Here is a 59,444-nt window from a genome sequence, read left to right as displayed (position 1 = left end):
CGCGACGTTCATGGCTCTGATAATGGCCACGACGTATCTATTCAGAGGAAACCGCAGCTCATACTCCAGATGCCTGATGTACACGCCGATGTGACCCGGTGGAGGGCAACAGACCGCCTGACCCTCATTAGGAATAACGATCTTATACCCCTCACCGAATGAGAAATGGCCTCCGAAAAGTGTCCCGCCGGAACAACTGCCGAACTTATGGAACCAACCACGTTCAAGACCAGTCGTACAGGGCTCGCCATGATCGGGATGACGACCTCCCACCATCGGAGGGGGTCCCCTCATCCTCATCAGCACCCCCACCCTCATCCTCCCGTCCCTCCAGAATTGGTGGATCGACTGCGGGAGAAGGAGACCTAGGGCCCCCAAACCTTATCGGAATGGCGTCTAGTATCTCCTCCCCATCAAGACGCAACGGGGAATCCTCCGGCGCAGAAGTACTAGTCCCGGCGCCAGTAGCAGACATAATATCAACAATTATTTAACAAAATAAAAAGAAGAAGTTTGTTTGTTTACCTTGAAGAAAAAACACTCGCCGGAATAACAACTCTGAATGTTAGAAGACAGAAGCCCTTGCAAGTTTAGAGAAGAAAAATTTTGGAGAATGAAATTGGTGACCAATTTCACGGAGCAACTGCCCTATTTATAGGGAAAAGCCCATGAAGCGGGACCAATCGAGAGAATGACCCCATGAAGCGTCAACCAATCAAAGATGCGGACACGTGTCGGACATGCAACCACGGAATGTCAATCGTTGCAACAGTTGTGTCAATCAATGCAACAGTGACCAAACGTCTTCAACACGCCTATTCAAATCTCTCCGCCTATTCAACTTCCTCAAACAAATTCCCATGCACCTATTCTCCGCCGGCCACATGATCAACCAAGCTAGACACCGCCGGCCGGGGCAACCAAAAATAACCTAGCAGTCTCAACCGGTCTCGGCCGGCGCCCTTTCTTTCTTTTCCACATCGGATGCCCAATACACATCCATGTGGAGGGGGATATGGTACGGCCTAAGAAAGACTAGGCAGAAAGCGAAGAAGCCGCCGCATGAAGAAGCCGATGCAGGAAAATTTTCTACAAACTACTTGCGCAGAATATACGCTCGGACGTACATCGAAGCCCATACCACGGCATAGACTACGCTGGGGGCAAATTGATGGGGCATATTCGCACCACCGACCAAGTCAAACATACCGAGCAAGGTCAAAGATGTCCACAAAGAAGTCAACGACTTAGACAACCTAGCCGATGCCGCCCATCGGCTGTCAACTCGGGTCCGCGTGACAACCCGCGGGACACATATCCGCGTACTCATATCCAAGACCCCTCGGCGGTGAGTCAACAGGGCCGCCGGCCTGCCATAGGTCCCTCGGCCGAGGGGTAGATCGATCTTTCCACCGCTAGCCACTTGGCCACTTGGCCACTACGTGACAAAAGGTGAAGTCTATAAATACTCCTCAACCTTCATTGAGGAAGGGATCCAATCCAGAAACGCACAACTTGACCTAAATACACTATTCATCTGGTATAATCTTCCTTATCTCTCTACAATATATTCCTAGCCAATTAGCATACAACTTATACATCTAAGTTTACTGACTTGGGCGTCGGAGTGGGTACGCTTGGCACAAAGCCAAGCCCTCAGTTCGTTCATTGTTGCAGGAGAGGCCGAGAGGAACGATTAAGACCAAGGGAGAATCCAACTCAAGACATCATTCAACAAGCCACGGGTGGTAACTATACTTGCTCTGGAATTACACCCGGAACACACACAAATGTGCAAAAGAAACTCGGTAACAATAATAATTACAGTCGTCCATAATTTTTTTTTTTTAGAGGGATACAGTCGTCCATACAGTCAAAGCACAACTGCCAAAACAAAGATAAGGCCTAATGTGCATATGCTTGTCCATATGGTGGACAACTATTTATCATTCGATAGTAGTCCCAAGGCACTTCCCTTAGAGATTCCACATACTCATGATCTGCATCAAATCGTCAGGAAAACATGAAAACGTGAGCCCCTAAAGTATATACAGGGACTAAAATAAAGTTTCAGCAAAGAGCGAGTATTGATGAAACCTGCCAGCTTCTTAGCTTCATCCTGGGTCAGGGGTGCAAAGAAGACCGATTTCTGAATTGAACGAATCCTGCTTCCGCTTTCAGAACTACAAATCCAATTCAACCACATCATATCAAAACCAAACAAATTGACAAAAAATAACGAGATAACAAGAGACAAAATCAAAATCCACGCCAAACATAGCAGACATCAGTATATGTATATGTATATGTATATGTATATGTATATGTATATGTATATGTATATGTAATGTACCTGCCAACATCTTTCACCAATTTGCTGTACAGTCCCTCTATAGCTTTCATAGGTGAGCTATATTGTTTGGTAAGCTCTCTTTTCACAAGAACTTGACACATAATTTTATTTTTCTTCAAAAAAAAAAGAGCCATGTGAGCTATAAGTTGTAACGTCGACAGCCTTAAAGAAACAAAACACAAGTGGGTACGAAGTTGGAAGGAATACCTCATCCGGACCTCCCAAGTTTTCCTTGTTTTCTACACAAAGACCGGAAAACATGTTAGCCTAATAACGCAAGGATGGCAAGATACACATGTTTCTAAAATGACATGGACCAAGTTACATTCAAAAAAAAAATTGACATGGACCAAGAATTACCACCTGAAACTTCCAGACCAATAGTCTTGCCCGGTGTTTTCGGAGTGGAGATGAGATGATTCCAGAAAATTTCCCAAGCATCGTTGTTATCCAATGAACTCTTGAAGTACGTGACGGGTAAGCGGTAGCGCTGTCACAGAGAAAAGAAACCTAAATGTCATGGCAAAACATATATACACAAGTTAAAGGCAGAGGACAAGGTAATAGGGAGTGTGGAGGAACCTTTTCCAGGAATGGGAACACTTTGAAAATCAACTCAGGCCTATTTCTTTTGCGATTCATGGGAGTATAGCCTTCTGGATATGTCCTGAAAGCTTGAACACGCGCTTTGAGAATGTCAATGGTGGTGCCCCCGTCAATAACAAGAGCAAAAGACGGATCCTTCAACTTTTGGATGTGCACTTGTGTGGAGAGGTCGGTCTTAGTGGGGTAGCCGCCAATAGTACTAGTACGATACCAGCCAACCACATCTTCCAACCCTCCTGTCTGTACAAGAAAAAAGGACTCATATTTGTTTAGGAAGAGACCTAATTAATGAATTCATCTACTGTAGGGATCACAAAGATGGACACGCTAATTAATGAAGTATACCATAGAAAAGCCACAGTTGCAGTTTTCCATCATGTTATTAAACACGGGCCATTAAGCCTCGTATCAGCTGTTCACCTTGGTATGTAATTTGTAAATTCAGTAATAATAAGAAGGATGAAATATAAGACAAACCTGAAGCCGAGTCTCGAAGTAATCCAGCAAATTAGAGTGAAAATCAAGATTGTCATCAAGAGGCAAAACAAATGCATCCATGACAAGTATAGCATCCCCACAAACCTTCCCTTTGAACAACCCCCCCAATTCTTTACGACCCTTTTGCACCTCCTCAAATAACACCTCCATTGGTTTGCAGTTATTTGAGCTCGTATGCTTCACCATTTTTAACAGAGCCACATCTGACATTACCACGCGCTGAAGGTAAAGGGGGTCATCTTGTTGCGAAACTTGACTCGAACCGTTATCCAGGGAATTGAAGTCAAGGGTGGTTGTGATGTTGTTCAGGTGTTGGAATTTTTTCTTTGCTGTGGCCGAATCCATTGTCGTTCTAATTACAAGGGAAAGGGATTCAGATTGTCAAATCTATGACTCTAAAGTACAAACATGCAACTCACAATTCAGAGAAACATCAAAATTTATATGCAAATCAGAAAATTAAACCTAATTTCATCCTTAAATCAGCGAAATTCAATCAATTAATCAGCAGGTAAATCAAAACTCCTACCCTATATTAACGGCAAACAAATTGTTTTGCTTACATCTAGCTAATAAATTAAGATAAAGCCGATAACTTTTTAAAACTAAAACCAGTAATATCATAGAACATGAACAACAATGACCAAAAATCATAAGAGATCATTAGTATCGAGAAATTTGAAAAATACGAAGCAGTATAAATCCATGGATGCCCTTATTAAAAATAAAAATTCAAATAAAGGCCAAGAATTACCTTGCTTTTGTTGATTGTTGAACTAACTATATTTTTTTTTTTAAAATAATTATCACTCCGTGGGATGAAGGGATTGCAAGCAGATACACAAAGGTTTCAGCGGTTTTGAATGTACCGCTTTTTATATGCAAATAAAAGATTTCGCATGAAAAAGCCGATAGGATTCCGCTGTTATTTTTTGCTTTTTAGAGAACTTCTATTCACTTTTTAGTTTTTTCTTGCATCACTTTTTTCAAAAAAATTCTTCAATCTAGGTTCTTGATTTTACCCCGATTAAGATTCGATTTTATTTGCTCTTTATTTTAATTCAGAAGAGCTATATTTAGTCATTTATCTTAAAATATAAATCAAGAAGTCATAAAGTTTTCTAAAACATTTTTTGAGTTTTAGTTTCATGTTTTGATTATTTTAACCCAAAGTCATTAACGGGAAGTGATGCTTCAAAAAGGCTTGAAATCTTGAATCAGTTAGTCTTGCTGAAAACGGGTCGGAGCAAGTGACGGATAATGTAACTCACAAAACGAATAGGGGGGATAAGGTAGGGGCACCCCCATGTGCTTCCCTCTCTCCTCTATTTGGGTCATTTGTGAGAGGAAACGGTATCCGTCACTCCAAAGTGACGGATACGTGCCGTCTTCAATGAGATTTTGTGATCTTGAATAGCCTAAGGCCCTGTTCTTTTGGACTGAAATTGTCTGAACTGAACTGAACTGAACTGAACTTAATGGAGCTGAACTGAACGGAACTGAACTTAATGGAGCTGAACTGAATTGAACTGAACTGAACTGATCTGAACTGAACTGAACTGAACTGAAATAATAATAAAAAGATTATATTATTATTATTATTAATATTAATAATAATAAATATTATAATATTATTCATTAATAATAATAATAATAATCTAATAAGATATATAAAAAATAAAATATTAATATAATAATAAATAAAGTAATAATAATAATATATTAGTAATATAAATGATAACATTATTAAAAATAATATAATATATTAATAATAATAACTAAAAAATAAATATAATAATAATAGGTCTAATATAATAACTTATTAACATAATAATATTAAATATAATAATAATATTAATAATAATAATAATAATAAATATGTGATTAATAATATTAATAATGATTATATTAATAAAATAATAAATATTAAATAATAACTTATTAATATAATAATATTAAATACAATAATAATAATAATAAATATGTTATGAATAATATTATTAATAATAAATATATTAATAAAATAATAAATATAATAATAATAATAATAATAATAATAAATGTATTAAATATAAATATAATAATATAAACATTACGAATTAATTATTAATAAATATAATAGTAATATAATAAATATAAAAATAATAATAATAATAATATAATAATAATAATAACAATAGTAAATACATTAATATAAAAATAATACTAAGAATATCAATAAGAATAATAATAATAGTAATGTTGAAATAAACTGAACTGAACTGAACTGAACTGAATTGAGCTGAACTGAACTGAACTGGACTGAAAGGAGCTGAACTGAGCTGAACTGAACTGAACTGATTAGAACTGAAATTAAGTCTAAAAGAACAGGGCCTAAGTCATTAACCATCAGTGTACAGTTAGTTTTGCTGAAGACGGGTCGGAACAAGTGACGGGTAATGTCATTCACAAAACGGATAGAGGGGACAAGGTGGGGGCACTCTCATGTGCTTCTCTCTCTCCTCTATTTAGGTCATTTATGAGAGAAAGTGACGGATACGTGCCGTCTTCAATGAGATTTTGGGATCAGTGTGACCTGAAAGCAATCTATATGCTTTGCTGAACTGCTGGTACTTCATCCTTTAGCTTTCTCATTCTTTTGAGTATTTTATAAGTATTCCGCTCTTATTTTTGGGTTTGTTTGGTTCTAGATCTATTTTTTCTCTTACGTTTCCGGATTAATTCTTGTTTTTCTTCTTTTATTGGGGTTTTAAAGTTTCCAACTTTCGTTTGAGAGTCTTATTTTTACCCTTATTATCTTGGTTCTACTATGTTAATTTGAAAGTCTTTGTCTTTCTTTTACCGTTCTCATCCACAAGGATGGCATAAGTTGATTTCGATTAACATACTTTCTTTACCATATAAAAAAAGTGAGATGGGATTGAGAAATTTCTCTCAAAAGTAAAAAAAATTCAGAAATAAGGAAGGATGGTGAATTACTAAAGCCGTCTTCCCCGTCTTTCTTTATCTTTTTTATTAAAAACTTCTTCTGTCATTGTTCTAGAGTTCAAGATTCGACTTTAACTGTCTCCATTTTAGTCTAGAATAGCTTTTTTTTCAGTCATCTATCTTAAGAATGGAGATTTAATTCAAAAACTAAAATAGAAAGTTTTCAAAGTCTTATTATCATACCCTAAAACCCTAAACCCTAAAAAATACTAAGTCTATTGGGCCAGCCAACGTGTCAGGCACGATTAGCCCATGGACCAGGCACTGCCTGAGAACGAAACTGAGCGTGCCAGGAGTGAGCCGTGGCAGGGTTTGAGTGAGTGGGCTAGTTACGGCATGACACGGCCAGCCAAATATCCGTGCCTGGGCCGGGCCATTTTTAGCGTGCGGACCCAATGCTAACTCTATTTGATATAACTCAACCCAGTGGGATGGGATTTTGATGTTGGACTAGTGGACGCGATTGTTGAAGGCATGGGCCTAAATTCATGATATGGCCCAAACTGCCAAAACATTGAACCATGGAATGTATAGCATATATGGAAGAGAGGGAGAGATAGCAGGAGAAGAAGATAAGGTAATCTTGATATGACCAAAGTTTAGACACAATTTATTTAGAGTATGATGATGATGATGAACTCTAGTCTCATTAAAACCCAACCTTCATACCATATTTCCGCCATACAAACCAACCTTCATAAATCACCCTTGTTCATTCCTTACCGTCCTAGAAACTTAAACCCGACGACATTCGCAAAACTTGAATACCATGAGCATGCCGATGCCGGGGTTAAGTCACAATCATCATCAACTCAACTAGTGGTGAAAAATGACAAGGGTATGGGTATGGGTAGAAGGTTGTTGGTGACAGGAGGTGCTTCAATCGGGTTTGTGGCCATACTGATGGGGCTGGGCCATGACAAAGCATGGGCTTTGGGTCCGGAAGGCCCACTGATGGAAGAATTCTGGGAGAATGTAAGAAGATATGGTCTGTATGCACTGACAGTCAGCACTGGTGTACTGTATTCAGTGTTTCAGCCAATTTATGAGTTGCTTAAGAACCCCATTTCTGCAATTCTGGTATTGGTCATCATAGGAGGCACCTTCTATATCGGCTCCCAAGTGCTTTCCGCCATGGTTGGCCTCTCCGATTTTGACTATCAGTATGCTTATTAAATTATCTAATGCTGTAAGCTATGGTTTTATGGATTTTGTATTATTTAACAATATTTTGTAAGCCAGTTAGATTGGTATGACTTATGAGCATTTCACATGTTATAATGTAATCTTTAATGTATGCAATATATACAATCAAATCCAGATATAATGCTAAATTAATTACATAGGAAAATCAGATAGTTGACTACAGCAACACTAACAGTAATGTATGTTAAACTAGTAACAACAGGAAGAGAATACCTGTTGAAGATTGGTCAATGCCCAACACAAGGAAACTCAAGATTGAATACGAGCTAAGCTTACAAATATCTTGAAATGATCCATCTCATCCGAAAGTCGGGATATGTATTATGTAGTACTCCGTAAGATATCTACAAATATTTAGTTACATGTCTCTCTCTAATTAGCAATACTGTCGCGCTCATGAAGGTGGTTCAATTTCTTTCAGCTCAGATTTAAAAAATGATTGCAGCCATGTTTGTTTCCTGAACCACTTCCTATCATAGCCTGACCACACATCAAATATCAAATGGCATTGCAGGCCTTGACTGTTGCTGAACCTGTTTCTGAAGTATAGAATCAGGAGCTGCTGCTTCTGTAAGATGAAATTGTTTTAGCATCAGAATATGAGGCAGATAGTTGTGAGGAAGAAGAAGATCAAACTTGATATTGAAGATGATGAATATGGGTTAACAGTAGGTGGAAGATATGAATGAATAACAGGATTGAGAGAAGTTGATAAGGAAGATGAAACAAGATGTTGGACTTGAAGCTCAACACCGAAAATCAATATTCCTGTTTACTTCAAACATAGCATTTAGATTCCAAAAATCAATAGCAGCAGCAGCAGCAGCAGCAGCATGTTTGGATATAAAATGAGAGTTGCAGACATATAAACATACATACATACATACATACATACATACATACATACATACATACATACCGGATGAACTAGGAAGGTAAGCAAGCTCTCTGCTTCTTTTCTTGACCAAATATCCTAAATTCAATATTTCTTATTCTTTTCATTCCAATTATTATATTGAATAATTATTTCAAATCGAATCAAAATTATAAAACCAGAGAAAAGTAAAAGGATATTCAAATGGAATTAAGTTGAAACCCAAACAATAATAATTTCATACCTGGAAATCAGAGTTGATATATAGTATTTATCTGTTTTTGGAATATACTAAAACAAGGCAATTAAATAGCGATCCTTAAGTAGTTCTTAAATGAGTTGAGTAAAATGAGGACAATTTAATTAATTAATTAAATAGCGATCCTTAAGTAGTTGTCGTTATTGTGAGTCAATTGCTAAATCTAAGGCACATTTCATGTTTCTTAGGTTTTTAATTTTAATTCATTCTAATCATATTGTTGATTGCAGACTCTTTTCATTATCCAAATTCCCAATTAGTGTGATTCATTCATTGCAAAGTCTATGGTACATTTCGTGTCTAACTTTGTTTTCATTTTAATCATATTGTTAATTGTGTAATAATATTTTGATGATCCACATACATTATAATTATATGATGATGATGATGATGGAATTGAGATATGCCGCATGATATTGATGGCCAATTAAATTAGGTGCATGATATTGATGGCCAATTATGATGAAGCCCAAAAACCACTCCTTATTAGAGGTTCTAATAAGGAAGATAGTATCAAATCTAATGAAGAAAACAAGTCCCTAAGCAGGATACGATTCCGGCGTGTCAAAACTACACCCTCCACACACTCTAATCCTCTTCATTTTACTCCTCCTCATGATCTGTCATCATATAATAATAAACCTGCCTTTCTACATGTTTTCCTGGTTTTGTCCTTGTATCTTGGTGTCGGCACCATTTGCTTTGTTCTCGTCAGAGCTCAGCTCGACGGAAAGAAAACCACTGATGTTGTTGACGCCCTTTATTTCTGTATTGTCACCATGACCACTGTTGGCTACGGAGATCTCGTTCCTGCTACCACTTTGGCCAAGTTGCTATCTTGCTTCTTTGTCTTTACTGGCATGGCCATTGTGGGTATGATCCTTAGTCAGGCTGCTGACTACTTTGTTGAAAAGCATGAAGCCCTTATGGCTAAGGCTTTACTTCTACGCCACAAAGCTACCCCTGCCCAGATACTCAAGGAAGTGGAAACCAATAAGACCAAGTACAAGCTGTTGATGGCCTTACTTTTTCTCATACTGCTCATCACTTTCGGAACATTCTTCTTAACCTTGCACGAACATATGAGGCTCATAGACGCTTTCTACTGTGTTTGCGCTACAATCACCACACTAGGCTATGGGGATGCCAGCTTTGTGACTAGAGGAGGACGGATATTTGCAGTGTTTTGGATATTGAGCAGCACACTATGTTTAGCTCAGTTCTTTTTCTATCTCACTGAATTTTACACAGAGAGTAGAAGAAGGTCTATCCTGAAACGGGTGCTCAGCCGAAAACTTACCTTGGCTGACATCGAAGCAGCTGATCTTGATAATGATCACGTAGTCAGGTAACTCAATTCGTCATCATTAACTTTGTTTCATTCGCTGGTCGCCTTGGATTTAACATGTTGGAACCCCATAATGTGTTAATTGTGTAGTGTTGCAGAGTTCATTCTACACAAGCTAAAAGAGATGGAGAAGATAAATGTTGAGGATGTTAATCTTGTAATGGAGTGTTTCAGAAATTTAGATGTTGATGAATCAGGAACCTTGACGGCAGCTGATGTCCTAGAATCAACGGAAATTTAGCTCTTTATAATCGATGAAATTATGTACAACTAACTGTACGAGTAGTAGCAACTGTACGGCAGCTCATGTCTTTTTCTATGATGATAACTTGATAAGTAGGGGATATATGGTCTGAACTCTGAATTAATTCTTACTACCATGTTTGTAGTTCGGGTTTAGATCAATTTCATATTTATCATATGAATTTCAGTTTTAAACACATAATTTTATTGCATATGAGCAATTAGTGGTTGAACAATATAATAATAATAATAATAATGTTTGTAAATTGTTAAAGAAAATACGTACACCAACTTTCCTGAAATGGATATGCCCAAGAATAGTAAGGGTATTTGTGATATGTTAGTATGAAAAGTAAGAGGGAGCAGTGCAGGAGTAGTGGCGGATTAGATGGCTTAAGATGTTGAAGAATGAATTAAAATTAAAGCAGGTTCCTCTCTTTGCGCTTCATTCCTTTTAAGCATTGTTTTATGTTACTTCTAATCCTCTTTCCTCTTCTTAACTACTACGGAGTACACTATATAATCCATGTATGTCTTCCTTATTATTCCATCTTTTAACTATATATAATGCTAGGCATGCAAGACTTAAATGAGGAACTCTCTTCTGTCTCTCCCCTTCAACCACACCCTCTCGTCTTCGACCTCACTCGTTTGCAAAATTGTGTTCAAGGTTTGTTTCTGATCCTTGTCTTTCAATTTGTTTGGCCTGTAAACATAACTAACTGTTGCATTGTTAAGAGAAGCTACCTACCAACCTTATTTGATGTCAGAAAGAGAGAATGAATTAGCTGCTGCACAAAGTGAGATCAAGGCTTTACGAGTAACTGAAACGCTCAAGGAGAAAGCGCTACAACAGGTACTTCCCTCCAACAAAAATATTATGCATTCAATAACAACAATGCATGTCATATATATCATCAAATAAAGCTGCACAACCCTCTACTTTGACAGCTCAAATCCCAACATGACAAATTGGATGAAAAACTCGAAATTTCAGAGCGTCTTCTCCACCACAAGGTATATACAGTAGTCCTACTTACTAAATGCATTATTTTTTTAGGCTTGATAATGTAGTGATTGTGTGTGTGCGATTGGAATGCAGAATTGGGAGATGAAGAAACTAACGGATGAGAAAAAAGATGCATTGGCGGCCCAGTTTGCTGCTGAAGCAGCCCTTACAAGGCTACATACCACCCTCAAGGATGACGATCCTCCACCTATTGAAGCCATTGTCGCTCCTCTTGAAGCTCACATCAAAATGTACCAAACCCAGGTAACCTTTTGGATTTCAAAACACTTGAAAAGATCCATTTACAGCTTGCAAATTGCTTGAAACTGAGAAAATTGTAAATTGTAAATTCACTTCCATCCCTTCTGCAGATTGCATCTTTGATAGAGGACAACAAAACTTTAGATCGTCTTACCAAGTCCAAAGAAGCTGCATTGCTTGAAACTGAGAAAATCTTGAGGAGTGCCCTTGAAAGAGCTTTAGCTGTTGAGGATGTACAGAACCACAACTTTGATTTGAGAAGACAGCTTCAAATCTGTGTCGAGGAGAATAGATTACTTGAAAAGACCAACCGTCAAAAGGTTGTACAAGTTGAAAAACTAGGCCTAACTATCCAGCAGCTTGAGGAAGCTCTTCTTTCTGGTGCTGCTTCTGCTAATACTGTCCGTGACTACAAGCGTCAAATCTCTGAGCTTAATGTATCATCTTAACTCTTCACATTTACAACACCCTATATATGTCTATTCTCTGATTAATATGAAATTTAATTGTGCTTGTTTTAAGGACGAGAAGAGGGTTCTGGAGAGGGAGCTCGCAAGGGCGAAAGTGTCAGCAAATAGAGTGGCAGCTGTTGTGGCTAATGAGTGGAAAGATGAAAACAAGGTCATGCCAGTGAGGCAATGGCTGGAAGAGCGAAAAGTGTTACAGGTATGCTGCTTCACTGCCATTTTTGCATCTTCAGAATACAAAATCAAGTACCATTTGCATCAGAAATGATATTTCAAGTCTTAGGCGGAGATGCAGCGTTTCAAAGACAAGCTATCTGTCACTGAAAGAACAGCTAAGGCAGAAGCACAGCTTAAGGTTTCTGTCTCATTGTCCTTGCATTTTACAAACAACCTTTCCTTGTTCCCCTTTTTTTTTTAATTCTAATGCCAGAATAGCCAAGGTTTTCTGACTCAACTTTAACCTCAGGATAAATTCAAACTGAGGCTTAAAATTTTAGAGGATGGCTTAAAGCATGATAATTTGCACCATTTGGGCACCACAACATCCCCTAAACCCTATCAGAATCTAGGATTTCTATCAAAGCATACAGGTCCGAGAAAAAGATCTTCATCACAACCAAGAGGATCATCAATCAGCAACAGATCCTCCCCCCTTCACCATACTTTGGTGGGTAATTGTGTTTACGGAGAGAGTAAAACAAAAACAAGCTTATGGCCGTCCAAAAAGGGCAGAGCAGATCACTGTGGGGAAGAAAACTCAGAGTTGACGGCAAGTACGGACAAGAATGCTGAAATGTCAAACGACACTAATACTGCAGGTTTTGAGAGTTCAGAAACCAAAGAATACAGTGATGATATGGTTTCAGGGTTTCTGTATGACAGGCTTCAGAAGGAATTCATAAGTTTAAGGAAGATTTGTCAGGCAAAGGATGATGAATTAAGTCTCAAAGATGATGAAATAACGGTACATTTTTTTTTTTTCAGAATGGTTGTGGCCGTTATGTTTCCCTTGCTTTGTGAAGTAAAACTGACATCTGAAACTACTTGCCCAGATCCTCCAGAGGAAGGTTGACGCACTCTCCAAATCCATACAAGTGGAAGCAAGAAAGGGGAAGAAAGAAACTTCAGTTGGGCACAGGGTGACAGTATCACCTGAACAAGAGGACACCCAAAAAATTTGGAGGAAAGGTTTCCTCAGGAGGTATTCTAGATTCACCATTTTCTCAATACTCTACGACACCGTTCTCCCTAACATTATGACCATAGTAAAAATTACTCCGCATATCGTAATTACAAACTAATGTCATTACTTAAAGGGATATCTTTCGATTATTTTTCTCTTCTTTTTTTTTTTTTGCAGGGTTACAAAATCCTCTTAAAGGTGTTGGGAAAATTTTCTGATCTCATCAGCTCAATGACACTGATACTGGATATTTATATGAATTATCAGTCTTTACATGTAACTGAGGTGGTTTCTGGATTACGGTACTGTGTATATTACAATATTTTTAGGTTACAACATGGAGGTTATCATCGGACATTCAAGTCATGATTTTATACGCTGCTACACAGTTTTTTCTCATTCCATTTTTCTTGAAAATAATCATACAAGTATTTCATTTATGGACTACTAGACGGGCATGTTTTCCATAAAAAAAAGAACACCTCTCATTTTCTGAACAACCTTTACATGAATTAGTTTGTAAAATACTAAAATGCACAAGGGTTGGACGAAAATTGGGTAGCATCTGATTCATCTAATGCAGTACTCAAAAAAGGTCACAAAAGCAACCCCTAAGTAGGCCTAATGAATGAATATTATAGTATATACAAGAAAGAAGTCTATTCAGAAATGGTATCTAGAGATGGGCGCCACCTGCAGCGAGGGCTAGGATTTTGGTCCCAGAAAGTGTCAGCAAAACGCACACAAGTTCCTGTAGCTTCCAGCTCCTTGACATTCTTTAGCAATACCTTTAACTGTTTTTTTGTGACAACAATCTTTACAGTTGTTGGTTTGGAAACGGTATCATTGGTGGTCATAGTCGGAGGGGGGAGTGGAGGGGTAAGCAGGTTGGCGTCTTTGGACAATGCAGGATCATGATCTGGATGTACCTTTGCGTTGCAGGACCTCATGTCTCCGAATTCCTGCTTGCGGCGAGAGTTATTTGGTGATTTGGTGGGAAATACATGAGATATGCAGTTTCCCATGCTGACTTTTGTGGTTGAAATGTATGTATAATTGAATCAGGAACAGCTACCCACAACACTTAATATATACTCGTCGGTATTTTCTAGTTGAAGGCGGCATTACGTGCATACCACTATCTATCTATATTAATCTTAGTTAGTTTAACATTTTACTTAGCTGAAAAGCCAATTCAGTCGTGTGCGGGCTTGCACGTTTACAGTTGATTATATGTTCAACAAGTCAGAAACACGGCCAGTTGATGTTGATTGTTGAACCTTTCTAGCTTTGATTAACTCCTGCACTTCTCCCCCCACAGGCCGTTGACATTGTGCAGCTTCTTCTATATTAATTTATTTCATATGTCAACTTGAGCGAGCTGCTATTAAGAAAAAATATTTTGAAAACGAGAAATGAAAATGTAGATAACGATAAATAAAATGTGACAATACTTTAAAATATTGAAGGAAGTTGTTCATGAGTAGGTGATATCTGAAGTAGGAGGCGAATGCCATAAGTTTGGATGTGGAGTTGCTGCATCAATATTCAATACAGTAGGCTTGCAGTCGTTGGTTAAACTGCTATAGTAGTACGTGTAGTCGTATATATACTAACAAATGAAGTGGTTATTCAGGATGGTAAAATGAGAAAAGATTGTCGTCTTGTTTAGGCGTTGAAGATGAGCATTGATTAAGTTGTGTGTTTGTTTTGGGAATTATAGAAAAATTGATACAGTGAGAATGAAAAATGGTTAGTTAGTTTAGATGTAAAAGTAGCGTATCCTGAAGAGGTCAAATCCAGCACCAACCAACCTTGGTTGCAATAAAAGATGGATTGAAGACGTAAAAGGCAATGTGTGTTAGTTGGTTAAGACTTAAGTGTGATGAATGATAAATGATACATACTTACACCAAATCCCCGTGGGATTCATTTCCAAAACGATACTTCCAGAAGTTGCTTATTTGGTGTGTTGCACAATTTGCAATTTGCTACCTAATATATTTCCTATTACCACCTTGGACGAAAATGACTTGCAATTATTAATGCTGCCCGCTTTTCTCATCTCTACTTTTATGGCTTTATCTATAAAGTGGTAGATATGATTATGATATGCTGCCTGTACGTTTAGCCTCGCCGCCCTTCCTCTTTCGCTTGTTTTCTAAAACCACTCATTTTTGTGAATTGTGATAATAGGTCTATTGGCCGTTTTCTAAAACCAGTCTGATCTTGTCAATTTTGACGCCTAACCACTGTTTATTGTCTACGTACAAAAACATCAAGACGCATTCACACATTTGCCATTTCAGGAGTGCTACAAAATGACGGCAAGGCGCATGACAGAGTGTCAACTGAAACAAAAGCACAACACTAGATGATATTTCAGGTTGTTGGTTAACATGAATATTAAATTTATTGCGCACTAATTAATTAATTACTGCATTTATATATACTGTATGTATACACAGTATTCTCTATAACATACGTATGGTATAATAACCAAAATAACAATGGAAATTGTACTGCTATTATTTATTTTTTGAAAAAAGTTAAAATAAGGAAATAATAAAGGATTTAATAATGAAGAAACAGAAAGAGGAAGAAGCGCATGATGATGGGGGTAAGTTGTCTCATTGTCACATGATGGAACATGCAGAAGGATTCTCCTCACTGAAGTAATCACAGCGATTGCCGTAATAACCGGGCGGGCATGGGGGACGCCCGTATGAATGGTAGTAACCAGGCCCACCTGGGTATCCACCATCACAGTATACTGATACAGGGTACACCTGTGGGGGTGGCCCAGGCGGGTAACCAGGTACCCATTGGACCATTGGCTCTGTTAATTGTGCCGGCTCAATTGGCTTAGGAGCCGGAGCTGGAGCTGGAGCTGGAGCCGGAGCTGGTGCTGGGGCAGCTGGTTTGGGTGCTTCATTAGCTGATGGCTTAGGAGCAGGAGCAGGAGCAGGAGCTTGTTCGGATTTGGATCCGTTTTTAGAGCCGTTTTTGGAACCATTCTTCTTCATTGCTGGTTTGTCGTCAGGAGCAGGAGCAGGGGGCTTAGGATCAGCAGCAGGAGGTTTAGCTTCAGGGGCAGGAGTAGGTTTGGGCTTGGGTTTCTCAGGCTCAGGAGCAGGAGCAGGAGCGGGAGCGGGAGCAGCAGGTTGTTTGGGCTTGGGCTGATCAGAGGGAGGCTTGGAAGGAGGGGGCTTGACGATGTGAATGGATTTGATGGATTTGCCAGCTTTGGAGCAGAGCTTGTCCATGATCCTCTCAGGGCTGCAGCACACCACAGTTATGGTCACTGTGTTCTGCTTCTCATCGTACACTTGATTGCGGATTTCTGTTGGGTTTGATTAAAATGAATATAATGAATAGTTAATAATAAAAAATAGATAGATAGATAGATAGAGAGACTGACGTGGGAAACGGCAAAGGGATCTCTTGACCTTCTTGTAGCATTGACAGCACTGAAGATCAACCTTGAGTATGATAGTAGTCACCTGTAAATGCACAAATGATGATGATGATATATATATACAAAATGGGAAGCTGTGAATCATATATAGATGATACATACATACCTTAGTCTCCCCAGAGCAAGTCATGGTTCATTCAAGTGTGAAATGTCTTCCAATTTAAAGCTTATAAGCTGCTGATGCACACATACAGGAGATAAGAGATGGAGAAAGAAAGAGATATCAGAAAGTAAAAAAGAAAGAGAGAAAGAAAGAAAGAAAGAGAGAGAGAGAGAGAGAGAGATGTGTGTGTGAAATGCGGAGTGGATACACTACACCTGCTGGAGGGTGTAGTAGTAGTAGTATACTTTCAATTCAATTTTGTTACTGCCCTCTCTATATCTCTCCACTCCTCTCTTTTTTAAAATATTAATTAATCCGTACCAGTACAGTATTGTTAAGCTCACTCTCAATGACTAAATTGAAACAAGCACCAAATAGTACTAAGTGGGGTTAGCTGATTACTTAAATTACTGCATTAACAGCCAACAAGATATGGACACTTGTACTAGTAGACGTTGACATTATTATTACTAGACTTGCCAACCTTTGTCTTTCTTGCTAAATCATTGCCCCCGCCAACCCATCTCTATTCCTTGTGCCATCTTATACTCTCTCTTACTCACACGTCAAATTTTTTAATAATTTACACCTAAATTATTTGCTCAGGTTATATTTTACACCCAATATTATTTTCAAGTCATATTTTTGTCAAAATTCAATTTTTTTTCAGTAAAACAATAATTTTATGACAATTTTACTCTCACTTTTGATTTCCAAACCCAACCCCCTCCCTCATCCTGAACACGTCCCAACCCCCACCAGTCATACCACGCTCGACTTGGCCCACCACCAACATTGGTGGTCGTCGGCAAACTGCCCATCCGTCGCATGTTTTCCCTTCCTTCAACCATCCACCACCAAATCTACATCTCCACCGCTCGGAATTACTCCTCCAGCCACCACCAGATCCACGCACAAGGCACCCAAAAAAACGAGGGAGAGTGAGTGAGTGACCAAGGCGTACGATTTTGTCCAATAGTGGGTTGATGGTGATGATGGTCAACCGTGAGTCTGTGGTGGTGATGTGGGTGATGTACTATGGTAGGGCTTGGAGGGTCTAGGAGGTGGTGGTGGTGAGCGTCGTGGTTTAATTGGGGAGTTCATGTATGACTAGAAATAGAGATGATAGACGTGGGGGTCAAAATCGTCACTTCATTATTTTTTTCGCCTGAAAATGGTATTGGGTGCAAAATATAACCCGAGTAAATAATTTGGGTATAAATTATTAAAAAAATTGACGGGGAGTAAATGTAAAAAAGTCGATTAAACGTGAGTGTAATTGATAATTTACTGTAATCATAATCCCATGTTATATTATTTAACTAATTAATAATAGCTTAAAACTCTTCTAATCACCCGCCTCATTTTTCATTACCATTTCAATATTTCAATCACACTCGTTGTTTTTACTTTAGATTTCTAACTTTATAAACTGTATAGTTAGGTCTATAATCATCTTACCGACCGGTAGATGGTGGAGGGTCTACTTTAAGTTATTTGCTACTCCTTATGCCATAAATAGGGAGCACTTGAGAATTGAGATGGGAGGTGCAATATTGAAGCACAAAGGGAAGAGATAACACAGATCCCTAGGGAGCTCAACACAATTACTCGTAAAATTGAAACTAACTAAGGTACATTGGAAATAAATGTGTGGCCTACGCCTAGGAAATAGATACAAAAGTCACATGGGGGAATCAGCAAAATCAAGCATAGGTAAATGGTAAAATAATAATAATAATAATAATAATAATAATAATAATAATAGTAGTCCAAATGAGGAAGAATGATAGATACAGTAGATACTAGATAGGCAGGAAGGTTCAGAGGGGTAAGGTGGGTCCACATGGGGTGGCTAGTAGCATGCATGATTTATTTGATTTATGATTAACCAAGGCAAGGAAGGCAATGTTAGTTACGAGTAGTTATTAGTGGCGTCGGTGGGTTGGAGTGGGCTAATCCAACCAACCTAAGTCTAAGAATATTCGATACAGCTCATTGTTTGGCCTTCATCTACCAACCATGCATGCATGTCCATTTCCCTTATTAGCCTCCAAATTTGACCACACTATACATACACCTTATGGTCTATTCTATGCATGTGTTATGTCATCACTCATCACTACTTTTCGGCTTCTTTCCAATCATTATTATTCATTTATCAATATACCACAACCAGACAAACTGCCTCTACTTACAGAGTTACAGATGATATGCGACATCTCTTCTTCTTTTCGGCCTTTTCAAACTTGGGCTTCCTTTCATCCCAACTACCTCGCCTCAGCCCATACCATATATTCACCACTCGCCCCATGCGCTCTTTTCCTTTGCTCTTTTTTTTTTTTGCTTCTCTCCTCTCTTCTTATCCTCCTTTCATTACTAAAACTAATCAAACTTGGGCCTGCCAAGTTTAGGTCTCGACTTAATTCGTTTAGGTTCGGTCCAAACTTAATGAACCGAGATCTATAGTTTTTATGAATCATCTTGGAAACTTCGTAAAAGATTACTATAATATTTCACTTCTTAAAATATTATAAACTCAATAATAGCAATTTATTAAGTTAAACTCGGTTTCAAATAACTCGTTTATTTGATTTAATGAATTTAAATTTAAAAGCAAATTTTAGTTTCGGTAAATCCGGTCTAATACTGGATCGCACCAAAAATTTCGAGTTTCTTCTGCTCCAAGACCGAATGTTTTAGCTCCGGTTTTCAGTCCACATAATTTATTTTTTCCGTGTTCAATCCGGTGCGGTCTTCAACCTATACTCACCCCTAAATGAAACAACTTTATTACATAAGCCTGGTTTGGGAGAGTACAAATTCTCATTTAAGACGGACATATTCGTCTTAATTTCTTAAGCTTAAAACGGGTCAATTGAATCACAACTTTCCGCCAAATCAAACCCCAAAATTAACTTAAGCTTAAAACGGGTCAATTGTTTCATCCACCTACCATTGACCTCACACAATATATTCTAAATTAATCGATTATAAAAGGGTAAAGAGAGAAAGTGAGAGAAAGTTGGAAGGAGAAGGTACGTAGCAACCCTTGTATAGCGACTATATGGGTAATTGAGGGCACATTGTGCAATAAGGGCATCAACAATAGAGGTTTGTCAACAAAGGTTTGTGTACATTTTACTAGAGATTTGTTCACAAACCTCTCTATTGTTGGGAATGAGGGTTAAGCTTCATAGATGAGAATAATTACAAATTTGTATACAGGTTTGTGGGATGACATGACAAGTGGTGGTCCCTAAAATGTACCCAACATATGATAGAAAAAAATGGATAATTTGAAATGGATCCTGTAACGTAAACCTTGAAAAGATTTGTCTATTGTTATGTATGAGAGTTTGTTATTAGAGAGGTTTGTTAATTTGGTGATGTGTCATGTGACAAACCTCTTTAGAGGTTCATCTCTATTGTGAATGCCTTAAGGGCAATAGCAATACACAAACCCTAAATGAGGTTTGTCTAATGTCACATCACTTAACACACAAACCTCTCTAACAACAAATCTCAATACAATAATAGATAAACCTCTTAAATATAGACAAACCTCATAAAAGTATATTATATGGGGTCCACTATCACTCACAACCAAAAACACAAACCTGTATACAAAATTGTAACCATTCTCATCTATGAACCTCAACCCCCATTCCCAGCAATAGAGAGATTTGTCAAAAAACTTCTAAAAAGTACACAAATTTTTGTTAACAAACCTCTATTATTGATGTCCTAAGGGGTGTTCCAAGGTAAAAGTTAGAGGTAGTAGTGGGGCAATGCTAGTAGCTAGGAAGGGTATTAGCACAATAGGAGTATAGCACATGGACATGGAAATTCCAAACACATTGAAACAATATTTACTCGGTGGGTTTTAGAATGTGGAGTGGAACAAAGTAGTAGTAGGAGTACTCGATCCCGTATTGGTTGGTTAAGAATAAGCACGGAGGTCAACACTTGACTCCCTCCAACCACCTCTCTTCTTCCTTTTTATTTTCTTTTGTTTAGACGTGTTTGGCATCTTATACTGTATATATATCTCAACTACAGGATCTATTGCTATCTTCATCACTTGTCTCTTCTTCACTTCCATTTCCTCCTTTCTTACTAATCATGTCTTACGTCATCACTTTTTCCCAATTGTTACCTATACACAATACTAGCTCGCATCGTATCCATTGCAAACTTTACTTTTATTCTTGACCCTAAAATTTTTTGACCATTAAGACTTTAACATTCCAAAAGATATCAGAAAATTAAATAGTTTATAAGATATTTATAAGAGATTCTACTCACCATATTATTAACACGACTTTGTGTTTTTGGGCGTAAGTGAGGACAAAACAAACTCAATAGTGTTCATCTAATCTTGAAAAGGGTATGTTACCATAGTGGTGGGTCGGGTTGTTATAAATTGTATCAGAATAACTTTGTGAGTGAGACCAATAATTTAACTTCTTTTTTTTAAACGAATTCTTAGAAGATTGTTTTTTCAAATAAAAAAATGATATAAAGAGGGGAAAAATATGGCTAATATGACATAAATGACCTTTCAAATGGTTTGGAGTGTAAAAATAAGTGAATTAAAAGCAATTATTATTAAGTGTATTTTTTTACTCAAACCCTCATTTATTTTAAATTGAGGACTATGAAAATTTCACTTCTATAAACTCATAATTAGGGGCGAGCATCTGTCTAATTAGGGTGATTATGAGACGAGACAACTCGATCAAAGCTTAGTTTGTACGAGTTCGACTCGAGAGATAAACAAGTCAAGTCGAGCTAACATTGGTTCGCTTGAAAAGCTTGCGAGCGGCACGAACTTAAGTGATTGGATAACACCTTACTCTTAATTTATAAAAATATCTTACCATAATTATATCTTTGTAACACCATACAAACTGTTTTCATTGATTTATTATATGCTCCCTTCTAGCTAATCTGTCTAATGTTCCCTATTTCCTTATTCATATTAGTTGAGTTTTGTTCCCTCTTTCCTTAATCATACGGGGTAGGGTGTTTCGTGTGGTCCAAATTCATTTTCTTATTTTTGTGCCAAAAAAAAAGGGGAACATTAGGCAGACTAGGAGTGAGTATGACCTTTGAGCCATGTTATTGAGAATATCAACAGAAAAAAATTAACAATTATATATAGGCTCAAGTTAAGCTCGAATTCAACTGGAGTTTGGGCTTAAGGTCGAAACTTGCAGTAAGCACAATTTTTTCAAGTTTGAGTGAGCTTGAGCTCGAATTTTGCTTCACGAGTAGAAGTGGGTAAAGGTCAAGCTCGTGCTCGGCTCGACTCGTTAGTACCTCTAGGTCTAACACATGACCAAATCAAACCAAAGGGAATCGGACCGAAAATTAAAATTAGGTGGGCCAAGGATCAAACCTAAATAAAATTTTCATTAACTTTAGAGCATCTCTAATGGACAGCTACAACACGTTGTAGCTTGATTTGCCAATACGGTTTTTTAAGCTATTTTGCTCTTCGATTACATACCGTTCCAATGGTTGGCTATAACACTTTCTAGCTTTATGGGTCCTACAATCAAATTTTTCTCCAATTATAAATTTTACTTTTTATTTTATTTTTATTTTTTAAAACCAATTTACATCTTGGTAGAACTACAATCTTTCATAAAGCCACATCAATCTTTCCTCACTCCGATGGTAAGGCCTACTTGCTTTTGCTTATTTTATAAAATCGCAGTCCTCAGAAAAACCATGGAGATTTCTTAGAAATCATAAAATTCTTAAAACAAAAGGATATCACCGAGAAAAACACTTGTTCAACATTTCCCACAAACACCACCCTCAGACATCTATCCCCTCATTTTAAACTAACCCCATTGACGTATCTTTCCGGCGAGGCGTTTCCCGACAACACTAATTGATTATTCAACCAGACGGACGGCGACTGTGAGTTCTAATGTCACTTTAGATTTCAAAGTGTTGGATTAGATGATGGTGTTTGAATTATATTTTTAATTTCAATAATGTTTGTGGTTGGACAAATGGATAACCGGCGTTATTGACATGTGTGTGCGCAAGCAGGAGGTATAAATTGCATTTGAAAGTTATTTGTTATAAAAAAGCGGGTACCCGGTGGGTAGAGCTGGCATAAGCTGACCCGACCTGAGAAACCCAACCCGACCGAAACCCGACCCGACACAACCCGAAAATTGGGTGACCCGAAACCGACCCGACCCAATTCGACCCGATAACCGATAACATCCTTATTTTTTCCAACCCGAACCCGACCTGAACCGACCCGTGACCCGATATTGACTCAACCCGATAAATGACCCGATAATAAATTAGCTTAATAATTGTGTAAATAAGACCAAATTGGCATTAATCTTAATTATTTTCACTTAAAATTACAATTAATACACCTACACGTTTAAACATAAAATTACTCATCTAAAACTAAATACATAAGAGAAAATATATGCTTATAATCTGACCCGATACTGAACCGACCCGACTTGTCACCCGCTAATGACCCGACCCGAAAACGACCCGACATGAACCGTAATCGACCCGACTCGCCGCTAACCTGACGCAACCCGAACACGATATGACGCGATCCGTAACCGACTCGAGTGACCCGATTGCCACCTCTACCGGTGGGTGGGTTCCGGTTTGGGAAAATAATGAATTGATTTATTTCTTTGGAATAAAAAGGCAAGTGGGGAAGAATCCTAGGTGTAGAAAGAAAAGTAAGAAGGCCACGTAGAGAGACAGCGTGGCAAGGGGAGAGAGGAGCGAGAAGTGTGGCAGGGGGAAAACAGCTTGTGAAGTCCTCATGGTTTAAAAACAAGTGAAAATCCCCAAAAAGGACTCCACTATGGATGATATTGAGAAAGACAGCGGGAAAAAATAGAAAAAAATAGAGGACAAAAAGGTCAAAAGGGTAATCTAGCAAATAAGGAAAAACCAACTGGCTCTTATTAGTCTCTCTGCTTATATATCATAGATACAATACACCACCTCAATATTAAGAGTGATGAATGGAATGAATGTGTATAATAATTTCCTAACATTTTAGCCGCCATTCTCATACTCATATATATACTCAGTGACATCCATCATCAACTCATTATTACACACATATAACAGTAGTAGCAGTAGCAGTAGCAGTAGCAGTAGCAGTATTTTCTACTCCCTGTAACTACAAGTTCCAACCCCATACTGTATTAATTAATTAAGTAATTAATTAATTAAAAAAGAATGTCATCATCGTCGACGGGAAAAGGAGTAGAAGGAATGGAAGCGGAGGAATCCTCAAGGTGCGAAATAGAGGAGGTGGCGTTGGTGGTGCCTGAAACCGACGACCCTAACATGCCAGTACTGACTTTCAGGGCATGGTCACTTGGACTCATCTCCTGTGTCCTCCTTATCTTTCTCAACACTTTCTTCATTTTCAGAACTCAGCCTCTCACTATTTCCGCCATCCTCATGCAAATTGCTGTCCTTCCTATCGGCCGCTTCATGGCTCGGGTCCTCCCAACCCGCACCTTCTCTGTCTTTGGTGACCGCTGGCAATTCTCCTTAAACCCGGGTCCCTTTAACATAAAAGAGCATGTCATCATCACCATATTCGCCAATTGTGGAGTCTCTTACGGTGGTGGCGACGCCTACTCTATCGGTGCTATTGCTGTCATGAAGGCTTACTACAAGCAGTCCCTCTCTTTTATCTGCGCATTGTTCATCGTTCTCACCACACAGGTTTCTTTTTTTTTTTTTTTTTTTTTTAATTCAAATTCAAATTACTAGTGTATGTAACAGCATGTCTGTTTAATTCATTTGGCAGTTACAGTAACATTCAAACAACTGCATGTATGTTTCTCTTTTTCTAACTAATCCCCTTATTTTCGACTGTAATACACACTATAACTATGTTGTTTTATCTACTACATACATAAAATTCAAATCAATAGGCCGGCCACACAAGTCTTAATCATTTTGGTCGTCATCATTATCCTTATTAGGTTGTTGTTTTGCTTGGTAGTGTAATTTAGTTAATTTTGTCCCTATTAGACGACTGAGAGTAGTCTACATACATGCATGTTCTGATAATCCTCTATAATCTTATATGTTGGTCCGTCAAAGACGACTGAGTACTCTACAGGGTAGGGTGTTTTGGATTGAATGAATTAAAGTAGATTTCAAATCATAGAACATAAGTGTGAATTAGGTAATGATTAGGATTGCAAGTTTGACATTTTTAATTAAATTAAAATCAAAGATGAAAGATGGTAGATTATGAGTTAATAGTAGTAGTGTGTCAGTGTGTGACTAATTGAAGATACAAATATACATACATACATACATACAGGTAATTGGATATGGATGGGCAGGCATGTTAAGGAGGTATCTGGTGGACCCGGTTCAGATGTGGTGGCCTTCAAATCTAGCTCAAGTCTCCTTTTTCAGGTCTACTACAAACCACTCCCACTCTTAATCTCCACTACCACTACCACTACCACCATCCATCACCATGCATTGCATTCTCACTTGTCATTTTCTTAGTTATGATTCTTAATTACTTTTGAGTATAAATTAAAGCGACGGGACGGGGCAGAGGGAATTTCATTTTGCTTTTTACCAACGAATGTGTGTGTGTGTGGATAGTGAGTGATGAGCATGGGTATCACGGCTTCTAACTTGTTCTTTCAAAGGAGCATCAATACTCCCATCCCTATTAACAACCGCCTCCACAATTGTTCTTCTTCTTTTTTAGTACCCCAAGCATCTTTGTTTTCCATATTCCATTTCTTATTCATACTTACTGTTTCACAACACCTTTTATGCTACCATTCATACACCTCATCACACTACCTTTTACATTTCACTCACCTCCCCTCCAACTCCAACTCTTGTCATATTTATCTAAGTATCTAACCTTCACTCTAACTACCTACTAAATTACTTAAGGAACTTGTACTTTTTTTATTTGTTATAAGATACACCTTGTCCTTTTACAAACTTGTGATACTCAAATTCCTATGACATGCTGCTTAACCACCATTATCCCATTCATAAATTGCTCGACTCTCCTAGACTCATACGACTAATAAGGGGTGGACCGCAGTTTAGTTAATACACTTCAAGATACAAATACGAACATACATGATTTTAGTTAACATTCGTCAGCTCTCTTTTTAATTCAAAACTGGATATATTATTAAAGCTTCACTTGTGACGGACCTTTATACTGCAGAGCACTCCATGAAAGGGATACCAACTCAAAGGGACTAACACGCATGCAGTTCTTCCTTATCTTCCTAGGAGCAAGCTTTGCTTATTATGCCCTGCCTGGTTATCTCTTCCCCATCTTGACCTTTTTCTCCTGGGTGTGCTGGGCTTGGCCGCGCAGCATCACCGCTCAACAAATTGGATCAGGCTACCATGGCCTAGGCGTGGGTGCTTTCACCTTGGATTGGGCAGGCATCTCTGCCTACCATGGCAGCCCCTTGGTCACCCCTTGGACTTCCATCGTCAATGTTGGGGTTGGTTTTATCATGTTTGTCTACATTATTATCCCCGTCTGCTACTGGAAGTTTGGCATTTTTGATGCTAAGAAATTCCCCATATTCTCAAACCAGCTCTTTCGCTCCAATGGCCTCAAATATGATACCACCCAGATTCTAACCCCCCAACGGGACCTAAACGTTGCAGCTTATAATAATTACGGCAAACTTTATCTTAGTCCTCTTTTTGCTCTCTCCATTGGATCTGGATTTGCTAGATTCACTGCCACCCTCACCCATGTCGCCTTATTCCATGGGAGGTTTGTATTCTGCTCTATCCTCTATTTCATCAAACAGTCCGCTATGCCCATAAGCATGTGGTTAAATGCTCCATAGTATTGTTAAGCGCTCAACACTCTAGTTGTGTTTTTTTGTGATGTTCAGCGATATCTGGAAGCAAAGCAGGTCTGCCGTCCAAAATGTGAAGCAGGATATTCATGCAAAGCTGATGAGCAAATACAAACAAGTTCCTGAATATTGGTTCCTTGTACTATTAGTTCTGAGTGTTGTGTTGTCCCTCTTAATGTCTTTCATTTGGAAGGACCAGGTTCAGCTGCCTTGGTGGGCTTTGCTATTTGCATTTGCTTTGGCGTGGGTAGTCACTCTTCCTATCGGTGTTATTCAAGCAACTACTAACCAGGTACATAGTATTACATTTGCAGACGACTATCTCTCTGAGGAATATCTTCACTTGTTGACTTTTGTTTTGGTGTGAATGCAGCAACCTGGTTACGATATTATAGCACAGTTCATATTTGGATATATCTACCCGGGAAGACCTATAGCCAATCTGCTGTTCAAGATATACGGGCGTATTAGTACAGTTCATGCCCTCGCTTTTTTATCTGATCTTAAACTTGGGCACTATATGAAGATACCACCCAGGAGCATGTACACAGTTCAGGTACTTGTCTTTCAAAACATTCAGTAAATAAACGCAGGTTTGCAGCTCCAAGTTAGCTAGCCTTAATTAGTGAGCAAATTGTTGGCAGCTTGTAGGAACACTGGTAGCTGGGATTGTCAACCTTGCCGTTGCATGGTGGATGTTAGCCACGGTGGATAACATATGCGATGTGGAATCTCTTGATCCCAATAGTCCGTGGACATGCCCCAAATTCCGAGTTACCTTTGATGCGTCTGTGATTTGGGGCTTGATTGGACCGCAGCGGCTGTTTGGACCAGGAGGGCTGTATAGGAACTTGGTGTGGCTATTCCTCATTGGAGCATTTTTACCCGTGCCCGTGTGGGTGCTCCACAAAATGTTTCCAGAAAACAAATGGATTCCGCTAATTAATATTCCAGTTATATCATATGGTTTTGCAGGGATGCCACCAGCGACACCTACCAATATAGCCAGCTGGTTGGTAACGGGTATGATATTCAACTTCTTTGTATTCAAGTACAAGAAAGAATGGTGGAAGAAGTACAACTATGTCCTATCAGCAGCTTTGGATGCGGGAACTGCTTTCATGGCTGTTTTGATATTCTTCACCCTCCAAAACGAGAACAAAAATCTGAAATGGTGGGGAACCGAGATCGACCATTGCCCCTTGGCGTCGTGCCCAACCGCTCCTGGCATTGTGGTTGCCGGCTGCCCTGTTCATTAATCCCCAAATATGCCTTCAAACTATTGCGCAGGTGCTTTGCCTTATTATGTAGATTTAGTAAGAAGAACGCAGTTGACAATTTAATAAATCCATTCATATATTTCATTATTGCTATCCAAGCATATGCATTTTGTTGTTCTCAGTCAATTTTGATTATAGTTGAGCACTGGCCATTTTCTTCGGCACTTTCACTTTTCTGATTACATACACACACATGCACGCACGCACGCGCCCACACTCCCTTCTCTTCTACGGTCTACCTTATTTCATAGATAGTGAATGAAGAGCTAATAATGCGACATATCAGACTCTCAGTAATGGATGGTAGACACAGTACGTGTGAGTTGTCTCGCATATTAATTGAAGATATCAAAGTAACTACTACTTTATAACCCATCTTTTTTCCGTAACATCCCCTTCTTTACCATCTTTCGTTTGAGTTGTTTTATGTACAAACGCTCTAGATGATGTTTTTGCCATTGTAGTTATTTTGTTGTGAATATTTTATCGTATTGTATTGTTCTCGTTTATTTTAAAGATGATTTAAAAGAAATGTATGATTTGACCGGTTGGCACAACATCTAATCTAATACCATATACATAAATCAATTTCGTATGTGTTTAAACTATAAAGTTTATGTGAGAAATGAATTATATTGAATGAATCAGAAGGAGTTACAACCTATCTATTTATACAATTTACAATGAGAAAAGTAAGATTACTATATTAGAGTAAAGTAGCATCCTATGATTTAGGGGGCATGTTTAGCTTATTGTGTCTACCATTATACGGGAGCATCATTCCAAAGTAAGATTACTATATTAGAGTAAAGTAGCATCCTATGATCTTAAAGTTCCTTTGATTAAGGAATTGCATACAATAAGGATATTAACAGTTGTTATCTTTGACATTCCCGCTCAAGATGGACGGTCGTTGACGGAGTCCAATCTTGGAAGACAATTCGATGAACCGGGGCTTATGGAGCGGTTTCGTTAGAGCGTCGGCAAGTTGATCTTCACCATTTATGTGTTGAATGCGAATTTTGCCAGTTCGAACTTGATCCTTGACGAAGTGAAAGGCCAGTGCAATGTGTTTCATACGAGAATGAAACACTGGGTTGGCTGCATAATGCGTGGTGCTTAGGTTGTCACAGTAAATAGTTGGAGCTTGAGTTGCAATGACACCAAGTTCGAGTAACAAGGATTGAAGCCATACAATTTCAGAGGTAGTGTCTGCCACACCTCGGAATTCAGCTTCGGTCGAGGACAATGAGACTGCCCGTTGTTTGCGTGATGACCATGAGATAGGATTAGAGCCTAAGTAAACAATAATACCAGTGGTGGATACCCCATCTTCAAGGTCACCTCCCCAGTCGGCATCACAGAAACCGTGTAAGCATAGGGGTGAGTTGGAGGTTAATCGAATACCAAGATGGAGGGTACCCGACAAAAAGCGAAGGAGTCGTTTTAGGGCTCCCCAATGAACCGAGGTCGGGTGGGTAAGAAACTGGGCAAGGCGATTAACAGGGAAGGAGATGTCGGGCCGGGTGAGTGAGAGATATTGGAGACTACCAATGATGGCGCGGTAATCAGTTTCATTCTCAATTGGGAGGTTGGGTTGTTTGGTGAGAGGCGGGTAGGGTAACATCGGGGTTGAGGCGGGTTTGCATTCATGCAGTTTGTATTTTCGTAGTAAATCAAATAAGTATTTAGATTGGTTAAGATGTAAACCATTGTTGGTCGGGGTTACCTCTATACCAAGAAAATAAGACAAGGGTCCAAGGTCTTTAAGGGAGAACCGGGTGGAAATTTGATTGATGAATTGGGTGATATGGGTTGCATTGGGTCCGGTGACGATAATGTCGTCTACATAAACTAAGACAAATAAAGTGGAGAGTTTAGACTTACAAATAAATAGAGATGGATCAGCCAAGGAATTGCAAAAACCAGTATCAATAAGATAGTTTTTCAGTTCCGTATACCACGCGCGAGGAGCTTGTTTGAGACCGTAAATGGCTTTGGTTAGTTGGCAAATATGGTCGGGGTGTTCCGGGTCAGCAAATCCGGGTGGTTGGTCCATAAAAACTTTTTCTTCAAGTCGGCCTTGAAGGAAGGCGTTGTTTACATCTATTTGGTGTAGATGCCATTTATTAGTAACAGCTAAGGTGAGGATGAGTCTAATGGTGGTGGGTTTTATAACAGGACTAAATGTTTCGGAATAATCAATGCCGGGTCTTTGATGAAAGCCTTTTGCAACAAGGCGGGCTTTATGTTGCTTTAGACTACCATCGGGATTGTACTTAATTCGAAATACCCATTTGCATCCAACAACGTTTTGGGCAAGGTGTCGAGGAACAAGTGTCCAGGTATTGTTGTTGAGAAGGGCTTGATACTCATCCATCATAGCAGCTCGCCATCGAGGGGCGATGAGAGCTTGCTTGGTGGTGGTAGGGGTGACGTGGGAGGGATTTAGGGTGGCTGTTTTTGCGTATTTTGGATTGGGCATGAGGATATTGTTACTAAGGCGGGTTCGGTGGGAGTGTGTAGGTGGAGGTGGAGGTGGTGGTGGGGGTGGAGTCGTAGGAGAGCTGGTGGAGGGAGTGGTGGTAGAGGAACTGTTGATGAGAGTGGTGGGTGAGGGGTTGGGTTCGGTAGAGGAGGAGGGTGGAGTGACAGGGATGTGGGGAGTGACGGGAGAGGTGGGATGGGTGGAGGGGTCAGAGTTGGGTGGTGGTGGTGGAGGGGTGGTGATGGGCAGGTCGGGTATGGAGGGTGGGAGAAGAGGAATGGTGATGCGACACCAATTGTCGGGGGTGGGTACAGGAGATGTAGAGCTATTGGTGAGTTCGAGGTAAGGAAATGAGTCTTCAACAAAGCGAACGTGCCGCGATGTGTAGGTTTTGTTAGCGATAGGGTCGTGACATAAAAAGGCACTTTGAGTCATGGAATAACCGATGAAGATACAAGAGACGGATTTGGGTTCGAGCTTGTGAGCCGTGTATGGTTTTAACCATGGAAAACATAGACAGCCAAAAGGTCGAAGTTTGTGGTAATTGGGTGGTTTGTTAAATAGTTTTTCATAAGGGGATTGGTTATTTAATGTCGATGTGGGAAGACGGTTGATGAGGTAGGCTGCGGTGGAAAGAGCGTGGGGCCAAAACGTGGTGGGTAGCTTGGCTTGAGTGAGAAGGGCAAGACCCGTTTCAACAATGTGTCGATGACGGCGCTCCGCGAAGCCATTGTGTTCGGGAGTATGAGGGGGAGAGGTGAGGTGCGAGATACCGGAGTCAAGGAGGGACGGGTTTAATTTGATATATTCTCCTCCGTTATCCGAGTAAAAGCATTTGATTTTTGTGGTAAAATAATTTTCGATGATTGCTTTAAAGCGTGTAAATATTGGGGTTGTGTCCGATTTATTTCGAACGGGATATAACCAAAAGTAATGTGTAAAATGGTCTACAAATAAAACATAATATTTGAAGTTATCATTTGAAATAATGGGTGAACTCCAAACATCAGAATACACGAAATCAAACGGTGCGTTAGAGGTAATTGTGGAACTAGAAAAAGGAAGTTTATGGCTTTTGTTGATCAAGCAAGCGGAACAAAAACTGAAATCGGAAATGCATAAATTGAAAGAACTATTAATTTGCTTAAGAGTGGCAAGGGACGGATGCCCTAGCCGTTGATGCCAGAGGTTGAATTTTGTGGTGCTAGCCGAGTAAGCTTGAGGCGGGTGTGTCGGCTGCCAGATGTAGGTGCCGTCATGGTTGAGGCCCTGAAGAAGTACTCGCCCCGTTGTAATTTCCTTAAAACAAAATGAGTCGGGTGAGAACAAGGCATAGGCAGAATTGTCTTTGCAAAATTGAGCAACAGATAAAAGTTTACGAGAAATTGAAGGAACAACTAAGACATTATTGAAATTAAGGGAGTGAATAGAGAATGAACCAATGTGAGTAATAGGGAGCGAGGAGCCATCACCAATCACCAAATCATCGGGTCCTTCATAAGCTGTGTGAAGGGCGAGAGTATGGAGGTCATTGGTGATGTGATGGGACGCGCCGCTATCGATGAGATAGGTGGAGGGAGTAAGGGTGGTAGTCGTAGCAGTATGGGCATGAGGACGAGGCTGCCGAGTGGGTGGTGGTGGGAAGATGACAGAAGGATAGGTTTGACGGAAGTCGGGACAAGCAGAAATAACATGACCAGTTGCACGGCAGTACTGACATTTGCCGCGGAACTGATTGGGCTGGTTAGAATTGGGATTGGGTTGGTGGTTGGGGTTTGGATTCGGTGGGTTGTAGAAGGGCCTGGGTTGGTTGTTGTTTTGGTAGTAACGAGGCTGGGTTGATGGGGTGTAAGGACGGTGATGAGCGGCGTGAGCCGAGGGGGTGAAGGGAGTGGGTTGGGGTTGGCGCTTGACAGTGAGTTCTTGATGGATGAGTTTTTCGTGTAAGGCGTCGAAAGTTATGGGAACATCACGTGCTTGAACAGCATTAATAACGGAGGCATATAATTTTTGGTCGAGTCCGTTAATAATGTGAGCCGTGATGTCCTCGGGGTCGATAGGCTTACCTAGTTGAGCTAATTGATCCGTGCAAGACTTAATCGCAAGGAGATAATCAGTGACGGATTTGTCACCGAGAGTGATGTGTTTGAGACGGTCTTTAATCTGGAGGATATGTCCTCGAGATGGGTTAGCATAAAGGGTTGCAAGGGTATGCCAAGCCTCATGGGATGTTTTGGCATCAAGAATGAGAGGTGAAACCGAGTCCGCGAGGGTCGCGGCTAGGGCACCTAGTATCAGTTTGTCTTGACGATACCAGGTGCCGTGGGCAGGGTTAGGGACGGGGTCAGGGTTGGGTTTAGCTTCGGTAGGCGGTGAGGTAATGGTCGTTGGTGGGGCAGGCTTGGTGCCATCGAGATAGTCGAAGAGACCGTAGCCTTCAAGGAGACGGGTGATTTGGAATTGCCAAGTGCGGTAGGTGGTGGCAGTAAGCTTTGTGCACGAGGGAAAGTGGAGGGTGATAAGGGGTTTGGTGGGTTCATTGGAGTTGGGAATAAGGTTGTTGTGGGGTGAAGCCATGGTTGTTGTGTGGGTGGCGGAAGCAAATGGTCGATATTAGGATCGATGTGAGATTGATACCATATAAAGTTTATGTGAGAAATGAATTATATTGAATGAATCAGAAGGAGTTACAACCTATCTATTTATACAATTTACAATGAGAAAAGTAAGATTACTATATTAGAGTAAAGTAGCATCCTATGATTTAGGGGGCATGTTTAGCTTATTGTGTCTACCATTATACGGGAGCATCATTCCAAAGTAAGATTACTATATTAGAGTAAAGTAGCATCCTATGATCTTAAAGTTCCTTTGATTAAGGAATTGCATACAATAAGGATATTAACAGTTGTTATCTTTGACATAAACTAGGTTAGAATAACTAAATTCGCCACGTCACTCTCCCTCCACAATTGTTGGGCGAATACAAAAAAAACTTTAACATTCTACGACGACTTTGTGAAAATATATATGTCTAACAACTACAGTACAACTCAAGATCTGTAATACTAATACATGACTTAATTAAGCTGAGGTACTTTGATAATCTGGTCTTGCTCACGTATCCGTTCCAGCTCAGCTTCTAAAACATTAGTTGCGGCCTCAGCCATCTCAGCAGCCTTCAAAGCCTCCTCTTCGGCCATCTTTAGTTCTTCAATGGCTTTTGAATACGCCTCATATTTTTTAGCAGCTTCCTGCTGGTTTGCTACCAGGGCCTCTACGTGAGCCATCGCTGCAGCTACCTTTATATCTGCCAGCTTCTCCGATTCATTAACTTTCTCTGTTAATGAATTGTACTCGTCTTGAGACAATTTAATCTTGCTACTCTCATTGCTTTCAGAAGTTGATGCGCTATCATTATCACATTTTTGAGATATAACTTTAATGTCCTCTTCAGCACTCGTCTCTAGAGCCTTGGCTTCTTCAACTTGTTTCAATACACTCGGTAGTTTTTTTTCCATTTCTGTCGTCATCTCTCGTGTGGTTTTGGCTAATAGTATATGCTCCTCTGTTATCTTCTTCATCTGTTGTGCCTCTTGTATTGCTCTTTGAGTTTCTATTTTGAGTTGCTCTAGTGATGAGGCCATATCATCAGATGCGTTAGCTGCACTTGTTTTATTGACAAGACCCGCTTCCAGCTCCTCCTTTTTATCTTGTATTTCTGATCGGATTTTACTGGCTACACCTTCTACTTCCTCCAGTTTATGCTTCTGCTCAGATAATTCCTTGCCCACTTGTTGTAATTCACATTTGAGGGACTCCATAAATGTTTGGAGTGAGGTTCTCTCCAATTCAACTTGCTCAAGTGAACCTTTGGCAATTTCAAGCTCAAGACTAGTGGCTTTCTGAGCCTCTAGGAAGGCTGCACGGGCATTCTTGACCTCCTCTTCTAGTGATGCAATTTCAGCATCAGCTTCAGCAAGCTTCGACTCCAGATCATCATTGGTCAATAACGGGAGGTGTTGTACCTTGAGAGCAAGCAGCTTCTGTTCCACTTGTTCCTTGGCTACTCTACAAGATAAGAGCTGTTGGTCCTTGTTTGCTAAAACCTCATCGTGTTGTTGCACAGCCTGTTTGGAAGAAGCCTTAATCTGTGCTAATGCTTCCTGCATGGCAGCAACCTGTTTTGACAACTCTTTGATCCTCTCCCCGTGGGCATCTGCCGCCAGCTCTGCTTGTTGTGTCTTTCTGAAAGCCCTAATTTTGGCTTCACAAGTTGCGTCAAATTCCCTGCGCATGTTGCTGAGTTCCTGTTTTGCGGCATCAAGCTCAGCAATGGCAGCCTTGTACTCGTGTCTTTTGGTTTCAGCGTTGTCATACTTTTCAGAATCAAGCACCGCCTGCTCAAGCTTTTGGGCCTTGATATTGAGAGCGTCTGCAACTTCAATAATGGAGTGTTTGGATTCATTGACCACATTTAGTTTTAGACTGAGTTCTTCAAGAGTCCTTTTAGCCTTGTCAAGCTCAGGAAGGGTATCAGCTCTTGCACATTCGGAACCTCTCACTTGTTCCTTCAACTTATTAAGCTCGTTGAGGGCTAAGTGAAACTGTGCCTCCTTATCTAAGACCTCATGTACCTCTGTCTGAGACTTGGACTTTTTGGTGAAAATGGGTTTGGCCTTGGCTTTTGGGGATATTGTTTCACCAAAGAGGCTAACTGCTGCTCTGACAGATGCAAAAGGAGCTTTGGTGTCGATCTCCCCAACCTCGGCTGCTCTAGGAGAACCACCCCCCATTGAGTTTCTCCTTGTCCTCACTATATTCACCATCCTACCAATTCCTATGCTGGAGCAGGATTTCGATTAGTAGTAGTAGTAGTAGTAGTAGTAGTTGCACATTATAAATTTGATTGATTGTAAATGAAATACGTAACAGGATGGATGCGCATGTAAATGCATAAAACTAGCCAGCAATTGTACAACGGAGGAAGAGTAGTATGTAAATATGTGTTATTACATTAATAAATTCTAAAACAAAATACTATAAATATTTCGAAAAAACAAGTGGAGGTGCAAACCTGAAAAGGGCATTGCTAGGAATTTAATTTAATTAGAGTGCTGTCTAAAGATGAAGAAGATGATCATCTATACATAGAGAATAGAGAATGAAGATTATTTCCTTGAGGAATAATCTATGATGATGTTGTTAAATGATGAGAATCAAGTGTTTTCCTATTTTTAATTTCATTTTCTTTGAGAAGTTCCAGTAATTTAGGAAATATTCCATGGTTTTTAAAAAAAAAAAATATTTGTGTTTACCTAAAATTGATTGGTATTCATAAACTACCTAAAATTAGGCGGAAGAAGATGATTGGTTGGTATTCAATATTGAAGCAAGCAATTACAAGGAAGCTGGAGTTGATCCTAAGTATTCATTAATTCATGACAACAATTTGTGGAAATAAGCGTCTCTTTTCTTTTCTTTTCTTTTATTCAGACAATCAATCACACACTGGTGGAGTTTCGAGCTTAAGTTGGAATTGAATTTCTCCAGACTCGACTCCGCATAGCCTTAACCAGACCTCCTGAATAACATCACCACCATTGACACAGTTGATATAGCTCTCTCTAACTAGACAATTCTGAGCATCAGGAATGACCTTCCTTAATGATGTTGTTGTTGTTGTTGTTGTTTTTAAGACTTGTTGAAGCCTTGCTGCTGATAGGAATGGTTGAATATTGAGATGAGCAAATCCCATCTTATCATCCGCCTTGAACCGGTCTTTGTCAAAAACCTCCAAATACAGGATAGGATTAGGAATAGGAAGGGGTTCCTCCAGTTTGAAACTCAACTCTTCATTCCAAACAGGATTCAAACAGCTCTTGATAACTTTTGTCTTTGCAACCTGCTGAATAAATGAATGAATGATCCTAATAATTCAGTAGCAACAACAGCTATAGTAAGGAAACAGACCTGATTCCCGAAGGTAATAACTACGTAAGGATCGCTCGACTTGAAGTCTCTGATCACTAACCTTTTTCCTTGCATCACAACCACCTTCAACTTACCTCTTCCTTCTTCCTTCCACATCTCTTCTTCTCTTCTTTTCTTTCTTTCTTAATTATTGCTCTTTCTTTCTTAACCTCAACCATATAATACTCTACTCTAATCATACACCCTTTTTATTTATTTATTTCTTTTATTAATAATAAAATACCCAACGTCGTCGTCGGCTTTACTCTCTCGTCTACTTCACTATCCGCCTTTTTTTGACTCATTTCTGTTCAAACTATCTATTCACAACTTTTCTTGTTAAACCTGTGATTATTACGTAAAACCGTCTTACACCGTGGGAAGGTCCCGTTTATATAAAAAGAAACTCATAAATGAACAGCTTTTTTTTTTTAAAATAAAAATAGACCACATGAAACCGTCCTGTTATATAATTTGTGCTTGTTAAATTAAGATATTTCCTCTTTATAATTCTCCTATAAAAAAAGACGATATATATGATGACAATATCGAAATTCAGAGGAAAACTTTGCAAGTAATTTGAGACCCAGAATTTGTGATACTCTTTTATTTGGATAGTATAAAATGAAGGTAGAAAGGTACAAGGATTATATGCTAGTTCACATTACACCAAAAAAAAAAAAAAAAAAAAAAAAAAAAAAAAAAAAAAAAAAAAAGATTATACGCTAGCCAAATTAAAATCCCTTCAGCAGCAAATACATAAATAAGGGATCCTTACCTTCTCTTCCATTCTCTTTCACGTTATCTTATGTTTTAAAGCAAAATCACCAACACTAAATCCATCCTTTACGTTTAGCCTTCTCCATCAAGATCCAAGGTAATTAATTAGATACAAAAGGTCCCAAATGTAAGCTACATGAAATATTACAGCCACAGGTTATAACGCCCTCCTGCATAAGTAATGCCAACAATATTCGAATCAAACTCGGGATGGGTAAATGGATGCTCCATATTCCAGCCAACCTTGCTAATACAAATGTCGTGCTGAGTATGTACACACAATACACATTAACTATCCATCATGCTACATTACAAATTGACCTAACTGGTTAACTGGCACAAAGACGCCTATCTATCCTATCATCATACTTTCGCCCGACATACTTGCCAGTGCGGTAAAAGACCAAGGAGCAATCTCCTTGGTTAACTATATAAGACATCGGTATCTCAGATATCTACCCCGGCATAACTCTATCAAGGCCCGCATAGTCACTAAGTTGGTTTTTTAGATTTTCCTAATCCTCGCTTCCATGTGCTCTGCAAAGACAATGGTGAATTAAAACACACAGAAATAATACAGCTTCACATCCCCCAGCAAACAACAAACGGTGAATACTTACAAGAGGCTCATCCTCATCCTCAGCATCTTCATCTTCAACATCACAAGCGCGGCTTTTTTCCAGTGTGTCATTATCTTTTGCCTCCTCACATTCATGTTCAGATGAGTCGTTCCGATTCTCTACACTTGTGTTCGGTTCACGTGTTTTTCTTAAGCCAGAATCAAGAGAATCCTCTGGACTATCAGCTTCTCCTCTTTCTGGACTGGAGTTTGATTCTTCTGTATCAGTCCCAGAAGAACCTCCATATCCTCCTGCAGTGTCTGATTTCTTCTCCACATCACAGGCTCGACTTTCAGGCACCTCGTCAACTCTATCCCCGTTATGTTCACCTGAGAGGCAAAGAGAACCATCAAATTGAAAAATGGCAGAGCTAACTAACTCATCAGATTTACTTCAACCAATATGATATAATAATGCTATAAAATGAAATATCTAGCTACAAGTGCACAGAGCATTCATCTAGGCAATCTACACCTTAACCACAATTCAGAAATTAGATACCGAGCACATTGCACAGTGCGCACAATCAAATATTCTAGCTTTTGTAAACACAAACATTGGATAGCCCTTACCAGACTCAATTTCATCCAAATCAGATGATTCAGATGGTCCAGCATTAGATACATCAGATCTGCTTTTTACTTCATCAGAGTTACTTATTTTCCCTTTTGTTATGGCTTTCCTTCTGGGTGTCAAATTTTTCCTCTGAGACTTTTTACCCTTGCCACCGGATGATCTGCAATTTGAAAAGATGAATTCACAAATACAGAAAACTTCGCTTCCCAAAATGCAAAGAGATCGGATTATAGCCCTCACCTCTTGTTTGATTCCTTGTCACCTGATTCCTCTGAAACCTTACTTTTCTTGTCTGTCTTGCTAGGTAATCTGTAACAAGCAAACTAGTAACATAAAAATCCATTTTTATACGCTACAGAATTCACACTCTGTGCGTATTCTAGGTTTAAACTGAAAGATGAACTAAAATGCTGAGGAACACTAACATTTGTTTAGAAGGACTCTTCATAGTGTTGGCCGTCTTCTGCAAGCAAAAAAAAAAAAGAAGGGTCAGAGATGATGCTCCTCTATTGCCAACCACACTGAAACTCAGTTAGTAACGACATTTTCCTCACAACAAAACGTACTTTTTTAGACCTTGAACCATCATCAACGAGCTCCCAACGCTCCTTATCAAGACGTAGCACTTCCACATCTCCGTCATCATAGAGCACCTTCATAATGAGAAAAACACATGAGACACTGTAAAAGAAACATTATTGGTAGTCTTACCAAAATTACCAAAGAGGCTCACGGATCCCCGCAAATTGCAGGGTAAGAGGGTCGGATGTATGCATCCTTACCCCTATTTTAGCAACATAGAGAGGTTATTTCCGAATGAACCAGGATGAAACTTGTGTCGAGAATTGTAACAAGTGACTACGAGTCACATTTTAAAGAAATGCAGCTAATTTTGTAAGCCATATTACTTTATTCCATCATACTCACGACCAAAGAATAATGAGTCTTTGGCTTTATTGCAAATGGACAGGTTAATGGCAGTGTATGCCAAACAATTTTAACAAGTCTAGATAATTGAAGTAAGACTGTTTACCACATGCTTCTTTTTATCAGGATCATAAGATTTCACCACACCTTGATAAAACCTGTTGAAGTAAACAAATACAATAAATAATCATCTAAAATGATCTTAACAACAGCTTCATAATGCTGATAGACATTTCTTCTAAATAGAATTTCTGAATCTGGTACTGACACAACAAGACAGAAAACAGAACATGAGCATAGTAACAGAAAGTCAAAAGGCCTTACTCCCAACTGTCCCAAGAGAATAATGATTGTGGAACATGAACCACAAAACGTGGCCAATACCACCTCAAAATGTGGTGGTTGTAAACTCAAATTTTAAAACTCAGTAGCACTGCGGTGTCGCATTCCATATTTAATACTGTATTTAATATCATTAATTTATGTAACCCAACCAGTTGAAAGAAGAAAGCCCGCCACCACCTACCCCCTCCTCCCCACATACAAAAATGGAAGGAACCAAATGAAAATTTAAGTAACAGTGAGATGCCAAAATAGTTCTTGATAATTTTTATGAACCGCATGCACCACCTTGAGTTCTTGAGTGTGTTCCTGTATGCCAATTTTGTATAAATTCACAGATTTGTGTGGTACTGTGGTGGCTCAATACATATGCAGTTGAAAGAAACAGGAGTTAGGAACCATGCCCTAGAGAAGAAGCAAAGTAGAAGCGACAAAGTAAAAGTGCTGCTTAGTAGTGCACACTAAATAATAATCACTCCAGCTGTGCAAAAGTCATTTCAACCCTTAAAACTGAAGGTCAGTCCTTGTGCAAATATGCATTTAACATACTAATCCTCATTAAAAGTGTCATCAGAACACAGTAAGCAAGTTTTTAAATATATGGAACATACCGCTTATCCAGTGGCCACCAAATGTTAATTCTGCAGTCAATCAAATCTGTAGTATGACCAGCAGCTTCATTTGAAGTGCACTGACGAATACACACAATCAAGATCAAAATTAAGAATCAGAAAACCATTGGGCCAATGTGGTATAATTATCTCTACGCAGCATGTTTCGCACAAGGAACGACATAGTCACATTTCTTCTCTTTAATGAAGCTTTTTAGTTAAAAGATGTCAAAGCACAATTAAACTGGAAAATTAAGAATAAGACTTCTATACATTTTACATTTTGGGTTAACTTCCATATGCTGAATTGTGATTTAACATGTTATCGAGACTTTCCCAGTATCAAGGAAGCTGTAATAAGTAGTGTGTAGTAGGACCTAGAACCTTTTTGGTTCTTCTAGGAGGTAGTCATGTGGAATACTCTGGATTGATCCAACTGTAGAGAGTTAATTTGCACCAATATACACAGAGAAGAATTTTGGTTGCAGGAACAGTCACGTTATCAAGTGTGACACATGTTGGAGTGTCGGACACGGCTATTTTGGGTGAATTTTCCTATTTTGTGATCTAAATTGAAGTGTCGAAGCGTCGCGGTGTGTCGTGTCGGACATATACGCGTCTGACACGTGACACGGCCAAGTGAAGTGTCGGAGTAACATAGTTGAAAAGTACTGACCTTTGCCAAGCCGGAAACGCTTCTTCTCTTTTGTTTCTTAAGAGATACTGCAGTAGAGTTATCATTACTTGCACTATTATTTTTTATTGACTCTGCCAGCTTTGCCTTCTGTTAAGACAATAATTAGAAGCAAATTCCAGTCACCGACATTCACATCCTACTGAAGAAATGCATAATCTTGAAATATTGACATAAAGATTAGAGTATATAACTCACCTTCCGATCATCAATACTAGTTTCTTCAACATCCTGGCTCTCATCAGTCTTACTTCGTTTAGAGCCTCTGCCATTCACCTTCTTTTTGCTAGGGAACGCCAACAAGTCTGGCTGACTGGCCTTATTCTCTTCTTGCCCTAGAAATGGGCTTTCAGAGGTAGCTTTTATCGAATCCTTACCAGCACTCTGCGAGAAGGAATGTCTCGAAGGGTTCCTAGCTGAAATTGATCTTTTGCGTTTTGGTATGGGTGTCGATTTTGAATCACTTATTTTCCTTTTCTTAGTCTGATTTTCTCCTCTACTTATTGGAGTTGAATGATTGCCATGGTCATTGCCTGATTCAATATTACTTGAGAGCCCCATATTATCCAGATTAATATCCCTAACCACGTCCAAAATGTCAACATCATTTTTAGTGTCAGCCGATAAAGAATTTTCCTTCACCACTGCCTTTGACTTGTTCTTTTGGGATTTTATTCGCTTGATCAGTTTTCCCAGAGGCATTTCATTTCCTTCTATTTCAATGTCTTCCAGAATCTCATCTTGCGGAATTTTCAGATGGACCTACAACGATAGAAAAAACGAACAGTTTATCGACAGTAAAATATGGCGTATAAGAAAAGTGGATTCTTGTCTACATACAGCTCCATTGGCATCCAGTGCAAGTGATTCAAAGTGGGCTGAGACAGATTCTTCCACCAGCCACGTACAAAGATCACCAGCCTATTCAGGAGAGGAAGCAATATTAATTTCGGTTATGTAACTACAAGCAGAAAGCCTGGCTTTCAAGGTAACAATAAAATTGATACGTTATGGCCACCTGGCCGGTGGATCCATGGCTAGAAGCCTAGAATAATATTATAGCATGATGACAACAAGATAAATGAACGACTAAGCTATATGCAATTAGCAAACAGTAACATCCTTAAAGCCAATGGTTGTGCTTAAGCAGAAAAAACGATGATCATCAGACATTAAACTGCCGGTCTTTTATACCTCAGCAACAGCATCTTCTTTGATATCACTTGGTTTGTACAAGATGCACGGTAATGAGACAGAGTCAATGACGCCTTGATTGTCACATGGCTTCCGAGTCAAGTGCTTGACAACCAACAGCCCAAGTTCAGATATGGCGTACGAGTTCTGCAATTCAGGAGGCAAAAAGGATCTCACATCGTATAAAATTCGTACTAATTCCAAATTTCTAAGCATAAAATAGCCACGTTTCTCTCTCCATCCAACGACTTCAGCTTTCTCAAAAATAGAGATATCAGCTGGTATTGCCCTTCATCTTCCAGAACAAAATATTCAAGATGGCCTTGTTTTAAAATCAAAGACAGGTTGTATCAAAGACAGGTTTTAAAATAGGGTAGCACCTTTGATTTCAGTGGATCAACCACATCTTCTGATTGTTTGATACACTGCAATATATATACAACTGTAGGAATAATGTCTTTTCCTTTGTCAGCGTCATTAACATCAGAGATTGTATCGCCATCTCCATGCAAAATTATTGAGAAGAAAAGATGCAGTATTCTACAAAGAGAAAATACAGCAGAATCAGGAACATATAAGGGGAATCAGGAAGCCCTATCAAAAATTCCAACCACTTTTACTGCATGAAGATAACAATAATTCACCTAGCAATTGACAGACCAACGGGGCGTAGCAAGAGGATGAGGCACAAAACAAAAGTACACATCAGAATACTGCAATTTAGTCAGAGAGTGGTGCTAGCAGAGCTTAACCATATCAGATTGGCAAATTCCATGAGAAAATAGTCAGTCATATTCGCCAACGCCTTCACACTATGTTATCATAAACAAGATTTGCTTTATTTTTTATGATGATTGAAAGGATAAATGACACTTTTTTTCGAACGCCCACGTACAAAAGACACCAAGGGAGTGGCACATGTGGCACCTATATTGCATTTATACAATAGGGATAGCTGGAAAATTATCCTCTCAAAATTATTATGGGCAACTCCATCTACAAAAAGAAGAGACGACGAGTACCAGTTGGAATAACGCACTTGAATTAGACAATACCTTCTTAATATACAAGTCGGATAATCCAATTTGAAATGCAATTGGCGTTATGGGTCATCCCGATCTCAGAATCTTACACCAGACTAAGGTTTCTGATTTCTTGCTAAGGCATTGCGTATATTGGTTCGTATCATCTATAATCATCAAACTACCCATGATATTATACTCCAGAAAATATGGATTGCCTCCATCCCACCCTTTGGCGATCAAACAATCTCAACTTTGACTGATAATTTCTCCTATGTATCCATTACAACTTGCAATTGATAGTATGAACATTAATGTTTGATAAATCAAACATGGAGATATCGTTTTTCTAAATATATTTGAGAGATTAATCATTAATGATAAAAATAATCATCGGTTGACCACTAAAGTCGATAGAGGTAGTACAAAATATCCTTGTATTCATTGGCACTTCTATACTATACTTATTAGGATGTTTCATAGCATTACCGATTCACCCAATTGCAGTTTACACAATAGTATTGAATATATGGCTTTCGACACTACATCCCGATTGCCTTGTTTAGGTTTTAATTATCTCTTTGAAGTGGTATCAAGAGCACTGTACACAGAGACCTAGATGAAAGAGCACGGGTCGGTTACTCGGTTCCACAAATACATCATGATACGTCTCTTTTCTCCTAAAATTTGAGTCAAATCAAAGTGTATAGAACTTAATGGTATGGAAGGAGTAGTATTTATCTATTGACATCAAAATTTAAAAGTGAAAAGCACACCCTGTCCGCCCTGACTTTATTGGTAAATTGTGGCTAAAAGTTAGGAAGCAAACAAAGCTGAATAGTAATAAAATAAGCTAATTCAAGGAGTTTCATGAGAAACAGAGGGGCTTTCTTAGAGATCAGGGATCTCAACAAAGCTCCAAATTAAGAGCTAAACAACTTAAGAGTCTAAAAGGACACAAAAAAATGAAAGATGAAAAAATTGTACAAATAAACACACACACTCCATCTGCGCCATTGTTCACGAATAAACAGCATTCCCTAAATAAGCTTGAAAAAAGAGTTATGCATACCTTTCTAGCTTAATCCAGAGGTAATGAAGTAATACTCCAGATAAACATAATAAGAATCGCTACTTAGATACGCAAACAGTAATTGAATGGGAGAATAATCATGTCAATAACCATTATCACAACCACTAGCATAATAGCATTGGTATTTTAGTTATAATAACTGTCTAATCATTTCAGTAAGCACCAGTTTCCAGAATCACCAAAAATAAATATTCATTATCAAATGCGTGAGAATCAAGTAGAGCATACCGATACAATGGTTCAACTGCTCTGACATCCCTGCATTGATTAAAACTAGGGCACATAGGATGATGAGCAAGCGCATGAACCAAGAACGGAAGCATATATTCAGGATAAGACAACTGAGAGTTTCCATCAGACTGCAAGGAGTGTTGTCGGGCTTTCATTTGCCGACACATATGCACGACATCGGCAAGATTATGTTTATCCTGCATAAGGAAGCCAAATACAAAAGTGTGCAAAAGATACATGTCATACAACCCTGACAAGTTTAAGCATGGTTTTAGAAATGCAACTAAATGTGGACTATACCTCATCCAGCTCCGCATGCTTTGATCCAAAAATGTCTATCAGAAATGCACATGCATATTTCACATCCAAAACACGATCTTTTATGTACTGATGAACTTTGCTGAGGAAGAGTTTCCTGGCTTGACGGTAGTTTATCTGCATGATCAAGACACCAATATTAATTTATAAAAACAGAAAGGCTTAGTGAGACTGAATAATGAGATTTAATAGGTATTTACGGGAAACGTTCCAGAATGGAGAGACATGAAAGAAAGCTAACAATACTAAACAACTTTCTTCCTTTCATTTCCTCTATATTTAGCTGATCAAAGCAAATCCATTTGAATCAATAACAAAAAATTCAATTCCGGTTTTATATAGTTTTTCTTTATTTTCTCTACCCTTCTCATCTCCCTTTTTCGAATCATCATCAATGATGACAAGTTTTGAGGCTTCATTGATGTAAAATACTAGTACAGTATGAAGGGTAGTGTAACTTTCTTGATTGGGATTAATTTATAGGCCTTGGGCATGATTCCAGTGTCAAAGAGATCAAAGAAATGAAGCCTAAAGTACGACACGCTGTGACACACCTCACTCTGCCATGGAAATAGCGATCTACTCCCTTAATCTCAGTGGTCACTTCGTAAGGGAAGGAGAGTATGATCCGTATCATGGGTCTCCCAAACTGGTACCACTACAGCTAAAATGTGTGGGACCAAAACATGTCATGATTGCTACTTCATGGAGTTTAACCCAAGGGAAGTCATTCAGAAAGTCCAATTTCATTCCTATTAAGTTTCTCTTCCTTTACTTTCTCTATCCTTCTCATCTTCTTTCAGATCACGATAGATCATGAAACATGCTATGAGGTACATTTTTTTTTTTTTTTGGTCTAAACCATCCGGTAATCCGAGCCACATTGGGCCGACTAATCCGGATTTCGGGGCGTGTCCAAGGATTACGGTATTTAAACCCCTCCCAATCGCAGTTGTGGGGGATCGATCCGCAGACCTCCCTACCAAGCGCAGCCCCATGCTACCACTGCGCCAACCAACGATTGGTATGCTATGAGGTACATTGGTGTTAATATATAGTACCCTTCAAGTAAATGATCAATTGTCAACTTAGCAAGTTTTACCAAAGAGAAGCCATATAGAAATCTTCTAATAACAAAGAGAAGCCATATGGAAATCTTCTAATATAACAAAGGGTTATTTAATGGTAATACTCCAAACTATTTGGGTGCTTCTCAAAATACTCTAAGCTATAATTTAACTACCAATATAACCAACTATTACACTCATTTACTTTTAATAGAATTGGGCCTTTATTAACCTATAATAATAGGTAAAAAAGTCAACTTTCTCCTTGTATATGAATCTTCATCTCCTTCCTCTACCCTATACCAAAAAATCCAGAAAACCCAGAAACCCCACTCCATATTACCAAAAAAAATCAATCAAAATCACACAAAAATCCTAATTAACTTAATTAAATCAATGATAGTACAAAATCAGAACACCAAATCAGAACAATTACCTTAAAAACAAATTACAAAGAGCCCTAGAATATAATCACGCTTATCATGTTTAATCTCTCTACAAACATCACCCGCATCAATCGGCAAATCACGCTCATTCTCACTAGCCCTAACCCTAAATTCCTCGATTGCAGCCGCCTGCTTCTCTCCCTATCATCATCATCAACAACAGCAATCCTAGCAAGAACATCTTCAACAACACTAACACTCGCCAACTTAAAGAAGCAGCAGAAAAACCTTTCTATTTGTACTGGTTTTAAGGTTAATTTGTTACTATTTTTGTTTTTAATGAGTGAGAATGAGAAGAAGAAGAAGTATAGTGCTCAAGAATTAAGAGACAACAATGTAACAGCCTCTAATTTCCATTGAGAATAAAGTCTAAATGCCTCCAGCACATAAACCAAAAGAGAAAATACATGATAAAATAAAAATATAAAAGAACCGAGTAAAAAAGTAAAGACTTTTTAAAACTAGCAAACCCAGAAATTAATCAATTGAAACGGGGTCATATATTAATGAATTAGATATATTAAGAGTAATTGAAAGGAAATAACATCATGGTTTAATTTTGCAATGGAATTGAAGAAAGAAACTAAGAAAGTGAAGGTTTAATTTTTGTTGAGGAATTATATAAGAGAAACAAAAGGGGGTAAAAAAGGGGGAAGAATGAAGAAGAAGGTGAAGAATTCACCTGAAGATGAGATTAGGAAAACATCAATGGGGCAGGGCGTGTTGACAAGAATCAACAATGGTAGAAAAGAAGAGGGGTTAAAATATTTTAACCGGCTTAGCAGGTAGCCGGTCTATATATTCTAATACGAGGGAAAGGGTGTCAAAGTTGAGTATATTAATAGTTAAAATAAAGTACGTAGTATTTTAAGAAGCACCATAATAGTTTGGAGTATTGGCATTAAATAACCCTATAACAAATTATCCAGCCGAAGCTCACCTCAACAGTCCTCAAAGCAAGATGGAAAACATCAACAGGTATCTTATTTTCCCAATATCTTGCAAGACGAAGAATAGCTTTTGCGGAAGCAACCTTTAAGTGAGCCTTATCCACAGGACTGCAAACGATTACAAAAGAAAAAAAATTAAACATCTACAATGTGAGCAATGCACCAAAAATAATACTTCCTCTATTCTAACCAATTCACTACATTTTCCATTTTGGGTTGTTCCATCTAATTCAATACATGTGTATTTGTAGTAACTTTATGTATTCACAGTCTCTAACATAACTCATCATTTCCAAGTTCTAACCATGTGAGCATGGACCTGTTATAACTTGTAACAGTATAGTCCACTTAAACCAAAGGGCCAAAATATAATCTCACTCTTCTTTCCCTAATTCTATCAGATTTATGTCACCTTTCTATCACTTTTTTACACTTTATTCTAATTCTATTGTCTTAAATATTGAGCCAGAATCCATATGTTGTGAAGCTGAATGGACGGAGGGAGTAAGGATCAATAGCAATTGTGCAAAATTACTTCTTCAAAATTATGAGCAATACAGTACCTTGATTCCAATTCTCGTGAGATTTCTCCAAAGGAAAGCATATTTCTAAGAATCTGTATAAGACTATCAATCCCACCACGAAGGTGAGCATCCTTGACAGGCAAGTAGCTCTTGACCAGCGTCTTAATGCCAAATATCTGGTCAAAAACAGAGAAAATGATGGACAATGCTGTGCAATATCATCTAAAAAATGTGAAGTGAAAGTTATTATTATTCAGCGATGACAACCAGATGAATACAATTAGCAGATCTGTAAACAACTCAGTCTTGCAAGCCGGTTAAGGAGTCAAAAAAAAAACAGTGAAAGATTAGCAACCTTTAATTGGCAAAGTTCACTCTCATCACGCCAACGTGCTTTTGATTTATCCTGACCCTTCTGCAAGTATTACACATGAATTAATACAGGATAAATTATGTATCCTCTAATATAAAAAGAAAAAAGAAGAAATGAGGAGAAACTTTGTGCATTTTCCACACTCCAAAACAGCCCTTACATTAGAGACCTGACACTTATCAAACTAAAGGATTCAAGGCATGACATGAGAGAACATGGATGTTACAGTCTATTACATGGATGTCGCACCGGTCATATGGGGGGTTGATGTGGGATTTATATAGGAATGGGCTCTCTCGCCCTTTAGGCTACTTTTGGGGATGGATTCTCCTATTAACTATATCAACGAAATTTTCAACCTAATCAGCTACGGAGTATGTCATCCGTTTCCAATTAACCCTCAAAGTTTCAACCCTAAATTTCAAAGCTGAATTTCATGAACTGCGAGTCCTCTTCAACAACCACCACCATAAGAAGGTACTCTCCCCCCCCCCCCCCCCTCCCTCCCCCCTCTCTCTCCCAAGTTTCTTTTACTTCCCTGGTCTATCAGGAGCCTTTGAGGTCTCGAATAAAAGCGCTGTGTGTGTGTAATTTGGAATATTAGTTAGTTATATTATATGCAACTGAATGGTTATAGTTAGCCTAAGGGAGAGATTACATTTGTAAAGAATAAATATAAGAGAGCCAAATGATTGATGTGGATGCAAGAGTGAGTTTGTAGTCAAGCCAACAAATGTGGGGCATTTTGTGGATGCCGATATAAACTGTTTATCCAGTAATTGATTTTTTGAAATCTAAACATGTTATTCATAACAAGTTCAATGATCGTCATGGTATTACCAATTCGTTCTCCCTTTTTTTTCATTTGTTTTTACATTCAAGTAGTTTGTGAATATTTATGGTTGGAGTCAACAATTGGTCTTGCTTTCTTATAAAAAGCAACTTAACTTCCTAGAGGTCCGAGAATCATGTTGGAAGGAATGAGCTCAAACTTAGCAATTAAAACAAGAAAGTTAGGGCCTTACTCGAAGAGACCACATTATACTTTTCACTTTTACAGTAATAAGTACTAACATACCAGTATTTTGATTGCGTATGATCTATTTTCCTTCCAAGCATTATTTTGTATTTATTCATGTTTCTATTACTATAATTTATGCACATGTAACTAAATAAAGTGCCACATGGCCTTATCTTGGGCTTATTTTGTTCGAACCTTTTTTTCTAATTGGGAGATTAGTACAGATATAATTAACCAACCGGACTTGTGCTGCCTTGCGTTGCACGTGCCCTCTTACTGATTTCAAAAATAGAAGGCAAAACCAAAGTGGGTCAACAAGATCACAAGATGACATACATGAGTTAGTTCCAGAATTTTGCTTTTAATGAAGTTTACGATCTCAGTTTCTCTGGTCTCAAAAACCGCCATTGCCGTCTGCGCAATGCACCCAAGTGACTGAAGTACAGTAGGTAGATGTGCCTTCTCCTCCATCATATCAACAAGCCTCTGCACAATCAACATGGAAGTATAAGGTTTGCCCAGCATTAAATCCAAAATAGGACTGCATCCCAAAGATAAAAGGTACTCTCTTGCAACAAAGTCCTCCTCCATTGAATGGATGAGCTTCATTTTCTTAATGGCGAAAACTAATCAAGTCATATGACATTTTTACTCGTAATATACCTAAGAAATTACCGTTTTCCCCAGTTGGAATGCTTATAAATTAAATCACCCACATGCAAGTTAATTACCTAAATATCTTGTAAATTCTCACAGAAGTTGAGAAGTATTGTCTTTTGTTACTAGAAAATATGAAACAGAAGACAAGGAGACTTCTCTAAATCACTAACTACCACATTCCCCCTGACAAAGGGTAATTAAGAGCATCCGCAAAGGTGAGGCTCCCCATATTTTCTCTTTTCTTATTCGTCCACCTCATTTTCCACTAACTTTTCCATTTACCCTCTCCATTTCATAACTATATCTATGCAACAATGGGGTTCCCCAATTCACACAAAAAAATTTGGAAACCTTCCCAAAAGTAACACAAATTGCTTTACTTTTTTTGGGGGGACCTTCCCTAAAAACAGTGGAGCCCCATTTTATGGGGAGGTTGGTGCTCATTTGAAGAAAGAGAAGGCAAATGGGGAGGTGATTTCTCTCCTTTGCGGATGCTCTAAAGCACCCATTTCTTGAGCTTATAAGGAATAAATAATCAAACCCCAAGGTAATCTACACATTGGTGAACCCCAGAAAACGTAAGAGAATTCCTCTCAAGCCACGCACCAAAAATACCGAAAGAAACACACAATTCCATAGAAATTTCCCATCTTCAATTGGGAACGCCCATTCGCTAGCCGAATATTCAACAAACGCAACCAAGGGAGAAAGCAAAGTCCCAGTGTTAGAACAATTGAAAACCATCCTGGTAACATTACAACAAATGGCATAAAAAGGTATAATCAAACCTTGCAAAGCACAGAAAGGGAACGAAGCCCATCATCCTTTGTTATTGCTGCAAGAGCATGAACAGCATACTTTGCCTGCCTTCTAGTACCTTCGAGACAGAGTCTTTCCAGCATAAGATCTACAGAACTGCGATAATTGACAAGTTATACAGACTACAAGAAACAAAATAGGCTTCAGAGAGAATGCAGAGCAGAAGTAAAACCTGGATGAGGTAGCCAGTTTTTCTCTAATAGTACCACCTGCCCTTGCTAAGACATGCAAAATGCCTTCTTTTACAATTTCATTGTCGTCTTCAAGCAGGTGAAGTAAATCCTCTTCACTCCCCACAAATAACAAAGGACTGTAGCTTGCTAGAATCTGTTTAAAAAATAAAACAAACAAGCAACTTCTGAAATGACAGGGTCGTAGGCACAGAAAATAGCCAATCAAGATGAAAATTCTACTTGCATTTTCTCTTGTTTATAGTTAAATCTTTCCCTTTAAAGTAACTTTCAGCACTTGGGAGGCGAGGATGTATAATGAAGTTAAGAAGTAAAACAGATGGTAGAATGTCCGAAACACCGCAAATTTAAGATGATGGCACTAGTACTAATTCAAACTTCGGATGAAAGGAAATCAGCCCTATAAGCTATAGCCAAACATACAAAATCACTAAAGCACGCAGCAAAACCAGCTAAATGTACCAACATGTAGAGGGCTACAAAATAGAACTACAAAAGCACCATCTTAGACTTCATCATCTGATAAGAGCTGGGGAACAGAGACTTTACCACCAGCATGTTGGCACAAGACAAGCAGGTTTCTTGATTTCCAACAGATTTTTGCACTGCAAGTTCTAAGAGAATTTCTTTCACATGATCCTTGCTGAAAAGCATGTATGAACACTTCACCGAAAGTACATTCATGAAATCAAAGATGCGATGCTTTTCACCGAGAATTTCGAGTAGCTCATCCTGCGGATGATAACACAACCAAAACTAATATGATTAGAATACAGATAATTCATGGTAAAACATTCACTAAGTTGTGTAATGTTCAACACTGAAAAAATAATCATGGTAGAGGAACCAGATCCACATGCTCTTAATAGAATCTACATTAAGAACTACAATTACAGTGAGTCTTGTACAGCACCTGACTGGCACGAGCTTGATGGAAGCTAGTAGTTGGATCCAGTAGAGCCGGTAAAATTCTCCATATATTAGCATCTTTTACTTGATCAAGTGCCAAAAATCCTTCCTCAGCTTTTGCAGGATCCACAAAAAATCTTGACATAACTCGAAACAAAAGAATAACTTTTTTCTGATTATCTGTGGCATCTGTTGCATCATCATCCTGCATTTAAGGGAACGCAATCAGATCTAACGGAATATTATAGTGTGGAAGTATTTGACATCGAAATGAAATTGTAAAACTTGTTTCATATTCCAAACCTTATATGTCTGCTTAAGAGCGAGATACTTCTGCATTTCTTGTTGCAACCTTGAGCATGAATCATGGGCAAAAAAATTGAAACAAAATCACAAAGAAGCTTCTGAGCCAAAAAAAAGAAACTCATACTCAGTACATTAATAGACTTTAACAGCATCCAATTGCATTACCTTTGCTTCTGCTCCAAAATCTTCTCCAGAGCTTTAACCTCTACTTTGTCCAGTCCAACCAAAATTCTTATCCAGTGATTCACTACATCTTTAACAGCAAACTCAGGCGGAAACAATGCTCCGCAGAGAACAGATTCAATTGCATCTGACCTGTCGTGAAAAACAGTCTACCTTAATCGAATGACAAGCGTGCAGTGTGAAAAAAAAGGCACGTGAAAAACCTCCCACCAGAACTCAGGAGAAACATTCCTCAAATTTCAATACGGCGAACTTTCACAAGAACAAAAAATTAAAAGAACATGCTAAGAAAGCTGTGTGCAGCTGAAAACAAGACTTAACAAAGTAGAAAGCAAGGTCCCAATAAGGAACAGTCCCAACAAGTACATTGCTACCATCTAGAAGAGACTCAAGGTCAACAGCGCCTTAGACCCAACACAATTTGGGGTCGGCTAACATGAGCGTCCCTCGTCCATGGATGTCGTGATGTCCACAGTGGACAGCTGTTGTCATATTCTATGCACTATTACAGGCTGTCTTTTATTCCAGACTGAACCTAAAATTGTGGATAGGTTCCTTCTTTTTGAATGACATTTGAACTTGAAGTTCTATTGTCTGCTAATAGCAGGCAAACATACTCTATTGTAGCTGCTGGAATCAATGATATCTCATAAAAAATAGTAATAAAATTCAAAGAGCCTAGCAGCAAGGCATATTAGTAATATCAAGAGTTCCTTATTTTCAGTGATGCATTAATCTATATTCAGTGAGACTTCACTGTCCTAGTTTTTCAGCAAGAAGAGTTATCACTGATTAATCCTCTAAGGGGCTACTAACCGTGGCACTATACTTAGTCTCACGACTATTAAGGATAGTAAAACTATTCACTCAAATAAGAGGAAGGTCAGGAACATTCCAAAAAAAATTGGAGGAGAAAAGGTCAAAGTCAGATAAGGACAGATTAAGAATAGTAGTGAGAGAATAGAAAATAATAAAGTGTGTGTCAATGACTAAACTCACCGGAAATCTTTGTCATAGAAACATCTCAAGATTTTCCCAGGTATCCAGTCATATTCAAAAGCACATCCCTCCTTGCATTTTACCGAGTAAAGCCTGTAAATCTCAGCGAGTCTGTCCAAAGTATATCTCTTGACAAGTAGCTGCACAAACAAAGCTTGATCAAAACACAATACTGAATAAAATATGACTGAAATTATGTAAATGAAAGGTCTTTACGAATTTGTCACGAAGACGTTCTGCAACAAGTTTTGTTGTTTCAATTGGAACAGAGTCAAGTTTGAAACAAGCAACATCACACACAACTGCAACAACTTGCTTCCGGACATTTTCATCATAGTCCAAGAGCCGATCACATAGGGCAGCTGCAGAATTTGAAATGACAAATTTCAATAACCCATACAGCCATTGTTTAGAAATTAAAATCATATGAAACCATACTAATCAATTGTTACCAAAAATTTGAGGAGCTTCGGGTCTTGATGGATTTGAAAGAAGACACTTTTTCACAAAGTCAAGTACAGTCATCCGCACTTCGACAACCCTATCTGTTAACCTCTTTAAGAACTCCACAAATATAGGTTGAAAGGCTTCAGGGATAACAGAGGTTGGAATGGCAAAAAGCTCACCAACCAAATTAACTGCTCTAATGCGAGCTTCTGACTGGTCGTTCTGTGTGTAAGCAAAGCAATGTTCAGCGATCTTCAACAAGTAATATTTAAGAGCAAAAGAAACACACCCATTGTAAATAATAAAACTTGTCGTATAGAGCAAGAAAGTCTAGGAGATTGAATTTCATGAAAGAAGTTCACGAGATGCAGCTTAAGAAGTATCAAAACTAGCAAAGTCAAACGAATCGATGATAGTATATATTATACGGAGTACATAAGTTCAAAATCGGTAGTTACCAGTAGTTCACCAGTTATGTATGGAATAATGCCGGATAAAATCTGAGGTGAACAACGGTACAAATCATATATAACACCGTGGTAGTCAATGCGACAATTTGAAGGACCGTCCTCTGACATTGATGATATAAGGAATTGTTTGACAACTGGTTCAAGTTTAGCTGCACAACTCTCAATAACATTCATGGCAAGCTTCCTTGCAGCCTCACTAACACCCTACGCAACAAGAAAAAACAAAATATATCAACTAGAAATGCATTGAAAAGTGATAGGGAGCACAGCCTCAGGTACATCCTATCTTTAAGCACCCAAAAAAAATACAAAATATATACATAATAATTAATAAAATGAGAATTGATCAAACTAATGATGTTAGTTAGAGAAGATGCCCTCACTTTTATACTACGTCCCAGCGTTGAAAGCAAAATAAGTAGCAATTCTTCACTGATCTCCTCACTTTCATCCAGAAGAACATACATGATATTTTCCATTGACGTGAAAACATTTTCTGGATGATCATCTCTGCAATCAAAACATATGAAGCTTCAAGATACAGATCAAATATAAAAATGAAAATAAAAAATAAAAATAAAATAAAAACTGCCAATTCTCTTTATTCTCAGTGACACGGCACATAGTCCTCACATTTTGGCAACTTCAAGTACAATGTTCCTTTCTTATTGTTATGACACCTTAATTTAGGCACATAGAAGTACTCCTATAAACCAGCGAAGTCAAGAGGGACATCTCATCGAGGTTGAAACCAGAAAAAAAAAAACAAGCAGGTGACTTTAATAGTCTACCACATACAGAAGCGTGATTCAAATGTTAAGTGTGTTTGTTAAAGGAAGAGAAAAAGAAAGATACCTTGCAACAGCGAAAAAGGTCCTGAAGAGTTCATTGACTAGATCATCACATTCAAGATCTAACATTACAACACATGACCTGTATCTGGCAAGTGTCTCCAATATAATGACTCGCTTAGCAAAAGCAGGGCCGGTTATCTCATTTAGAGCACTAAAAGTAGTAACAATCAAACGGAAAACATCCTGCAAAGATGGAAAGTTTATAGAAATGTAGGGAAATATGAAGGAATATATAAAAAAAAAAAAAAAAAGAGAGAGAGAGAGATAGGAAAGTGGAATAATACCTTGAGGATATCATCACTGTAGGGTGCTTCAGGGGCAGTGATACGAGTGATCTCACAAAGACAGGACGCAACAATAAGTTGAACATCCTTATCAAGGTGTTTGAGAAGATGGGGTTTGACAATGGCCTTGAAGAAGGGTTGCATTGATTCAAGTATTTGAGGTGGAGGAGACTGGTCGAGATCGGAAAGAATAGCAGAGGCTTGCTGGAATAGCGAAAAGAAAAGGAAGCATTAAAGACATAAGTATGCAGAGAGCAAGCAGATCCTTATAGACGACGAGTAATTTAATTTAATTTAATTGGAGCCGAAAATAGAAATAGAGTGCAAAAGGGGAAACAAACAGTAAGAATGATACGGAAGTGGAGTAAAAGTTGTTGGTAGCTGAAAGTATTGGCAACACGAAAGTGAAATTAAGAAAGACAAAGGAAGAATGCCGGAAACAAACAAGAAAACAAGACAAGGAAGAAGAGGAAGAAGAAGACGAACCTTTAAGAGCTTGAGAAGAGTGTCTTTGGAAGGAGGAGGAGGGTCGAGCTTGGATCCCAGCTCCCTCAGCTCCTCACCCTGTTGCTGCTGCTGCTGCTGCTGCTGCTGCCGTTCCATTTCAATTCAACTGCAACGCCAATTCAATTAGGGTTTCCAATTCAATTCAATTCAATTCAATTCGATTCAATTGAATTCCCCAGACGCAATTCGCAGCTCACTCACGGGGCTCATGCAATTGGATTTCAATCTTTCTCTCTCTCTTTCTCTTCCCTCCCTCTGTTATTACGTAATTTTATTATATGAATGAATGGGTATATCGCGTCCTGGTCTTTTGAGACTTTGAGTTTCAACTGTCTAAGTATGTATACTCACTCCACTATGCTTTTCTTACAACTTAGCCACATGCTCCCTTATTCTCCTTCTTTTCTGCCTATCCGGTTGCTAGTTACTACTTGCTCACAAATTTCACTCTTATCACAATTATAATTATTATAACCCGACCTTTCAATTCAGCTCTTTCAGCTACTATTATATACTGAGTACAATATTATTACACACCTAATATAATCAATTTACACGCTATATTTAATTACATATTTATCTTTTATTTGTCATTCATCTCTACACTCATTTTATATGTATTATTATGTGTCAATTCATTTAATTTACATAAACCTTCAACTTCCCCTTACATCACTTAAAAATTAAAACTAACCCATTTTCACCGCAAAAATTAGCAAAATCTTACTTGTATTCTTTACTATGAATAAAAATTCAAATACAAGCTATCCAGCCTCCTTTGTCATTAATTTAAGAGTCACTTTTTCACACACGGAATTTACTCTTTCACATACAACTTTACCTACTTTTCTCTTGTCATTTTTTTAATTTGTTCTCCCTTCTACTGAAAGCCAATTCATAGACTATACATCTGAGGTAGTACCTCTTATTATTTATTTTCTGAGTTTTATTTTAAAGTTTTTGAGTTCTGTTTTAGTATAAAGTTTTTGAGCATTGTTCCGGGTATGAATTCCGAAGCAGGTTTGCTTACCACGCTAGCTTTGTCGAATAATGCCTCTTCTAGCCTTGACTGCTCTCCTCGGCCTCTCCTGCAACAATGAGCAACCGAGGGCTTGGCTTTGTGCAAGCGTACTCACTCCGACGCTCAAGTCGGTGAATTTCTTGTGATTAAGTAGTATGTAGCTTGATGACGTGTATTTGTAGAGAGATGAGAGAGATAATACCAATTTAAGTGGTTCTTAGGTTAGATTCTGGATCCCTTCCTCAATGAGGATTGAGGAGTATTTATAGACTTTCACCTTTTGTCACGTAGTGGCCAAGTGGGCCAAGTGGCGTAGCGGTGGAAAGAGGCGATCTACCCTCGGCCGAGGGACCTATGGCGGGCGGCGAGCCTGGTTGACTCCATGCCGAGGGTTCTTGGATATGAGTACGCGGGTATGTGCCCCCTTACCGTGGTAGGTTGCCATGCCGATACCGAAATACCGGGCAGCCGTAGAAAGGATGCATCTATTTGGGATGTCTAAGTCATTGAATTCTTTGTGGATATCTTTCGCCTCGTTCAATATGTTGACTTGGTCGGCGGGTGCGAGAATATGCCCCATCAATTTGCCCCAGCGTAGTCTATGCCGTGGTATGGGCTCCGATGTATGTTGAGCGTATATTCTGCGCAAGTGACAATTTTCGCCCGCTTCTTCCCCTCGGCTTTACGTGCGGCCGTACCATATCCCCCTCCACATGGATGGGTAATGGACATCAAATGTGGAAGAAAAGATTCTTGGCCTGGCGGACTCAAGGTTGAGAGTCTTAGGTGTACTTTTGATTGCCCCGTACGTGCTGCTACCTAGCTTGGTTAGTCATCTTGGCGGAGAACAGGATACTTTAGGATTTTTCTTTGAGGAAGATGAATAGTCAAAGGGATATAAAGGGGCGTGTTGAAGACGCTTAGTTCTTGTTGCATTGATTGACATTCAACTGTTGCGTCGATTGACATTCCGTGTACGCATGCACGACATGTGTCTCTTCGTTGATTGGTCGACGCTTTATGGGTGCGTTTTGATTGGTCCTCCTTTATGGGCTTTTGCCTATAAATACCAGACTTTTGAAGTGAAATTGGTTAGCAATTTCATTCATTCTAAAAATTTTCTTCTTTCCAAAATTCCAAGTCTTTCCCTCTCTTCCGATCTTCAGAATTTTTACGTCGGCGTAGCACTTTTCTTCAAGGTAAACCGAAAAACCTTTTCAACTTTTTGTTTTGTTTAAGTAATTGTTGTGAACCATGTCTTCTCATCGATGCCGGTCCCCAAGACTCGTGCGCGGGGGTTCCCCGTCGCGTCTTGATGAGGAGGAGGTGGTAGCCGCAATTCCGTTAAGGTCGAGGGGCCCTAGGTCTCCTTCCCCGGAAGTTGACCGCGAGTTCGGAGGAGTGGGAGGATGATGACGATGTGGATGACGGTGATGATGATGAGGAAAGGAATCCTTCCGGGGCGGAGAGGGCGGCGATCTTGCATCATTACGATGCCGTACTACGCGCCGATCGTGGTTTTATCGATAAGTTGGTCCATTTGCTCGCTCCGAATTTTTCGAAGAGCACTTCTTTTTTGGCAAGGGGTACAACATTGTCATCCCTGGGGGGAGGGTCGGGCCGTCTGTTGCCCTCCCCGGTCACATCGGCGTATATATGAGGCACCTGGAGTATGGTCTCCGGTTTCCTCTCAATATGTACGTCTCTTCCATAATTCAGGCGATGAACGTTGCGGCGGCGCGCAGCTTCACCCTTTGGCCGTTAGGACTATAGTCGGCTTCGTGTGGCTGTGTCGCTTCAGGGGGGTGATCCCAACGGTAAACTTATTCCGCCGAATTCATTTTCTTCGAATGAATGTTCAAGGTGGCCGGGGGTGGTATAGCGCCCGTGACCGAGGCGGCTATCTCACCGTGCCTAAGCTCACCTCTTCGCAAGGGTGGAAGGAACGGTGGGTGTATGTCGAGGTCCCAGATGATTATCCGTTGCCTCGGTCTTTTGAGCACCACGTTAACTTGCGGTGCGAGAGCAAAGGGGAGCGTGAGAAGATGATCCCCAAGGGCAAGAATAAGATGGACGCCGGGAATGTCTATCTTAATGAGGACGAGAAGCAGGCACTGAAGCTTTTCGAGGTCGATGATGATGGGGCGCCGAAGGTTTGGTTGCCCCCGACGCAAGTCATCCAGATGGATGAGCCGCTTTGCCACGTCGGCCTCATACCGGTCCTAGCACAGGGTGAGTGGGGTCGGTGTGAGGCCCATTTCTGCTTTAATGTTTTTCGTTGTTTGTTTCTTGACATGTCCCTTTGTCTAAGTTTTGCTTTGTTTTTTTACGAGCACTTTGGTCCCGAACGTCCGAGCAACTCCTCGAGAAGATGGGGCTGGACAAAGACGGAAACGTTAAGGAGAAGAATCCGAAGGTCGATGTGCATGACCGCCGTCCGTCGCCTCTCGACCTCTGAAGGGTTTGGACGATACGGCGGCCCAGGCCAA

At 39.1% G+C, this 59,444-nt stretch overlaps 9 protein-coding genes across 16 annotated transcripts; 4 read left to right on the top strand and 5 right to left on the bottom strand.

Annotated features, from left to right (window-relative positions):
- Window positions 1–1,812: 1,812 nt before the first annotated feature.
- Window positions 1,813–8,759, bottom strand: LOC141595898 (uncharacterized). 2 transcript variants are annotated; one of them, XM_074415853.1, is made up of 9 exons: window positions 8,571–8,759; window positions 7,865–8,219; window positions 3,437–3,809; window positions 2,936–3,199; window positions 2,717–2,843; window positions 2,561–2,592; window positions 2,354–2,466; window positions 2,098–2,183; window positions 1,813–2,000 (listed from the first exon to the last, which is right to left on the bottom strand). In XM_074415853.1, exons 3-9 carry the CDS (start codon window positions 3,800–3,802, stop codon window positions 1,906–1,908), a joined length of 1,083 nt encoding a protein of 360 aa, XP_074271954.1. In that variant the 5' UTR covers window positions 3,803–3,809; window positions 7,865–8,219; window positions 8,571–8,759; the 3' UTR covers window positions 1,813–1,905. The 2 variants fall into 2 exon arrangements, with proteins under 2 accessions (XP_074271954.1, XP_074271953.1); XM_074415852.1 differs by lacking the exons at window positions 7,865–8,219; window positions 8,571–8,759 and adding an exon at window positions 4,212–4,520.
- On the top strand, window positions 7,000–7,800 carry LOC141595900 (uncharacterized). Its single transcript, XM_074415855.1, has one exon. It carries the CDS (start codon window positions 7,067–7,069, stop codon window positions 7,619–7,621), a length of 555 nt encoding a protein of 184 aa, XP_074271956.1. The 5' UTR covers window positions 7,000–7,066; the 3' UTR covers window positions 7,622–7,800.
- Window positions 8,760–8,876: 117 nt separating the features above from the next.
- Window positions 8,877–10,654, top strand: LOC141595897 (two-pore potassium channel 1-like). Of its 2 annotated transcripts, XM_074415849.1 has the most exons (3): window positions 8,877–9,071; window positions 9,221–10,132; window positions 10,223–10,654. In XM_074415849.1, the coding sequence occupies exons 1-3, from the start codon at window positions 8,962–8,964 to the stop codon at window positions 10,371–10,373; spliced, it is 1,173 nt and encodes a 390-aa protein (XP_074271950.1). In that variant the 5' UTR covers window positions 8,877–8,961; the 3' UTR covers window positions 10,374–10,654. The 2 variants fall into 2 exon arrangements, with proteins under 2 accessions (XP_074271950.1, XP_074271951.1); XM_074415850.1 differs by lacking the exon at window positions 8,877–9,071 and having other exon boundaries at window positions 9,092–10,132; window positions 10,231–10,574.
- On the top strand, window positions 10,564–13,679 carry LOC141595895 (microtubule-associated protein 70-5). 3 transcript variants are annotated; one of them, XM_074415847.1, is made up of 11 exons: window positions 10,564–10,803; window positions 10,950–11,045; window positions 11,146–11,231; window positions 11,327–11,392; window positions 11,478–11,648; window positions 11,756–12,082; window positions 12,168–12,311; window positions 12,396–12,467; window positions 12,579–13,076; window positions 13,165–13,313; window positions 13,473–13,679. In XM_074415847.1, exons 2-11 carry the CDS (start codon window positions 10,952–10,954, stop codon window positions 13,489–13,491), a joined length of 1,626 nt encoding a protein of 541 aa, XP_074271948.1. In that variant the 5' UTR covers window positions 10,564–10,803; window positions 10,950–10,951; the 3' UTR covers window positions 13,492–13,679. The 3 variants fall into 3 exon arrangements, with proteins under 3 accessions (XP_074271948.1, XP_074271947.1, XP_074271949.1); XM_074415846.1 differs by lacking the exon at window positions 10,564–10,803 and having other exon boundaries at window positions 10,832–11,045; XM_074415848.1 differs by lacking the exon at window positions 10,564–10,803 and having other exon boundaries at window positions 10,960–11,045; window positions 11,114–11,231.
- A 2,027-nt stretch (window positions 13,680–15,706) lies between these two features.
- LOC141595894 (uncharacterized) lies at window positions 15,707–17,248 on the bottom strand. The gene is made up of 3 exons (XM_074415845.1): window positions 16,880–17,248; window positions 16,717–16,798; window positions 15,707–16,638 (listed from the first exon to the last, which is right to left on the bottom strand). The coding sequence occupies exons 1-3, from the start codon at window positions 16,901–16,903 to the stop codon at window positions 15,932–15,934; spliced, it is 813 nt and encodes a 270-aa protein (XP_074271946.1). The 5' UTR covers window positions 16,904–17,248; the 3' UTR covers window positions 15,707–15,931.
- Window positions 17,249–23,809: 6,561 nt separating this feature from the next.
- Window positions 23,810–28,142, top strand: LOC141595891 (oligopeptide transporter 3). Its single transcript, XM_074415841.1, has 6 exons — window positions 23,810–24,622; window positions 25,233–25,330; window positions 26,118–26,687; window positions 26,812–27,067; window positions 27,149–27,331; window positions 27,420–28,142. The coding sequence occupies exons 1-6, from the start codon at window positions 24,125–24,127 to the stop codon at window positions 28,032–28,034; spliced, it is 2,220 nt and encodes a 739-aa protein (XP_074271942.1). The 5' UTR covers window positions 23,810–24,124; the 3' UTR covers window positions 28,035–28,142.
- A 461-nt stretch (window positions 28,143–28,603) lies between these two features.
- On the bottom strand, window positions 28,604–36,259 carry LOC141595892 (WEB family protein At5g55860-like). 2 transcript variants are annotated; one of them, XR_012522331.1, is made up of 2 exons: window positions 33,472–36,259; window positions 28,604–28,660 (listed from the first exon to the last, which is right to left on the bottom strand). XR_012522331.1 is itself a non-coding variant. In XM_074415842.1 (2 exons), the coding sequence occupies exon 2, from the start codon at window positions 35,370–35,372 to the stop codon at window positions 33,624–33,626; it is 1,749 nt and encodes a 582-aa protein (XP_074271943.1). In that variant the 5' UTR covers window positions 35,373–35,388; window positions 35,621–35,811; the 3' UTR covers window positions 33,356–33,623. The 2 variants fall into 2 exon arrangements, 1 of the variants encoding a protein (XP_074271943.1); XM_074415842.1 differs by lacking the exon at window positions 28,604–28,660 and having other exon boundaries at window positions 33,356–35,388; window positions 35,621–35,811.
- LOC141595893 (protein C2-DOMAIN ABA-RELATED 11) lies at window positions 35,896–36,819 on the bottom strand. Of its 2 annotated transcripts, none has more exons than XM_074415844.1 (2): window positions 36,517–36,819; window positions 35,896–36,448 (listed from the first exon to the last, which is right to left on the bottom strand). In XM_074415844.1, the coding sequence occupies exons 1-2, from the start codon at window positions 36,631–36,633 to the stop codon at window positions 36,044–36,046; spliced, it is 522 nt and encodes a 173-aa protein (XP_074271945.1). In that variant the 5' UTR covers window positions 36,634–36,819; the 3' UTR covers window positions 35,896–36,043. The 2 variants fall into 2 exon arrangements, with proteins under 2 accessions (XP_074271945.1, XP_074271944.1); XM_074415843.1 differs by having other exon boundaries at window positions 35,896–36,451; window positions 36,517–36,756.
- A 562-nt stretch (window positions 36,820–37,381) lies between these two features.
- On the bottom strand, window positions 37,382–56,373 carry LOC141595890 (sister chromatid cohesion protein PDS5 homolog A). 2 transcript variants are annotated; one of them, XM_074415838.1, is made up of 33 exons: window positions 55,914–56,373; window positions 55,428–55,631; window positions 55,145–55,326; window positions 54,673–54,799; window positions 54,278–54,493; window positions 53,825–54,041; window positions 53,589–53,734; window positions 53,373–53,512; window positions 52,356–52,505; window positions 52,188–52,236; window positions 51,889–52,089; window positions 51,525–51,707; window positions 50,957–51,111; window positions 50,754–50,880; window positions 49,642–49,791; window positions 48,267–48,326; window positions 47,951–48,087; window positions 47,378–47,495; window positions 44,907–45,041; window positions 44,604–44,803; window positions 42,641–42,800; window positions 42,261–42,407; window positions 41,907–41,987; window positions 41,265–41,828; window positions 41,049–41,156; window positions 40,373–40,452; window positions 39,526–39,577; window positions 39,059–39,145; window positions 38,918–38,955; window positions 38,733–38,801; window positions 38,489–38,652; window positions 37,917–38,245; window positions 37,382–37,833 (listed from the first exon to the last, which is right to left on the bottom strand). In XM_074415838.1, exons 1-33 carry the CDS (start codon window positions 56,028–56,030, stop codon window positions 37,789–37,791), a joined length of 4,938 nt encoding a protein of 1,645 aa, XP_074271939.1. In that variant the 5' UTR covers window positions 56,031–56,373; the 3' UTR covers window positions 37,382–37,788. The 2 variants fall into 2 exon arrangements, with proteins under 2 accessions (XP_074271939.1, XP_074271941.1); XM_074415840.1 differs by having other exon boundaries at window positions 38,918–38,952.
- Between the last annotated feature and the right edge of the window lie 3,071 nt (window positions 56,374–59,444).

The sequence above is a fragment of the Silene latifolia genome, chromosome 8 (genome assembly GCF_048544455.1).
Source record: "Silene latifolia isolate original U9 population chromosome 8, ASM4854445v1, whole genome shotgun sequence".
Taxonomy (NCBI): domain Eukaryota; kingdom Viridiplantae; phylum Streptophyta; class Magnoliopsida; order Caryophyllales; family Caryophyllaceae; genus Silene; species Silene latifolia.
The sequence above is the reverse complement of the archived record's forward strand: the minus strand, read 5'-3'. Positions and strand labels throughout refer to the sequence as shown.

What these genes read in the sequence shown, in the direction of transcription:
- LOC141595898 (XM_074415853.1), bottom strand. Translation starts at nt 3,802, where the DNA reads ATGGATTCGGCCACAGCAAAGAAAAAATTCCAACACCTGAACAACATC. An exon ending in ACTTGGGAGGTCCGGATGAG is followed by an intron (nt 2,467 to 2,560) that starts GTATTCCTTCCA and finishes TTTTTTTTGAAG; the next exon opens with AAAAATAAAATTATGTGTCA. An exon ending in TGAAGCTAAGAAGCTGGCAG is followed by an intron (nt 2,001 to 2,097) that starts GTTTCATCAATA and finishes GATTTGATGCAG; the next exon opens with ATCATGAGTATGTGGAATCT.
- LOC141595900 (XM_074415855.1), top strand. Translation starts at nt 7,067, where the DNA reads ATGATGATGATGATGAACTCTAGTCTCATTAAAACCCAACCTTCATAC.
- LOC141595897 (XM_074415849.1), top strand. Translation starts at nt 8,962, where the DNA reads ATGTTTCTTAGGTTTTTAATTTTAATTCATTCTAATCATATTGTTGAT. An exon ending in CATTCATTGCAAAGTCTATG is followed by an intron (nt 9,072 to 9,220) that starts GTACATTTCGTG and finishes CAATTAAATTAG; the next exon opens with GTGCATGATATTGATGGCCA. An exon ending in GATAATGATCACGTAGTCAG is followed by an intron (nt 10,133 to 10,222) that starts GTAACTCAATTC and finishes TTAATTGTGTAG; the next exon opens with TGTTGCAGAGTTCATTCTAC.
- LOC141595895 (XM_074415846.1), top strand. Translation starts at nt 10,943, where the DNA reads ATGCTAGGCATGCAAGACTTAAATGAGGAACTCTCTTCTGTCTCTCCC. An exon ending in TTTGCAAAATTGTGTTCAAG is followed by an intron (nt 11,046 to 11,145) that starts GTTTGTTTCTGA and finishes ATTTGATGTCAG; the next exon opens with AAAGAGAGAATGAATTAGCT. An exon ending in AGGCAGAAGCACAGCTTAAG is followed by an intron (nt 12,468 to 12,578) that starts GTTTCTGTCTCA and finishes CTTTAACCTCAG; the next exon opens with GATAAATTCAAACTGAGGCT.
- LOC141595894 (XM_074415845.1), bottom strand. Translation starts at nt 16,903, where the DNA reads ATGACTTGCTCTGGGGAGACTAAG. An exon ending in CTTGCTCTGGGGAGACTAAG is followed by an intron (nt 16,799 to 16,879) that starts GTATGTATGTAT and finishes GTGCATTTACAG; the next exon opens with GTGACTACTATCATACTCAA. An exon ending in ATCCCTTTGCCGTTTCCCAC is followed by an intron (nt 16,639 to 16,716) that starts GTCAGTCTCTCT and finishes CAAACCCAACAG; the next exon opens with AAATCCGCAATCAAGTGTAC.
- LOC141595891 (XM_074415841.1), top strand. Translation starts at nt 24,125, where the DNA reads ATGTCATCATCGTCGACGGGAAAAGGAGTAGAAGGAATGGAAGCGGAG. An exon ending in TTCAAGCAACTACTAACCAG is followed by an intron (nt 27,068 to 27,148) that starts GTACATAGTATT and finishes GTGTGAATGCAG; the next exon opens with CAACCTGGTTACGATATTAT. An exon ending in GGAGCATGTACACAGTTCAG is followed by an intron (nt 27,332 to 27,419) that starts GTACTTGTCTTT and finishes AATTGTTGGCAG; the next exon opens with CTTGTAGGAACACTGGTAGC.
- LOC141595892 (XM_074415842.1), bottom strand. Translation starts at nt 35,372, where the DNA reads ATGGTGAATATAGTGAGGACAAGGAGAAACTCAATGGGGGGTGGTTCT.
- LOC141595893 (XM_074415843.1), bottom strand. Translation starts at nt 36,633, where the DNA reads ATGTGGAAGGAAGAAGGAAGAGGTAAGTTGAAGGTGGTTGTGATGCAA. An exon ending in TTATTACCTTCGGGAATCAG is followed by an intron (nt 36,452 to 36,516) that starts GTCTGTTTCCTT and finishes TCATTTATTCAG; the next exon opens with CAGGTTGCAAAGACAAAAGT.
- LOC141595890 (XM_074415838.1), bottom strand. Translation starts at nt 56,030, where the DNA reads ATGGAACGGCAGCAGCAGCAGCAGCAGCAGCAGCAACAGGGTGAGGAG. An exon ending in ACCTTTTTCGCTGTTGCAAG is followed by an intron (nt 54,800 to 55,144) that starts GTATCTTTCTTT and finishes TTTTGATTGCAG; the next exon opens with AGATGATCATCCAGAAAATG. An exon ending in AAGAGTCCTTCTAAACAAAT is followed by an intron (nt 38,802 to 38,917) that starts GTTAGTGTTCCT and finishes TGCTTGTTACAG; the next exon opens with ATTACCTAGCAAGACAGACA.